Consider the following 51,817-nt stretch of genomic DNA (forward strand, 5'->3'; position numbering starts at 1 on the left):
TTTACGCATGTACTTATTTATTAGGATTAAGGTTAAAGGTAAACGCTCTGTACAGTTTTTGCTTTATATATATACTTGTCATTACATATGTGTATCTCTCAATGTATATTCCTCTAACATATATATATTCATCCCACTGTATAATGTTATAGTTGGATATTAGTGTCAGAACGATGAATAAGCATTATTCTGGACTTTACTCTGTGTTTATATCATAGTAAAAGCTACCAAGTTGCCTATCGTATTCTTGTTATTATATACTGTTTACTTTTTTTTATCTGGCTTGTTAACCGGGTCCATTGCTCCAGCTGATATCTATTGTATCGTTGCTAATACTCGGTATTGGCATTTTCTGCCGATGGGGACAATATTACTTTTTTAAAGGCATAAAAATAAATCCAGCGGAAAACATCTTAGTTACAATTATAATACTAACAACAAATTTAGTTTATATAGTAATAGATAAACGCCGACAAAAAGAAATTTAGAGAATGATTCTTATGCTTAAGATCATGTATAATAATAATGTGAACTATCTAAATCGGATTTTGATCGGCGAATCTACCGTGTGAGTTTTTAAAAGCCACAGTAACCGTTATGTAGCTGATTTGTGGGTATGGCTTAACACAAATCAGTTTGTCCTCCAGAATCAAACGTCGAAAACTGCTGGTTTCAGCATCCATTTCAAGACAAGAGTTCGATTTTGCCAAAGGAGCAAACGCAGAAAATCCAAAGAGGTTGGTGATTGTTTGGAAATTCTATACACACGATTAAGTTGTTTGCTAAGTTGGTAAAAATATTGCTTTGATTTACAAGTGTTAGTACACACGGTTACAAGGCGTTAAGCTGTGGATTTCTGGTTAGTTTTAATCACACCGTTACCTAGTGCACAGGCGTGCAAACTCGGTTTAAAGAACGATTTGTTTTGTCCATCTTTGATCCCACTGAAATGATTCTCATTGGCAAAATAAGTCGCGGACATGCCTCTCTGTTTCGACGGAGCCCGCTAAGAAACTATTTTCATTTACAGGTAAAATATGACCCATCGATCCGATCTGGAATAGGAGCGTTTTAAAGACAGTGGCCCGTTTATGAGCCAGTTAAGCTGTGCTTAAGATAACCTAACTTTCGTGTGTAACAGGTATGGCACCTTTTACAAAGGAATTATCGGAACCAAGTTAGGCCTTTCAAATGGATGCGGCGAATCTATCATTTGAGGTTATCGAAATCCACTGAGTTGTACTAGCCGAGAGTTACCGGGTCCACTGTACAATACGAAGATTTGATTGCAATGGCTGCTGAAGGCTGGCGTGCCGCGTCGCCAGCAGCAGCTGACTTCGTCTACATGGTGTCCCCCGCGTTCAAGACGGCAACCACATCTTCTGTTCGCAAAATAAGGCAAAGAAGACTTTCAGATCTTCCGCAATCAAAACATTGATAAGCGGCTGAAAAAGAAAAAGGGACAGCAAAATAGAGAAAAAACAATGGCAGCAAAGATCTTTCAGAAAATGTTCTACAGCAGCACTCGTGCAGATTGCCGCGCATTTATACACGCAGCATTATTCCAAAAGCGCAGAGGGATTTGTGGTCTAATTATACCCAAAAACAAAACTAATGACGACGTACAACAGGAAATCGGCTAGCGAGAACAAACTTCTAAGCCAGTAAAGCGTCGTTGAAACTAGCGGGACGTTAACTTTGGAATGGATCATTACCATTACGAATAGATAAGCTTTATGCAATGTGTGCAATTGACTGCGAACAGATGTCACAAGAGGTTGTGCTGGACGCGCGCAACAGGTTAAAAATATACTGATAGAGTATTGATGAGGTAGATCGATTCTGTAATAATAATTGCGATTAATTAATGGTGGCTTAAGGTCTGTTTGTACCGTGAGACGGGGACTCTGGTGTCGCGGATCGTGCTCCATCAGGATCAGTAAGACAGTAGTACATATAAGCAAACACGACAACCGTTTTGAATGACTAATCGACAAGAGGCCCGCCATTTTATTCAAACACTGCCTCAAACTAATGTGGCAAACGTAACTGATTAACAAGACTTGCCCTGAGAAACATTGAGCATTTTTTAATTCTGCATAAGATTACTGTGCCTTGGCTAGAATCCTAAAATGTTCGTTTACCTATGATAGTTGCCTGATAGTCTAGGCAAACGTCAAACAAACCTGCAGATTTTGCTGTGCTAAAGGACAATCGATACAACCTTGTTAGGTTAAATTAAAGCAGAGGTCTAACCAGATTAGTAAAGTGCGAGGAAATCCACGCCCTCGGACCAGGAAGATGCGGCAAATATGACAAGAACTTCTCGACGCCGCGCGATCGTTGAATCGATCGAAATAATCCACCAATATTAACGGCTATCTATCATGCACAATGTTAGCGGTTACCACTGTCAATAGTATTATAATTAGTTTCCTATTATAAGCGCACCAGTACTAAAATGAGTGTATACGTGAATTGGATTAGCCCGGGATCAGCTTATTGTTGAAAATACGCCGAAACGCGATGTCTATTGATCAGGGTACAGCAGCCTCGAACGAAGAACGGGAGGTTTCAAACGCATTAGAGAGAAACCGAGGGGCTTGGAGAGGTGTTATATATTGGGGGAGGCTACTGCTTGGCAATGAAAGAACTTGTACTACGAGAGAGCGGAATTAATCTAAATAAATAGCATGATAAGATAAAAGATGACGATTAAATATACGTAGAACAAATTGTCAGGTGTTTATCAACGTCACATACGATCGTGGGTATAGCATCGTTTCGGCTCTAACCCGTGTGCAAAACTGTTTTCTTCGCAGACATTGTCATACGCCTACCCAGAAGTAAATTTGCTTTCGCCAGTTGAAGGGGCCTGTGACGACCATATTGTAATTTGCTTACTTATTATATAACAGTATTAACACAGTTACACTGTGTACCTAATACTCGGTTCCTCCCAAAAAGGCACTAGTCACATATAGTTGATGGAAGACATTACCTACTCTATTTGAGTAAAATTTTTGTTGATAACCAAGCATCGCTGATTTTCGTAGTAATTAAGCAGTCCCAGATCTATGGCAGATTTTACTGCTTCTACAGCTGCTTTGCTGCTCTGACTATTTTCGTCCAGAATCATAGAACTCAAATTTCCATGCCGTCTATAGTCGACAAATTGGCCCTAACAGATCACCCTGATAGAAAAAGTTCGTTTAGGGTTATCGACGTTTGCTGCAGCGAATGAATTATTCGCGGTATAAATCCCTTATGTAGGCTAGGACGCTATCTTAGAATGCGTACGGCAAATGAGCGGTGACGTTCTCTGCATATCCTAGGCCCTCAAACACATATATAGAGGCCTTTATTGAAAATGGCAAAAATCTATAGAGCTAATTATTGCTATCACTACGTTAAAGTTAGTTAGTTCTTTCAGATCATTAATTCCACCCAAGTGTCGCAGTCTCCTAAGCAATAATATTACAACATTAGTTGTCTCAAGCAATCGTCAATTATTAATCGTCAATTGTGCAGACATAGTGGTTGCTTTCATAAGCTTGACATCCTTTCATTGTTTTTTTTTTCGTTTCTTTTCTTGTTGCTATTGTACTTCATTCGAAAAGGCCGGGGGCAATAGTTTAACAGGATGCCCCTATAAAAATATCCTGCCGTTGCTTTTTTGTTGTTGCTCCCTTTCTGTACTTTTCGTTATGAGTAACCTTCGTTCCCTCCATTTTTTTTCTGATCAATCCTCCATATTGTGGCATTATTAAGACTATATTATTGTAACTATGGTTATAGACGATCATGAACATTTACGCGGTCAGATGCGGGAGCAAGCCACCTGTTCGTCATCAATTTGCTTACCAGCGAACGATTGCCTCTCTATACATGCGTATTATCAGTTTCTTGGTTATATCAAACAGCTTGAAACGATTTCAAGAAAAGGAAGATCTCGGATCAATCCCGCGGCATTACGCCGGGACACAGAAAGGCATTGCGATTTTTATTACAATATGAACTGGTCCGCTCTATTTCACGGCTGCTAATTGCTGGAGTTGTTGGTTAGGTTGCACCTAATGTAATTGTTTGAGGTTCCTTTCTATGAGTATATGTAGACCACATATGAGAAAGGCATACCTAAATTGCTATTACGTTAAATCGTTGCATCGATCATAAAAGGTTATGGGAAACATATAGTCGCTCCTAATCTCATCTATTCATTATACCGGCAGGCGATAATTATCAATAATTATAGTAACGATCATAATGTTATAGTAACGGTAACGGTCAATGCTAACTCATTTCAAGGCTATTTTCACATTACGCTTTTGTCGTTAGGATTTTCCGTGTACTCCTCATCAGGCTGGCCACGTTCGCATCCTTGTTATTTTTCATAGCTCTTATATATTCGTTCGGCAAACAGTGCAAGCAATCGGTATTTAGGACCGAAATTCAAGATGGTGGAAACGATTGAGTTTCCGTATATGAGTAGACTTATTTCATTTTCTGACGACGTAATGGACACCAGCACCGTTCCTAGCCTTGCTATCATTGCTACGACATTGATAATGGTTCTCATTGTAATCGCTATCGTCGCATATAATTAGTATCACTTCTATCAGAAAGACTGTCGACGTTTGACAGACGAGCTGAATGGCGCAGACTCTGAGAAAATGGCCCGACGTTATCGCATGTTAGATTCGCGAGGACCCGTCGCCTGGAAGTCCTGAACCGCTCTCATGGCTTTTTTCTGCTGGATATGGTCGCTCGGCGTCCTGTGATCCGGGTGCCGCAAGCGGTACGAGCGCGGGGTAAGCTGTCGTTGTTGGCGTCGTCGTTTCAACGGTTATCGACACTGACCCCCGTTCAGCCGCAATCGCGTCAGGGGAGTCGTCACCGCCATTACTATCGCGAGCAAGCAACAATGAAATCGCGCTTTCCGGAGCTTTGTCTAAATCAGAGGAATGAAGGTAACGTTACGGAGTCTAAATGACGCTGTCTGTATTGTATTGCCTGAAAGCTCCGTTTATCACTGTCATATAGACGTAGCGCATGCATCTTGGGCTTTTGAACATTATGATGACAGAAGTTTTTAGACCTTGACGAGTAGCACCCACGAATAAATGAGTTAACACTTCTTCGTTAGCGAAAATTTAACTGACAATTCCGAATTAAATAGAGCACTTGATTATTGCAATGAGTATCGTACAAACAATACCATCATACATTTGATGTTCCCATGATATGTATACACGATTCTTGAACGCAGTAGAAATTTTATTGGGCGTCTGTATAATATTGGGTTGGTAAATAGGAAACGGCGTTATATCCTAGAACATATGTTTCCTTTTTACGCTTCCGCTATTTCCTTATTTGTATATACCATTAAAAAGTGCTCCCTTTTTATTCAGTAAATGAGTTGCAATTCTAACTATTGCGTAAGAATAAAATTTAATATCAAAATCAGATTCTAAAACTAGATGCTCTTGGCGAAGGATGTGCGTTATCGTATACCTCGCTTTTTGCCAAGCTTAAACGATTGCCAAAACAGCCCATGATACCTATACCGCCTACGAACTCGGTGCCTAAACAGACTACTCAAAGGTGTTTTGCACAGTCCAATAATATCATTTCGAAACCGAGCGATGTATTTCGTTTCGGTCGGTTATCCGAAGTAGATAAGATCACCTCAAGGCGCTGTCGACAGGTATCATGAATCCGTCAGAGTTATTGAAAACTTAAAAGGCTGACTGCCTCATCAACCGAATAAATAGCACAGAGAAGTACGGATTCTTATTGCTAATTAAAATTTCACTCAGCGTCAAACATCGGCCACAGCGACAGGTTTTACACAGAATTGTTATAGGTAACGAAAATTGGCATCTCCACACAGATACGAAGCACAAAAAAGAATGAACAACTCTGGGAAATTTGCCAAAACGTTAATTTGAATTTTCGTTTAAAGAAAATGTAATTTTCGTTCGATAGCGGATCGGAAAAGTCCTGCATAAGGCTCCAACATAGAGTAGGAAAATGGTTTGAAAAAGGGTAAGGTGACTGACAATGCTCTGCTGCTTAACCTGATTGCGTCAATTGAACGAGGCTATCTGACAAAAACGGTCCGGTAAACAAATCGACGTTATCGTTCCCTACGACAATGCCAAGACGTGCATGGCGAATATCGTTAGAGCAGTCCTGCGATGGTGGGTCCTTTTGTACCTATTACATTTTCCAGATCTCTCATTGGCGGATCAGCATTTCTCAACATCAGATCTGCAAATTTCTAACGAAAAATTAATCTATTCGTTTAGCGATAAACGAAGAAAAAGCAACGACGAAAAACGTCATTACTTCTATACTAACGTAATAACCTATTATTATAATATATATATATATACATCCTGACTTTTAAACGTGACACCAATTCTACCTAAATTTGAAAAATAAATTAAGCTAAAGTAATTTAAATAGGAAAAGCGCGTGTAGGCAATAGATATCGGTATATACCAGGAGATGCGGAGTCGATGTCAATATAAACCGTAGTCCTAGTCGAGGAAGAATCGTTGTCCTCTTCGTCTGACATTTCTGATTTCTGGTCAATGAGACGCGAACCTGGGGACGGATAAGTTAAAAAGCGCCGGGCAAAATCATGTTATTTTCTAGAATAGAAGAATAGAACGATGGTTTTACAACATAAACCGTTTCTACTCTGCGGTAAGGCGAAAAAAAGCCAACTGTATGGCCCAACAAATATAAGTTTATGCTACTACATAAAGGGTACCATAGGACGAACCTTCTCTAATGGTTGGTAAGCCAATAGCTTGAGCGGGCGGATGTGGGATAGGCGACCAGGGTGGCAAATCATTGGCTGATTCGCTCTGGGGCAGCTTATCTCGAGAATCGACAGAATCACGCGCGTTTTCCAGCCAAAAATCTGTATCTGACAAGGCCGCGGAGCTTTGGCTTTTGTGTTTAGCTTCTTCATCGAGACTGTAAAAAGAAAAACGGCAAGAGCTGCTTGTTCTCGACTAGAAATACGCGATCATTACTAATGAGCTAATGCAGCATCCAAACCAATTTGCAGAAACGGTGACGCCGATAAACAAGGGTTTGGCAAAATTTTTCGGAACCAATTTTTTTTTGGAAAAAATTTGGTTTCAAGTCATCTGACCCACAGCCAGGTGCTACGATTTGTCAGTGCGTGACCGAAGTTAAAATTTCCACGGAAGATATTAATTTTACGCTACGATATGCTAGCTAGATTAGTATAAATAGACTGCAATTAAATAGGCATAGACGATTTATAATTAAAAACTATGCATATATATGCAAAGTTGCCTAGATATTGATGTGCAATAGGCTTAGTTAAAAGTTTTAGCAAAATTAAGAATTATAGAGGTAAAGGCTTTAAAATGATTTCATGCCAAAGGTAACAAGGTGTGACACAGTAGGCAGCAGACCATTGAGAAAAAGTTCTAGTGCAGACCTGCTTTCTTAATTATTAGCTGCTGGTCACGTACACAAGGTCTGAACGTGTATGCCTTATGAATTGAAGGACAGACTATAATTAATACTTCGGCTATAGTGGAAACTTCAATCACACTTATTTTCAAACACACTAGTAATTCGAGGAAATCCAAAATGGCGGAAAATGAGAAAAACGTTTCCGAATAACATTATCCTACACATTAGAATTGGAATTCTCCAACATATTTTAATTTTCGAGTGTTGCAAGCCATTCTTTCGCCATATGCTGACCAAATGGCATTTTGCGAAGTGAAATTTGTCCTATTTTATATTAACGTCCTGTTCAGTGCGTTAGTAAGAGAAAGATGCACGTTTCCTGGGCTTTAGGTTGTTCCCTGTTTTTTGGATATGGTAAACCTATATGAAAACTAATCTCTTTCAAATTATATACACACACATACGCTTGCCGAGCAACAATAAACTAGATAGTGCTTGAAACACAAAAGCATTTGGTGATGTTATTTTGTACGGAAAACAATTCGCTAAACCCTACAAGACCCAGTCGTATCATTGTGTATAGGCTCCACATATTCCATCCAATATTTTCTGGGTGGTTACTCTATGGAGGACATTTGGATAGACAATTAACTAACGTTAAAGAGCTGCTTGAATCGTGTTGTGTCTTTGAACCACCGCGTTTACTCAAGGAAAATAGAACACAGAAAAATTCACAACGAGAAAAACGTAAATTGATGAGAATCCTTAGCGGGTATTTTCGAGACCTTCAAGTTTTTTTTACTAGTTTACGAATTTACTAGTTAGCATTACGACAATTCCAACCTTTTCCATTGGGGCGGACGTGATCGGCTCGAGGCGAGCATCGGTTCTGTAGGGCTGGAGGTGTCCACTGTTGCTGTCTCCCCCACAACCATTGAGTTAAAACGGGACTGCGCGTACGTTCTGAAACGGAATAGATTAGCCTAGAAAGTGCTTGGTCGACGCTCGATCTAATCTTGGCTAAATGTCTTCATCTAAATACAGTGGAAGCAATTACATACGATAATGTGAAACGTGTTATATACATTATTAATTAGGATAGAGAATTAATTTATTATAATATTAGTTGTGCAGGCATACTCTTATCATAGGTAAAAAGAAATGATGGAAATCTCAATGAGACTGGATTGACAATGAATATGCTTCATCAGGCGCTGAAGTTAAGGAGCAAAATATCGTCTCACTGTACTTCGGCTGAGGGCCAGTTTAATGATTCTGAATCTATCCATTATTGGAGACGTAAAGCCTTAGGGGCTAGTTCTGCTTTATGTGTGCTAGTATAGACGCGTTTGTTGCTCGCACCATACGACACAGCTTAGGTGCCATAGCAATGCGTGGCCGCTTCGTAGAGTACCAGCCTCTTCAATGGCACAACGATCGAATTTGCATTTGTAGATCTCTTATTTAGGAGTTTTTGACTTGACTACTTGAGTATCTTTCGTACGTAATAATGCATAGTAAATGCTCGACCGTGTCAGGCTTGCCACAAACTTTCAGAACGTTTCTGGCCAGACAGAGCCATGCCGTTGGCCACCAACAATTTTGTTCGAGGTGCATCTATCTTGGCAGGAATCATTATGATTCCTGCCAAGATAGATGTTGCAAAACTTTTCTGATGGAAGTCGAAAATAAAAATTAAAAAATTATAGCTGTCTAGGAATTGAGAAAATACATGAGTTCTTTATTCATTTGAAGCAATTTGTGTTTACCAAACGACGCACCTCAACCGTTATCGTATCACGTCTTGTTTTATACATAAGTTCACCAAATGATCTACGTCATTTTTATAACACAAAAAAGTTTGGTTTTAATTAAAATCAAGAATAAAAATATTTCAGGGAATCACTGTAGATGAGTTTATTCATCAGTACCGTATTGTTTTTAAGCCCAATAAGGAAGGCCCGTTTGTCACACTAGGAAAGAGACCTGGAACGTGGTCGCTTGCCTGGATCGTTCTCTTCGGTCATATCGCACTTAATCCAGTAAATTTACCTGCGACGAAAGGTGGCGACGAGAGCGTCGTGACTCGCCCCGGTCAAAAATTGATGTGACGGTTGTTGCTGTTGGGAGTTCAGCGGCGGGGGAATGGTTCGGGAAACGCTTTCGCGAGCTGCGTTTGTGGACGGGGTTAGGCCCAGATTAAGGACCGGCTGACGAGGTGGACTGGTCACGTTTACCTCGGAGCGGGGTAAAGGAGGATCCAAGGAGTCTACGCGAACAGAAGAGGAGTTGGTCCACGATGACAGACAGTGTTCATCACTTGGGAGTTTCTGACTGTATAGTCAAAAAAACCAATGTTAATACTGAAATCTGTTAGTCGTGACAATTAGGTGAAATTTACAGGGAATATATATATGTATATATACAGTTTACCTTAGGAGCTGCTTTTGGAAACGAATATTACTTGTGACTTAAATAAACGCAATAACTTGCTGTACTTAGTAAAAATAAATGTAGGGTAAATAGCTGTTTAGAGATTTCCGAAATGGAAAAGCACTCGCCAAACTTAGGTACAACGCTTAGTTATTACTTTTCCGTTAACGAGGGCACATCGACGGATGCAAATCTGGCGAGAGACGCCCGCCGGATTTCGGCTCGTCGCGACGTTCCCAGCTCCGTACAGACTCCCGCTACTCGCGAAAGAAACATGCGCGAGCTCCGCCTGAAAGGTTTTGATTTTGTGACCTTTGTTCATGTTTAGTTTATGCTCACCAGGACAAAAAGAAACTTGAAAGCTATGCCGATATCCATCTTTTGAGTCCAAGTCGATTCTAGTATAAAAACTGGCATCATATAGGTCCAGTTGATACGGAGATACTTCTATTCACCGTCGGACTCGATGTACTTACAAACAAAGACAAAACGTTACTAATACTGTGTTGGTGAAGTCGCATGCACGTCACCAGAGATAGATAGATATAGTTTTATTTAATTTGGATTATGTTCGTTTTGATGATATAACGTGTGTGTCGGCACTGTTTGGAGCGAGCAGATCTGAATGCAGTTAAAGCTTGTGTAAGAATGACAGGAACAGAGACACTCGTTCCAGAAGGATTAAGCTACAGAAATGAGTCTTCGAAAATTTTGGCAGCTGAGAAATTTCCTGGAACACTGTATTTTACGTAATTTATATTAATTTTTCGCTTCTGCTATTATTGTATCTTTTTATAGTGCGGTATATAGAAACTATATAAGATATGGTCACTTGCCCATATCTTCTTCGGGCAATATCGGTAGACTGTTGGCTGTTTCCGGCTGCGATATCTCGGATCGTCCCGGCATTCGAACTCGTCTCGGCCTGGAGGATTAAACGATCCCACGACTGAATATCACACGACGAATGTCTTCGACCTAATGGAAAAGGGAAATTAGGTTTTAGCGGAATATGAGCTCGCGTCGAAAGCTCGACAGAATCGCGCCGATCAACTGTATCAGGCCGCTGGCATTCAGTCTGAAGTTAATGATTTTCAACACTGAAAGTACCATCAAGTTACTTCTAAGACAGGAGAATCCTATCAATGCTATTAGATCAGCGAGAGACCCATACGTGTTTCGAAAACGATGCATAAATAAAGAGTACTCGTTTCAAGATATGAATTCTAAGTTACTAAAAATGCGATCTTTAAATTCCATAGACGGTTTTTATTAACTTAATAGGGATAGCCTTACACGATTATTAAATGTGATAATTAAATAAAATAAATCCACAGGAACACGCCACCATACTAGACATGTTAGAGTATTATATTCTTGTTCTATATTCTTCACGTTCTATGTAAACCTGTCATTATGATTTACACTTAAAAAACAGGATACATTCATTATCTTACCCTCCAGGGATCGTTTCTTCATTTTCGCGTCGAACTGTTCAACGAGCATCTTTACTTCCCAGTCATCACTGGATTGTTGCACGTTTCCATCTCGACTCAGTGTGAACTGAATAGGAATGTAGAAATGATAGAACCATATTTTACTAGAAATAATCACCTAGCTCTGGTTTCATCCATTTCATGCAACAATTGAACGTTCACTCACACATATCCGTTCCGTACGCGTCTATTCAGAACCCACTCGGACGATCTGGTCGGAAGCCAGGAACGCTTCTTGGAAGGGTTTTCTTATGCTTTGAAGGCATATCTGTGTATCGTACCGTATTTATACGATACGACCACCTCGACTAAACCAAAAGCTCTTGGTCACTAAGTTAGCAAGAAACGTGCCTTTATAGTTCACGTCACCAGGAAAAAATCCCTATGCGTTGTATATTTAGTCAAGAAAGAACAAGGGGCCATGAACTCAGCGTCCGTCCATTTGCATTTGTATGGCGCCACGGCACAGATCTGGTATTCATAGAATAGTAGCGAGCAACAACAATTTGCCGCAATGGCTTCTATGTACTATTCGTTTCTCCCTTCCTTGCGACGTTCCAATGCAGACAGATGCAGGATCAATAGAAACAAAAGCGCCTGAGTAAGGACAAAAAGGCGCTATTGTGAAATGTTCACCCGTGGAAACGCGGCAAGTCAAGCCCAGTAACGGGCGAAAACGAAGCGTTATTAAGGTGGGTCGCGGTGAGTTCTGGTCCGTCGAGGTAAGGAAGACGCGTAACCAGATCCCGCTCCGCTTTTTTGTCTTGCTTGTCAGCGAATTGCCAATACATTGTGACCTTTGCACAGTACAAGGTGCTCAGCAGTAGCGTCAATATAAAGCCAATATTTACCTGATCTCAGACACCTGATAGGGGATCAAAGACAATTTTACGGCCACCCTCGCTTGAAAAAAAGAGAAGGCAAACAAAAGGGAAGAAGAAGGACAAAGGCTTATTTGAAAAAACAACTACCTTGGATATCGGAACAGAATTGTTTGAAGGTCGAAGTTAAATGTGCTCAAAGGCCAAAATTCGTCTCAAGCGATAGGTAAGGAAAACATGTGGGATCGATTAGGAGAAAATGATTGGGTACGCACATTCATCAAATATTAACAAACGTTTATATAACAACAAACTACTTTAGTATCGGTAAATTCAAGCAGTTGTTAGTCGAATTTCTATCTGAGATATTATGGTAAGTGTTATCGGCCCTCCTCATATGTATTCAATGTTCATGCAAACAGTAGTTTTCAAATGGCAGTTAAATATTGGCTTGTCTATATAATTGGTGAGTAAAAAATATATACCCTAGTATCGCCCAAGGTGTAAAATTAATACCTTCATACAAGTTCTATACTAAAATAAACGAGCCGGGACAGCTATCAGTTTTATGGATACAGACGTTTTTTCTATATGTTTTATACGTTTTTTAGATATAGGAAGTTTTTCGCAAACTTCCTCATTATTTTAATAGAAAACAATTTTTCTTTTGTTTCTGTTTGCCGTATTGTTTGTATAAATGTATGTATATATATATATTTTTTTTCTAGATAACTACTTCTTGAGAATGGCTAAAATCAACGTGTGTCTAAAATCTAGAATAAACGCTTTAATCAAGCACGCATCCGGAAAAACGGTTTCCATATTGTTCTTGGATAAATTCAGTAAGTACAGAATTCTGGCGGATATCCATATAGGGAGAAGTTTTCCAAAAAGATCAATCTCCAGTTTTATACATAAAAACACATTTATTGCCTACCAACGGTGATTTCTTTCGCAAATTGCCATTAATTATTTGTTATAGTGAGAATTTAATAAACACTGTATAAATACGTTTTTCCAACCGTAAGCTCTTACTTGCTTCGAAGATACCTGCGATAATTGATATTTGGACCTTTTTCTCATAAAAACCTTAATACCATCAATGATGCTGGACGAAAGTAACGTACAAGATGTGAGTAAAATCTCTAAATACCTAATTTAGTTGTCGTATTTCACTCGCACCTGCTTTCGAACGGATACGGGCAGCTGAATACTGGACGCGCTTACATTACTCGGTCTGTAACGCGTGTCCCTTTGTTGGCCCCTTATCACTGTTGTCGTGTCTTTATTGTCTTTTTCATCAGCGATCTGGCCACGTTCCGCTTGGCCGACGTCGTGAGTCGAGTTATTCACTGATATTCGACTGCCACGATCAAAACTCGGCGTCTTCGATGAAATATCGAAACTTTGCGGAAACTCGAGCTTCCAGAGGTCGTCCGGCCCGATTTTAGAGGCTACCACCTGTCGTCAATTTACACCAACGTAAAACAGACGTCATCAACTCTCCCGTATTTTTGCCGTATTCCTGTTCTTCAGAACGATGTTGACTAGCGTAAATGCAAGCAAATTTTTCTATTCAATTCCTGCTGTGCACGTTTATGAGGCATCATGATGAAGCAATCTATTAGTATTCATACACGAGTAGTTGCCTCCTGCTTTACACCAGTCGCCTGTAACCCAGAGAATCGGAAAGGCTGAAGATGAGCCGGGGCAGCTGGCAGGCTATGTACCGTATAGCCATAAGAAAGTTATGTTGGTTAAAAAAAAGAAGTCGAACAAAAAAATTAAAAAAAGTCATGTTGTACCGTGTGGGACTTCACAAGCATTTGCGACCACTCTTTCCAGTGCTCTTCTAAATAGCAATAAACCGAGATCGTTTTTTTGACACGAAAGAGTCCTTACTATGGCCCATTGTTCCCTCGGTAGAAGACAGGGTACCTATTTGCACAGAAGTGTTTCGACATATTATTGAAAACAGTATGTACAGATAGGCAATATTTCTTTCGTCTCTGAGGAATAGCAACACATGTTGATTGAGGCGTGTTGCATTGTTATCCAGTATTGTTGTCTAGTGGCAGGAGTAAGGATTTTTCTCGTCACCTAAAAAAAAGCAAATTGATTGACACAGATTTGCCCTAGGGCCGCATAGAATTCGGTGAAAACTTCCCTGGGAGCCGGTTGACACTGGATGCGAGGATTGCAAACATGAGGGAGACGCGTCGAGTAAGAAAATGACAACTAAATATATAGACATAGCGCAACAGGCAAAGAAAAAACAATATAGGAAACCGGGATAAAAACCATTTGCATCATGACGCTCAAACCCCCCGCGAGAGATTGTTTGACAAAGGCCAAAGCTTAAGCGCTAGATGGCGATTACGCTGTGGCTGCCGTTATGTAGTCACATATGAGTTTTGTCATCCGTTTTCAACCAGGATGGGTTCGTTGGTGTGATAAAAGCCGCCAGTTACTCTACTTGCTGTAGCAGCGATAGATAATACAAGCAAACGACTGAGTGAGTGTATAATACACAAGTGACATATGGAAATGCAGCGTATAGCGAGCGAATCGGCGTTAAAGGAACAGAAGTACATTGACAGCTATGTTATCTAGTCGTTACAACTGCCTAAGAAGGTTCTTATGGACGGATGCTAGAAAGTAGAACTGGGCACAGCGCCAAGATCTGTGACAGTGACCCTCCTGTCACAGATCTTGGCGCTGGGACAACAATTTATAGCGCTTTATCTTGCATTCGAAGGGGTGGCATTATACCTTTCTGTACATATCAAATTATTTCAATAGCGAGCTAACCCAAATATCCCACTGGAAGCTGAAAATCATCTCGGGTTTAATAGTGCAAGCACGATCCAGCAAAAGACAAACATTCACAAAGGATCGGGTCGGATGGGGTTGGAAGTTTATCAAAGTAATCGAATGCCAAAGTTCAACCGGCTTCAGCTAACAAGAAGGTATCATTTTCATTCTGTTTGCATGGCGGTAAGGGGACGTAAGATACGTAAAACATGACTGTGACGACAAAAAGTGCAAGACGAAATGAGGACAAGAGTAAAGATATGAGAAAACTCAAGTCCCCTCGCATAACATGCCGCATTATAATGGCGACACGAGAGATAACAAGATCATAAGAAATAAGGTAAGCAAACAGTTTAAGCGACACATCATATTATCGGGGGCATCACAACTTTGAAATCCGAAATGTAAATCGAAAACTACGAGGAAGATCAAGAAGAAGATTTAGGGAAAAAAAACAGCAAGAAATCGATACTCTGCTTGCTGAATTAGCATTTCTGGTAAATTGCAGTGGTTATCGTGAACATACCATGCCGACGTGGGAAGGCTGCCCTGGGTCCATGCTGGTGCCGGCCCCTAGAGCAAGCGGGTCCTGGGTCGCATCTAGGTGATCGTGCCATGACGCGCTCAGCTCACCACAACAAGCACCATCCATGCCGGCTGTATCTTCGTCGAACGCAGGCGAAGACCCCTGGCCGCCTAGCTTCGGCCACGAGTTCCGCGACGAAAGATCGAAGCCTTCAGAGGCGGTGCTTGGGATTTGCAGGCACGTGTAGGTTTCCGAGAGCTGTTGCGCGAGGTGCTCCGCCGAAACAGAGGTGATGGTGTCAACGTGCCCTAATCCAGCAGTGGTGGTACCGTAGTAGTGTTCGCTGCACTGCTGATGTTGCTCGCAGCAGTGATGGTTGCTGCTGATGAGGCCATTCGGGCCAATCTCAGGTGCGTCGGTGGCAGGTGACTCCGATTTGGGCTGGTGGAATGAACCAGTTAAGCAGAGGCCAGCTAGCAGGAAATGGCGGGAGAAGAGGATGGCAGCGATTCTCCAAAGGGGAACAGATATGGCGGTATATGTACATAGGATACAAAGGCTAGACTTAACAAATTTGAATGCAGGCAAATGGTGTGGTCGCGTCAAGCGTCGCTCAAGGCGGACGAAGCCGATTTGTGATTTACTTGATCATTTGTAGCTTGAAATGGTAGCGATAGTAGAGGTGACTAGTACAGTGAGAAATTGAGAGGTTCAGTGGCCGGCCCCCCTGATGCTGAAGGGGCGCGCCGCTGGACGTCGTTTATTGACAATTCATGCGAAACTATGTGTAACAATGAGGCATAACCAGCTGTAAGTTAACTCTTCAACCGTTCATCAGACCTATGGACTACAGAGTCTGCATGTACTTAAATGGTTAATCAAGCGATGATCAGAGTTGTTAATAGTGTTTTGGAATGGATTGCTTGTCTGCCAAAATCAATAATGGATGTAACTTGCGTAGCGGCTAATTCAAATTTACTAACTCTACGACAAGTACAGTGAAGGTAGATCTGAGCTAATGTTTTGAATATTGAACCCAAAATAAGATTACTTTCATCGCTGACAAAACGGAGTAAAGAACAACCTGCTCGGCACTGGGGTGCGTCGTAAACCTGCAGCTATTAAAGAGGGAGCAAGCTGATTCCGGTTAACTCTCAACGTTAATTTATTTCTCCTAATTTATCTATCTACGTTAGGTTAAGGCTTGACAACGAGACAACCTAGTTCGCGCATGAGCTAAATCTCAGCTAGCTATATACAGCGCGTTTACCTAGGACTCGACGACATTTCGGTTAGTGATGGTCAAACGAATGTCCCCTACAACAACTTGTAAAACAATCAACTTACCGTCGCAGCAAGTAAAAGTGCACCATCTTCCGCCTCGGAGTCGAATGATGAGTCGCTTAATGAGCACAAGTCGCCTATAAAGCTTGTATTAAACTGCTGCTGACGAAGCTCCCTTTCCTATTATTCATTGGTGAAAGTGTAAATGCAAAACGAATGCAGTGACACGAACATTTTAACAGAGAATCTAGTGAAGCGTCACGAACGAATCCTTTATTTCATTTACTCGGAATCAATTTGAGTTTGGCCACGCAGGCCGGGGTAGGCGTATGCTGGGGGGGCGCGGGCGTGGGGTGAAACAATTGCAACGCTTAAGTCGAATGATAATAATGCATATCACTAACATTAAATTTGTTATATAGCGTTTGCATATATTGAAATCGCTCTCATAATTATCTCCCTTTGTACTATATTATAGATTGGATTATTTAGCGTACTATTTCTTTTCAATTACCGTTGGATATTCTTAATATATAGTTATATAGTTAATTAGATAGATAAAAATAGATTGAATATTTGCGCTAGGCGGTGGCTTTGATTAATTCTAAACAAAACCTATTGTTAACATATGACAACTACATGATATGATACAACAATATGACAACTATATAAAATGCTTTAGTTAGCGGTATATCCCTCTGGAAACTTGGACAGTTACTTCGGTCAATACTCTCCGAAGGAGACAATTCATCGTCGAAGATCATCGAAGACTTACTCATGGATATAATGATAATATTGCTGAAAGTTTTTCATTAGAAGGTAAGCCAATTTTACCTATATATATATATATATATATATACATTTTTCTATCCTCTACTCGCACAATTTCTATTGCCTAGAAAGAATATCCCATGTATCACATGGTACGTAACATAATCAGAAAATGTGTAATATTTATCGGATATATTTTTATTAGATTAATCTTGCCATGTCGTCAAAGCAACACTTCTGTGCAAGACGTGCGTGGTATAAGATGTCCTGTTCAACATGGAAGAGGTACCAGCTGCAAGAACGTAATTTCTCAGTAGCACATTGGTTGTTATTGTTTAGCGAGTAGCTAAAATCCAACCTCAAGGCAAGACGATACTGAAATTTGTATAATATATTGCGTAGCATAGATCGTGTTAATTAGAGAAAGAAGATAGATGAAGTACAACATTCTAAAGATCCATTGAAAAAATATTACTCTATCGATGTTTTCCTGTAGCTTTTCTTACTTTGTACACAAGCTCGTCTTGAAGCTCGCTGATGATACTATCCTTCCGTTCGAGTTCGTTTTCCAGCGCCTCGACTCTTGAGGTTAACTCCATATGTGTGTCCCTCTAAAATATCAATATAATTAATATTTAGTTCCTCAAATGTTTTTTTTAAAAAATGGCACACGTTCGACTACACCAATGGTTCATTGGCCAGCGTAAAATTTGCTGATATAAGTGAGCCATTTATGCATTTGTTAATAGCAACTCATCATTGTCATACGCAGCGAACTCATTTTTGAGACATTACTTCGAAACAAAGTTATAATTATATCTTCAATTTTTGTGGTAATAAGCTTGCGAGAGTCGGTGCTTGCTTGCTGGCTAGCATGCTTAATATACATGAGCTACTAAGCTTAACTTATACAGCGCTCATGTATTCTCATACAACGCACGTTAGAATGAATAATTCTGCTACTGGTTGGCCTAAGCCTCTCGGACTTTCTGGCCCATGTCAGCTGAATTCCAGAAGCCTAACGGAACTCGAAGAGCCTTTGCTTAGCGGAAGCGCCTTCAACAGGGATAGGTCGTTTTTTACAGTACTTTCTTGGAGAAACAATAATATTGGGCGAAAATGGTATTTGGACCAAATTCGATGGCTTCCGAGGCTGTCCATTATGCCCTTTGCATCGGGTCCGATTGCGCACGTCAGGCAACCTATAGGCCCAGGAACATTCTGATTACTCTTAAGTACACGATAATTTTTAGGGACAGCAAACACCAAAGATCAATTCGTTGACCGTGAAAGCGATCACGACCCGGTGGGCATTTAATATAAAGTACACAATACACTGAAAAGCTGAATACATGAAAATTGTCCCTTACAAAAGACGGTATCCTTTGAATGATTATTAAACAAATCTGGAAGGATATGTATAGGCATTTCACATACTAGTAGACGGCCGATCGCCGGCACAAAACCTAAGTGCACCCACGTTCGATTCCGAATACGAACCAACTCGGATCTATCTAAATTCAGCAGCCAAACACGGTACCGCTACATCATCACGGGGGCTAGATTTTACCATTCTGAACTTTTTCCACAGCTGAATTTTTGCTATTCCCTGTCTGACCTTAGTATCGGTATCCCTATCTAAAGTTATTATCGGTATCGGGCCATGGTTTCACAACTTGGGCTTATAGTACTTACCAGATACTCGGTGACCGCTAACTTGATCTGCTTCATGGCGGAGGCGACCATCACCTCAACGTTGTCCGGGTCAGCTATAATGATCTGTCCCGTCTCAAACGGCACAGCCTTTAATGTCGGTTGAGTAACGGCCTTCTCCCGAGGTAGATCTCCTTTGACGTAAGTATCTTCTGATGAGGTCACGCGCGTTGTAATTCCTTGATTGTTCGGTGTCGCCTGTTGCCGTACGTCTTGTGGAAGAGGCTGACCTCCTCCGGCTCCCGATAGAAGCTGGGTCGTCTGCTGCAGCTGCCTCAACGTTGGTGACTGGTCCTCGTTAGGTGAAGGCGCCTGTTCAATGGCGCACATTCGTTTAAGTACTGCGCGACGCATCGCATAGCCCTCGCGAGTCGCCCGCCGCCATAATGCACGCTTGTGCGGGCTGGCGATCAGGCTTGGGCTGGGTAGATTGCCATTGAAAGATGGACTGGTTGTGTTAGCCACGGCACTAGTGGTAGAAGGGGTATTAGCAGTACTCACAACGGGGTTAGGGATGACCACGCATCCATGATCACTTTGTTGCCCAATAACACGTGTGGCTGCACCTACTTCAAGTACTGGCATTTGCATTACTGCAGCTACGGGCACTGTACTATGGCCACCGCCGTCACTACCCTCTATAGCCATTGTCATCATAGTTATCGATCGGGATGACGTACGCCTAGTGGAAGTGGAACTGATCGTTGTAGATGTCGCTGTGGAGAACTGATGTCGTTGTTGCACAAGTAGCGTACGGAATGTTGAGTGCGAGCCACTTACTTCGTCCGTCTCAGCTGTTAGTGGTTGAAGACTACTGCTGCTGCCACCGTCGTCCCCGTTGCTCCTTCGTCGGTTGATCCCGTTTCCGCTGTTGCGACTGTTGTGATGAGGCGCTCTGATGGCCGATGACGCATCGCCGGCCCCCGATTGGGGCCGCGACAAATCTGCAAGATCCTGCGTCATTTCTCTGTTCGAACCTAGCTGCTGCGTCGGGGGCTGCCCGCATGTCTGTGATGAGTTGACGTCGGTCACCTCAGTCTGCGAAATCTGTAAGTGGATACCCGCGACGTAGAAGCCGGAACCGACGAAAACAAGACAGCAGATATAACATGTCACCAGAGCTATACTAGCAACATGACCAGTTCGCCTCGTAAGCACTACTGGTAAAAACTGTATAAGAGTACGTAATGACGTGTTCACAAAACTAAGGAATGTGAACTAGTAAAATGAATGTCATGAAGATGTCGAGAAAGACGGGGTACAGCTGCCTACAATACCGTGCCATAGTCAAGGAAATGTGTAGATAGATGAAACAAAAAAGGAAGAAGGAGCTCTACAAGATTGGTCTACCAGAGAGCAATGGGGTGCATGTGGGCTAAATTTCGATAGACGATGAGAACACTGCGAACACATATACACTGAAGCTTACCGATACAGTATGAATTGCTACAGCTATAGCCTATTATAAAATTGCCATTGGGCTAGTTAGGTGGAGAACCTGACTCCGGAAATCTCGGATTTCCCAAAATACAGCGCCGGGTCCGGCAGATGCCACCTCCGTTGTCGGTTTTACCCTCGGTATGTTAATAGAGGCTTACACGTAACGACAGTAAAAAATTTTTCAGAATATATGTCACAAGCGCCTCAACGAAAGCTTCACCTACCATATTCGTTGTTTTGCCCCAAAGAAATCGGTAATCTTCTAAGACATCAAAGCAGTCTCACTGGTATGACAATTGCATCCAAATATAGGAGGGCATAGTTAGCCCCATCCCCTAAACAATAGCGAAGCATTTTTCTCGTAAATTTTTCTCTTAAGAGATCATCTATAACTTGACTGCGCACTGTTACCCCTTAGGGGCAATGCTATTTCTGTATTCTACTCTTAATAGTTGGGATAGACTGAAGCAGATGAACGAGCTGAATATTGCGAAATGGATATGTTATTATAGTAAATTGTTGAAACAGTTATCGATAGAATAGAAGTGCTGTCAGTAGGATACCGACACGGCTTTTTACGATCTTTTGCTTACATCTGCTGATGACGACTTCGCACTTGACGACGCGAGCCATTCGTTCACGGTAGTCTCAGTCCGAGGCGAGACTTTCGCAAGCGACATTCTCCCCCGTGAGCCTGATCCTACACTGCAAACGTTTAGCTGTGCCGGAGGAACTTCGGTCAGCTGCAGGCTCTCGGGGCGGGATGCCGCTCGCGAATTCTCGTCTGAAGCACGCCGTTTGAGCATAAGAACCCTTCGAAGTAGAGGAACCTCGGTGCCAGAAGCAGCATCGTTTAACGGAGGTGGCGATGACGCCTCGAATGTTGCCGACACCTGCTCAACGCCGGAGACGGACCGCCGCGGAAGAAAATGTAGGAAGCGGAAACATTAGACCAAACGAACTTACGAAAAACCTAAAACAATTCAAGTAAGCCAATTTTCACTCAAACAGATGGTTTCTGACTATCAGACAGTAGGGGAGGGACTGATGTCCAGAGGGAGTTAATTACACCCCAAAAAAATTCTGTGCACAACGTCCAGTTCCATCTAAAAATATCATCATCACAGATTTTCACCTGATTTTTAGATATTTACAGGTACAGACAACACGCAGAAGCTCAGGGATCCTACCATGACGCACATTCTCTGCTTACGGTATCAATGTACAACTGCATATGCAGACAACAATAGACAAAAAACCTGAACAGTACCTAGATTTATTTAATAACTAATAGGTGATCTTCAAGTATTTAGGCCAAAGAAGCTGAATTTGACTGAATCGCTGCTGAAGCAAAGGATTGTCAATGGTATGCCTAAGTCAGCTGATGGTAAAGAAGCAAGGAGGGGTATGGTCTTGGTGATGCTTCTAAGCTGCCCGCCACTTCTCCATCTTCTTCGACTACTCTTCTATTTAATCCGAAGCCGTTTAGCCGCGAACGGAAGAATTTTTTAGGGGCAGAAAGAACGCTTAACACAAGTTGGGACCCTGGCAGTTGAGTCAGCCATAGTTTGGAAGTAAAGTTTTTGTTGCTGTCACTCTCTGTGCCTTAGCACGATCCGCTAAGCCTCAATCGAACTGCCTTAAAAACAGTGCGTGCTGTTTCTAATTAGAAAAGATAAAAGAACGATCGTGAGAGCACTAGCCAAAGTGGATCCCGAGTTAGGAAGTAGCAATGATATGTACAGGTGGGCGGGCTGTAATAGCATCGGTAGCAGTTAGCAGTCCGTTATTTTCGAGTCATTTGGTAGCTTGGATCTTTTTTGAAACGCAAACCAAATAACCAGAACATCACGAAACCGTTCTAGGCACGAACAGAATGTAAACCGGTTGAGCATAATTTCGAAATGATCAACCAGCTTAAAAAGTGTCGAAATAAATATCATTTATTACATGCTGTGTAGTTAAAAGGAAAGTTGCGACAAACACAGATTCTCTAAACAACGATCCTCTTTTTCGCAATCACGCAATTTTCACTCTAAATAAAGAAAAATTTATCAGTTTATAGTTAAATGTGTTTCATCTATTAATAGAAGAGCTGTGTTGATCAATCCCTTTGTTTAAAATTATGTATTACTCTAGGTTGTGTTGGCTCCATTCTCCCTAATATTAGGATAATTCAATTGTCTGGACTATAAGCAAGCCACTCGAACAAGCTACCTTGATCTATTTTATTCGATTCTTAAAATTATTACTAACCGAACCGTTGTAAAACCCAACAAGTACCCTCTATACAAAATATATATATTTTTTTTATCAAATGTATATTTTTAAATTCCGTTTCAAAACATTTTTATTATTCTCTATTTTTCAAAAAAAAAAACATATTACTATAGTTGGAATTTTTTTAACGGCTAGCAACGAAGTTCCAGCAGTTTTTGCGTTCACGTACCATGGTAGCGCGCCGGAGATTTTCAACGATGCGCTGCGGCCGCGAGTGAACTGAAGACTGATCGGGCGTGAGAGGAACGTCTGCTAGCGCATACAACTGCTGTTGGCCATGCAGATGATGTCCGTGTGTATGTGACTGGAACTTGGGGACGTGCGAATGTAGCAATGGCAGGCTAGAAGGCGGCGTCGCAGAGTAACGACGCGCTTCGAGTTGCCCGGTGCCGACGGAAAGTGTCGCTCGAGATCCTGTCGTTGGTTGCTGTGGTAACAGCAAAAGCTCGGATCGGGGCGATCTGCCCGTTGCAGGGTGACAGTGCCGTAGCGAGTGCACGGGGATCCGCGTAGTTGTCATCTGCTGTTGTTGCTGTTGCTGATGGTTATGCCCTACGGGAACTGCTGCTACTGCTGCTGTGGCGCTACTGCTTGTCGTCATAGCGGTGGCGATTGAGATTGAGGTGAGAGGAGCAGTGGCTGATACTGAAACGGAGGAGGCTAAGGCGGAACCAGCAGTAGAAGCTGAAGGAACGGAGCTTATTGGGGCAATGTTCCCGACTGCCCCGCTTCCCATTGACTGCGTCAGCGACAAGGACGACGCAGTGCTTGACTTGCGTTGACGTTCCACCTGCAGTGAAACGATAGAGGATTTAATACGTAAGTGAAGATTTCCGCGACGAGCATTACCCTATACCGAAGTACAACATTACAACGGTCAAAATCTATAAAGACACCAAAAAACCGCTTTCTTTTTTCATATAAAAATAATTGGTTTCGCGAAATGTCGGCGTTTTTCTGTTTTTTTTTTTTGCTGAAACTTTACAGATATTTTCAATTCGTTTTCTTGAGTATGTATTAGTCTTTTGTTTTTTAAATATAATTTTCGTGTATGTTTTATTTATATAAAATGACAGGCGGAACTAATGTGGGTACCTCTTTCAGGAGTTTGATCCGTTCGAGAAGGCTCAATCCTGCTCCGAGTGGCTGTTGCGATGGCTGTGGGACCCCCCTACCTGACGCGATAGGCGGTGATAAAGGACCACCTTCTGCTACTCCCTCATCACCATACCGGAATTCTTCGGTCGTTTGGCCTGCATTTGTATTGCCGTAGTTGCATCAAGTAACAATTGCCAGTTTGAGAATGCGTCATTGTTAATGTATATTACTATTATTTGGTGGTTTTTTGATGTCTTTCAGGGACTGAGAGCGCACCGACCGCTATTTCTCAATCAACGATAGTTGTATGCATATAATTATGATATGCATCTAAAGTTAAATCAATTATAGTCAGGAAACTGTGCAATAATCATGGCTTAATTTTTCCTAATATCTAAACCAGTAAGCACTGTGACGAGTTATCAGGCCCGGAAACGGCCACCTATTGAGATTCACCAGTCTCTGAGGTAAATACCAAAGTCTGTATCGGTTCACCAATTAGCGTTCTGTCTATTTTGATCTGATGATTTTGCTATAGTCTTCGTCTCTGTCTTTGTGTGACTGACTTAGACTGAATGGCCATTTTGAGACATTCGGATAGATAAAATCTACCACCAAGGTAAGGTAAGGAATCAGTTTTATAGCGAATACTACCAAAATAATCAAAGGTACGGACCGGTCTTAGAACTCGAAGTTGATACAGTTTGACGTTTCGTGGTCACTCGGTTTTCTATTGGTTAACTCTCCGTCAGAATTAAAGGTAAAATTATTAGGTCCATACAAACGACAGTTATAGTGGCATACAAAGGAGAAACGCGTAAAAACGAAACATTTTGGTTTATAAGGGGCAATGGCCAAAATATGGAAAGAAGATAAACTGAAATAGGTATGTCAAGTCAAATTGTTTTTAATGACCTGGATACTTTCGTTTGAAGCTGCCGCATCCTTCATAGTATGTACTGGATTAGGTTATGGTCGGATGGGGTCCTATCAAAGCTTAAATCGTTTACATCCGTGTACTTCTTCTTCATCTCCATGATACCCTTTTTTCATGTACTCTAAATAACACAGGCCTTTCTATTGCGTACAAATATGGCTTCACTTCCACTGTATATCCGTTGAACTTACCTAAAATTCAAAGTGTAAAGTAATTACAGCCACGAACTAAGAAATACGTCGTGAAAATTAATTTTTTTTAGTAACCTTTTGTCCTTTGTAAAAATCTTTGTATGTGTAAAAAAAACCGTCGCCTCCGGTGTACGTGTTCCCTCCAAACCTGTCCTCCGGCACATGAGCAAAGAGCATTATTGGTGTGTACGGATAATCCTGACAGATAAAGTAGTAATCCTCGACAGAGTTCGTGTCTGTTACGAGCATAGATTTGACTACGATTTCTATAGCAATAGCCTTTCCACTGAATTAGAGCTCTATGGCTCTGATGAGAGCTGTTTTCATTTGGCCCCTTCTCTAACTTGAAGATTCAGATCGCGTCCAGCCAGTCGTCACTCTGGCGAGGGCATTTTCTCGTTTATGTTGTAACGTATGCCGTCTATATCGATGTGTGACGCGGTGGATTTTAACATCGTACTGTATGACCGTAAGGTAAGAGATGCAGGTGTTCCACGGCTACGTGAATCTCAAAAAATTATAATAACAACAATTATGACAGCTATTGAAATGTTAATCACTTTACCTTTACAAGGTGCGGTCGGTGGATTGATTGAGTTGATTCCACCGGTTGAAGTCTGGCGAAAATTTTCCACATGGAAGCGTCTGCATGATCGCACACGGAGCCGGGAATAAGCGGTTATTTTTCCAGTTTGACAAAGGAACAGTGTCAGATAGATCATTGACCGAGTGACGTTTATGAATGATGGCGGTTGTCGTCATAGCGCACTGGTGAATAGATGACTCCATAATCAAATGACGCAATTGGATTTAGAACGCACATGAGAAACATCTTATCATTCTATAGCTCAAAACTAGTAGTTGTTATCATTTATGCAAATGAGCTTTACGTGTACGTCTCTATATGTATTTCAGTGTGTATGACGGATCCGTATGTATATGTATGCACGGGTGCGAAGCTGAATGTCTGCGATCGATAGCCTCTAACTGCAAAACATGCACTAGACCTTCTTGGTTTTACCGAGAATCTTTTCACTCTGCGAAAACAAACGCCAATTGAATAACCACCTTTGAAATGTGTCTTCAAGAGATCCACCAAAAGTAGATTCCTTATATGTCGTAAGAAGGGAACAGTCGCGGTGCGTTGATTGCGGCCTGTTGGAGGACTCACTTCAAACAAAAATCCTTGTAAAAACAATGTCTTTTTTTGTAAAAGACACCCTGTACGCGGCGCTAAAGCATTACTATTCTTTCTGCTGACACCGTTATGAAGTGCACACCCAACAAAAAAGCGAAGACCCGTATGCATGTGTTCTTTGAAATATAACGTTAACATGCTACTGCTTGGTTAACCGCAAATTTGCCAATAAAGCCTTGAAATATTTTCCTGTAAGGGTATGAGAGGAGTGGCGGAAGGTGAAATCTCTTTGGGGAGACAATATAGCATTTCCAGTACGGTTTCCAGTACATATAATGGTGGCACAGTGTTGTATTTGTGTACAGGCAAGTGCCTACATGCAATCTGCGTAGCAGGTAGCGCTTCAAAACCATCAGAAGTCTCTGTGCCTTTCAAACGTTGGTATACCATTTTGTTCGTATTGTTCTTCGCATTGTTTGAGCGGATACCGGCGTTTGCAGCAGTTTATGATAGCCGCCACATCTGTCATATTCGAAGCGACGACCACGACAGCGTAGAAGCGGCGACAAAGGATTTTCAAAGTGTGCCCTTCGGTTCAACGTGCCGTTCGCCGGTCGTAGCCTATACTGACGTTGCGCCGTTTCTCTGATACTGATCAGAGAAACGAACAAACAGGAAAAGTCAAGGCAGGGCCGACCAATCGACCATAGCTACCGTTGCTGCTGCGACCCTTCATGACGAGCAGGTTGCGTGCTTCGTTCACCTTATGACGACGATAGTAAGTGACAGCGGGCAACAGCGAAAACGATCAAAGACTTGAATCGTCACCACTTTTTCTCATTCAGCGGCGTTTACAGGCACGCAGTGTATTATCAGCTCTATAACGAGACGATGGATTGTCACATAAATAACATTTAGTGGCTTAGATAGATGGGCAAAATGGGGGCGTTAAAGTTTATACTCTTGTCACGATTATCTTTCGGGGCCTGATCCGGACGAGATGTACGTATTTATTCAAAAATGAAGATTACCATTTTAATATGTAAGTAATATCAAGGACCACATTGTTACTGTTGGTGGGAAATTGAATATATTAGCTTTCATTTTGTAGTGCGGCTATTGAGGGCTTTTTAACCCCATTTCTATGGTAATGATCAAGAATCTCTCAAGGTCTCTTGACGATGCCAAAAGGACCTGCTGCGACCGAATGAGCCTTAAAAGGAGGATAAAAGCGGAGTGTTCACTAGTGGTTATACTTACATGCGGGGAGCAAAAATAAAAGCGCTAAGGAAACAAGTGCCGCAGGCAAGAAGACGAAACGCCTAAAAAACGTATAAAAATTTGCAATACTGATCCGAAGCAGCGGTCGCTGTCCAGGGCGATCTCGGACAACCCAAGTACTACACATTCTATACTATTGTACTTAAATGCAACCAAGCCGGTGCTATCCTGATTGATACGCTAAAATAAAGAAATTCACTTGCAAGTCTGCTATATGGTGACGGGGACGAAACAGATCTTTTAGCGACAGAAGTTACTTTTCTCGTGAAAATAACGAAAAAATAAAATTACTGGGCATTGTCATTACTAGACTTTATTGGCGAGCGACTAATGACTATACGCATTATGCATGCACATATCTAGCAGTGATGATTTTCTGACCATAATATCTTAAAGTTATCTAGTTATGGAAGTTGTTTTGTTTCCGAACACTTGCACAATGTATGCTGCGGTATCCGGCGTCTAGTTTATCAGCGGCCATGGTCATCTCTCCTGATGTTTTATATCTCAACTTGTAATTACCTATATGACGTAGATTATTGATCAAAATAACAAAGATGGCGAAAGCAAACTACTTTCCGCACGCATGCAGAACGACGTACAGGATATTATAGCTCATTTATTGCGCATATATTGTTCAGTAATTTTAGTCGTCAAGGCCAGGTATAGCGTTTCGACTAAGATTAATGCCTTTTGTGAGATGAACAGGGCTTGGTAGGCTGAAGTAGAAGACCGCGACAACTCATCTCAAGGTTGCGGAACTTTGGCTAAGGAGTGTTACCTGAGTAGACGGGTGATCGACTTGTTCATTCCGGTTGGACCGGAACTGGCTACCGCGCTACTTCCATGTGAGTGATATTGAAGTTGCTGGGGTTGCTGTTGTGAGTGGGGTCCACTACTGTGCTGGTAGGTGTTTCCAAAACCCGGACGAATGGAAGCATTTTCTGCGGTGCAACAGGACCTATAGTACATGACATGTGCACCAGAATGAAATATTTATCATCGTTCATATTTACATGTGTTACCATAGTCAACGATACAGAGTTGCTGGAGGCCTTGAGGAGGTGGTTTTGTGAATTTGAATAGAGCCACCTCATACAACTAATGTCCCCGCGATCGCTTAGTGAGTAACGTATTTGCCTACCAATATTAAATACACGTCGTGAGTTGGGTTCAAACTCGGGCACGAACACATTTCGATTGATGCTGAAACCCAGCAGTCTGATGGAATGACTACCGCACGAAAAACTCGAAACAGACAGGACTACTACTAACACTTAACGGATCTAAGAAAGAATAAACTAATTTTCGATAATTTTTTTTTTATTTTAAGAATGAATCACAGAGCTAATTCGCGATTTTTCTTTTGGAATTTCTAATGAATCAGAACTTTTTTATTAGGCTAAGTCTCACGTTTTTGCAACTTCTACTTTAGTGGAAGCTCTTAAAATCGATTTACGTCCTTTTGAACATGAAGCTTAATCCCTACGTACATTTACTTTTTTAGCTAGCTGTTACAGTATTTACGTTGCGATATGCCGCAGAGTATCACCAGACTGTCAAAAGTATGCAGAAAATATTTACAGGTGAAAATGGTGCAGAGAATATTCACTTTTCTATGTTTTTATTTCCTATAATTCCCAATGGGGTAACTTCACGTGTGCTAACTTTTTTAACCTGCCTTTGGGATTTCTACAATCATAACGGACATTTAACTCTATCAAGCACAGTTATAATAAAAAGAAGTTAAAGATATAATATGACAACTCTTTTTTACGTATAGAGAGAATAATTATGTGTATGTTGAATTTAGACCGGTAAGTAGTTCGATGACGATGTAGCGTAGATCAAAGATGCTCATGCTAAACATTAATTGTTTACTTCGTTATTAAGAATACTTGTAACTAAACCTTATTAAACGGATAATTAAGTAACTTTCTGTTTGAATAGCTATTCATAAGGCTGGAAATACACTAACTTTTACTATCTAGTCTTCATTAACTTCCAAACAACATATCTGATCAGTATAATTATTTGCTATAGTTTTTTTTTTTTTTTTTTTTTTAGAATAACACGTTTCCCCTATGTTAAGCCAACCCTTCTCCAAGTATCTAATGAGAGGCCGTGTGTCGTACTCTTATGCTATACTTTCTCTTCAATTTCAATCGTTCGACGACAACGCAGCTCCTTATGGATTTCCGCGAGATTTTAATATAAGCGTACATGACTAATCGGAAGTAGGAAGATCAACTTATCTAGCAAGTGTTACAACGTATACAGAAAAACTACATTAGTACACTTTAAAATAACATGTTATTAAAATGGGTTCTGTATTAGTCCTAACTTATACGAACGTTTAAGTTGCCCTACCTGAACTCCTTTGAATCAATTCTAACAGCTTTTAAGGCTTCACAAAGTTCGCACATAGCAAAGATCTTAGTAAGTCCAAAATATGGTGAGTACACTGTTATTTTTGGGCATCAACTCTAGTTGCCCTTTTTTTGTACAGGATTTATAAGTTATGTTATCAGCTTATCCGCGTTTTGAAAATCGAAGACAGCCGATCCGTATTAGCCATAAATTTGCTGCTCCTTGAGGTTACCAGCTGTATTCTTCTGCTCGCTCGACGTATTCGAATATATAAACATCCGAGAGGATGCAGTAGAAAAGTACCCTAATTCACTGACAAGCAGGAGCATGCACGCGATCGGAGTCCGGGGGCAGACTCGTATTGAACTATGCATAATCACATCTTTGTGCCTCCTGGTACCTTCTGTTCCCAATTATTGGACAGAGGACAACTGGCAGAAAATGGGAAACACGTGCTCCTAGCGTCCCGCAGCACCCATGTACGCGACACAGGCCTTTAATCAATTTGCTTGAGAATAGAAATATACAAAGCAGGGTACAAATACGAAAACTTAGGGCGGATAAGGTTCATCGTCATGGCCAAAAATGTTAAAAACTTAACAATTAAAACCGCTCAAAAGCGACAAATCGGAACTTCTGATTGCTCACTTATTTAATACTCAATCATCGAAACATTTGGTTAGTTTTATATAATGAAAACTAAATAACACAAAGCGATATATATAAATTAAAATAAGAAATGGGTAAATGGTAAATTTTAGGGGCAATTGATCAGCGTGAGACCTGATACAAAATAAGAGTACATGCACTACAATAATAATTGCTAAATTTAGTTAATCCTTTGTAAAAAAAACACCGATATCAGCGATAGACTAAACGTTTCTTTCGAGTGACAAACAGCGAAAAATTTTCAAATAGCTTTTTCTATATGATATTGTCCTCTTTGATCTCTGCAAAAACAACAAAGGGTCAAGCAACAATAGCAACTAAAACCTGCAACCTTTAGCTAAACTTTTCGCATCTACTGCGTTTCGGTTACGCTGAATTCAGCTGTCCTGTCATTGTGCGATACTAGTCCTAAGAGTGTAGGGCTAAAATATATCATATAAGTATGTCCTCAATGAAAAAATAAATGCAATTGCATGATGTTCGCACTCTTAAAATAACAAAGGCGGTCGCCGATAGGCCGTCCGCCGCACTGGCCAAGCCCATTACGAGCGGCCTTAAGCCTGCTGTATTTTGTTGTTGCTCTGATTGCTACTTAGCAAAGAAGATTGTGAGCTACGTCGCGACTGCTGCTTTGAGTGCTGGGGAACAGTGGCAGTCCTGCTGCACTTCAACGATAAAATGTTGGGGCAAAACTCCTACTAACGTTGGAAAGGGTTCGGTGGATCGATCTGGGCAAAAAAAAAATGAAAGACACAAATGAAGAGCAAAGTTAATACACTGTAGGCCCGCAGCCTTTGGATGTAGTTGCTGTTACTGTAGTGATGACACGCGAGTCTCCGGTCTATCTACTCTGCCGGTAATCGTCCTTGGTAGCGACCTAGCCTTCCTTGATTGGCTGCGTCCATTTGTAGGGTCCATGAGATTGTTACTGTCGTTTAGCACGAACCAAAGGCCGCATGAACTGGCGCACGAAGTCTTTGTTCAAAACTTCGTTATGCCGCTTCGATTAAAGGGATAGAATGAACACACTGCTAAGCATATATATATATATATACTACTGTACATAGGGGTGGGCAGCCTATAATACGGCTGAACCAGTTTACAAACGGTTTATAGGGCCGTTTTGCACCAAACGGTCCTAGTGGGCCGAAAAGACTGACTACGGCCTTTTTGTACGCTGCTGTTCGTTCGTTTTCTAGCAAAGTCAACTGCGTCGCTGTTGTGTGCTCCTTATATACAATTGTGTAAGCATTTCCAAAATAGGCTGACTTTTCATCGACCCACTAGATTCGTAAACGTATGATGTATAATAAAAGACTCCGTTTGGTGATACGGAAGAGCAATCGCCAATGAGCCGGATATGAGCACAACGTGGTTTAATCCATGCTCTGATTTATACTGAAGCCTGTATGGAAATTATCGGAGAAATAAATAGCTCAGCCGTACTAAAAATACTCGAATCTTACTGAAAACACACTACGGACGGGATTGAGAAATCCCATTCGAAAAGTATCTTCAGAGAGGTATCCGAAATAGCACCGCTTCGCCACTAGACAGGCCATATAGAATTAGCTATATGTACAGAAACAAAATGTTCTAACTTCTAAACCGAAACGGAAATAGACACTCAGGTCTCTAAAAGATGTTAGTCGTACTGCGTTAAATGTATTTCGAGGGGACGGCATCGTTAGTACAATGGTAACGTTTTTGCCGCGTGTCACGCACCAAAAGACCCATTAAAAAGCACGACGTATACCACTGCCAGGATAACCTTCTCGAGTCCAATCGCTGACTAGTGCACCGATGTTACAACTAAGGCCAATAGTTTGTATAAGGCCTTATATATATATATATATATATATATAGCAAACACACATTTCCGAAACATTGCAGGGTGTTTTCCTCTCAAATTGGACCGGTTTATTATAATTCTTGTTGATAGTCGATATGATAGACCCACAGCTTAGCTAGCGATGCCCATAAATCTAAAGTCAAATTTCTTATCATTATAATATATATATATACATATATAAAAACTTGTCAAAAACGCATTGTGTTCTGAAGTAAGTGGCTTTAAAGAAACCACTATCTCAAATCGACCTTAACCTTATTACTTGGAAGCAGAGCGATTGGGCCGTAGTAGCTATGGTAACGCTGTTAGAATACTCTTATTGTATTTATTTATACTAGAGATAGAGCACTTTGAATCTAAGAAAATTATTTACTATATCATACGATTGTATCACGATAAAGGTACGAATGTTACGTAGGCCTACATATACCCAGGAGCTGGTCAAAATACGTCATTCTGGAAATTCTAATCTAACGTGCTTTTTCTAATGACGCTACCACCAAACAATGTTAAACCATTTGAAGAAAGCTGGCTATAAAAAAAGGTCGATATTGAAAAATAATTTATAATAAAAAAAATAATTTACTGTAAAATTGGCTAGAAAAATAGGGTTGATTACGGGTGATTAAAGATTGGTCACGTATGGGAATGACACTGAAATTAAAAAAACAAAAGAAGATGTGTTCTCCAATATGCGGCAAAGCCCAAACCATGATGCTAAGTGATACAAAGGTGATGATGCTGTGCATCTGGTAGGTTTGGATAGAAATCGTGCATTATGAGTTAGTGGCGCCCGTTTAAAAGGCCAATGTCACAATTTTTCATCCAGAAAGCACAATAACTCTACATTGATAGGACTATGGTATTCATAGAAAGATGACAAAAGTCATCGATCTTCGTGGCGTATAGTTTATTTAATCATAATAATACCTTAGTTTGAAATGAATTGGTGGCATTCCCACGCATATATCGTACAACAGGAAATTACTGAATAACATATTGTGACACTGATAGATTACCGCTCTTACCTATAAGTGATACCAAATAGAAGTTCTTCATTGTTTTTTCCAATTTCTTTTGTACGTTGTGCTTCGCTAAGAGAATAGGGGCCGTAGAGGAACAGTCGAGGGACAGCTGTTATTGGAATTTTGCCAAAATAACAAGGCTAATGTAGGATAGAGTTACATGCTATTTACATCAGTACGTTTTGGCTATCACCAATACTCTTAATGTAACACTTAAGCAGAATTCAGCCATTACGAAATGATTGTATAAACAGGATCGGGTTTAAAAAGGACATATTTGATCAGGATAATGTGCTTCAGTGTCAGTTGTTATTCTTGGCAAAGCACGATAGGGGGCGACAACGGAAACTTGCAGTAAACAAACAAGCTTGAATACAAGAGAAGCGATCATATCGTTGTTGAGAAATCTTCGTTTCTTTCACATGCCAAATTTATCCCCCGAAGGATAATGTTGTTTGTAAGGGTTGGATTGTTTGTTGTAGCGAGGTCTTCTATAGCGCTTTTACAAAGCCCCGTATTGAGTAGACACAAGAAACACCACCCGTGTCCACCGTGATCTCGCTGTGTAGTTTGTTATTTGCCTTCGAGGATTGCGTAGCGGTAAGGCGCCCAAAAGTACGAGTAAACAATAGTACTTATCAATGTAACAGTAGCAAATATGTATTAGCAGAACGAAGGAATAGTTTCGAATAGATCTATCGATAGTACCTTGCTTTTGGATTTGATAATTCAATATTATTGCATGTTCGAGACTCCTACAGACGAGGCAGGCCATTCACAATGGCAACATAGCCCGTGTGTACGATCCGGTACCGATCAGTAGCAGCCATACAAGCAGGGTACAACAGGCGAAAGTATTGTCTTTCTGATTGTTTAATAGTGACAGCAGCAGCAGAAAACCAATCGCTTGCTTTAGAATATCGAAAGCGAGATAACCTCACTGAGTGGACAAGTAACGCACTTCGTCTAAAACATCGTTTTACCTCACGGTAGCAAATTTTGAAAAATGCGTAACGCTTATATTGTGTAAGAACGGACGGAGCACTGCTTGTACCAGCCTATAAATCTGTAAGCACGACCTCGGGATTGGCGTCGGGGTTAAGCGCCTTTGGGGAAGTTTCCGTCCGACTTGACGACGTGGTGTTCCTCTAGTCTGCGTCACAAAGTTCATCGGCTTCTTTTTTGGTCTTGTAATTTGCAAATAGGTGTATACACTCCTGCCTTAAATTTAGTGGGATAACATACTCCCGATAATGCATTTTCTCAAGCCAAAAGCCGCACTTATAAATGAAAAATCTGACTTGTTCCCTGGAGGCATTATATTCTACTCTTTGTAAGAATAGTATACACTATAGTATATATTATATTATTTATTATAATATTATATACACTATATATACTAGTATACACTCGCGCTAATCTAATTTTACATATGATATAAATGCTTAATTATGACAAGCTATATAATGCTATTCAAAATTATATGGAAGAACGGATTGGCGCAGTAAGAATATGACGGATGACTTTAAAATTATGCTTGCTTGTCAATGAAGTTCACCGACAGGCTCAGGCCTATTGTCCAACAGAAAGCTAGGTTTATTTCAAGCTGCCATTATTTGCCATACCAAAACATATATCTAATACTCGAATATCTGTAACACCTTCGGCTATTCCTACTGTGTGAACAAGCCCTCATGGCCATCTTTTCGGTACAGCATAAAGGACCTGCCTCCACTAGAAGGCCTAGCCAGAATAGGTTTGCAGGACTTATTTCTATTTTCTGCAATGGATTTTTGAAACGACATGGTAACTCTATGCCATGGTAACCATAAAGCAGCGCAAATTACTGTATAGCTAGGTTAGTAGCCGCATCAATTCGATTGAAAATCACATGTGAAAAACTGGTACTCACGATGCATTAGGGGCGAGGGTCCTACTTCTGAAAAGGTATTTGAGGTCCTTACGGAGTTTGCGGATGGTATCCATAGATCGGGGGCCATGAGTAGAGAGAGATCGTACCGACTGCGTAGATCCTTGTGAGGAGCCAGCGCCTGTCGGTGCTACAGAATCGACTGTGCCTAAACCTGATAATGTCCCTGCATTTCCTTGGAATTGCCTGTTCAGCTCCTGAAATATAGAAGAGAAAATCTGTTAAATCGGATGTATCCTTGTATACGTGTGCGTCTAGTGACAAATTAGCTCCCATAAAAGGTATATATACGAGGGCCTTTACCTCTCACTTTATATAAAAGCAACCTTAATATGATTGCCGGTTGATCATAGTTTACTTTTTAATCTTTTTTCCAATCTGTAACCGATGACAGGACCTATTATCCACATGTTTCCGACAACTATACGCAGTCTTACAAATAATCAGTATGAAAAAATGCCGCGAACCTATAAAAAAATTAGGATGAAAATTCGAAAAGGGTCAAATAGGGGTTGACGTACTTTTTGAAAGCATTATTTAAAACTACCGAACTACATCTGAAAAAAACAGAGAGTTGGACTGCTTTATCCCTATAGGACTGTTTTGTAAGTTAAAAAGTTAATAATTTTTCTAATGCTGCTTTCATTTTTATTTTGCAAGAATGATAGATGTCGGTATTTGTTATACGATATTGTTCGGGTAGTTCCGTCGAATATTAGCCAGTGCTTAACGCGATAATAAACAGAAAAAAAAAAAAAACGATCCGTAACAAAAAAAGCAATCCATACCACTTTATTCGACAACAATGTCTGCAATGAGATAACGGATCGGTCAGGATATGGTAACCTAACAACTTATAACTAATATACTCTCCTTAAAAAAATTAGTGATTCATGTTATTCATTGGAATAGTTGATTTCAACTTGACGCGCCCAGGCAAATATGGCCGTGGACCTATCACCCAAACATGTTTAATTTTCGAGACGTTTCCTATTTGGCCTATACCATGAAAACGCGTGTACATAGCTTCAAATGCCATGATTTGCTTGGTTGTGCTAACGATCACCGTTTGTACATTGAATTCGGTTAACGATTCTGCCTTTGTTCCTCAGTGTAGCGTGCTCAATATCCTATTTGAAATACGCAATTCTGTGAATGAGGGAAACAGCATTTATCACTGTTTGCTAAGAGTTTCTTAGCAACTTATCAAGGTAATAGGGTTGATCCTTTTTTTCAGAAACAATTGACCTTTTTCGATTCCTCCTTTGTCTATCCAAACAGCAGTGGCAAAGGACTCATGAAATCGAATTCGCCTACAAAACCACGTTTCTAATAGGCGTCGACTGGAAGCTACCTAGGGTGCTAAATTTCTTATCGCCTTTCGCTTACACTGCCAAAAACAGATCTGAAAGGAGATAGGCCAATATTCTATCCGCATTCTGTTTATAGTCCCCTTATTCACGAGTCAGTGCCTCGTCAATCGTATTCGACGTAACGATAGAGGGCTGTCGCGTAAGGCCTTGTCCTTCGGTGTAGACAATCATGTTGTGGGAGGAGCTGCTCGGAAACCTAAGATGCAGGCCAAAGCAGAAAACGGAAGGAGCGATCGATTCTATATCTCGTGAGTAAGTGAGAGGCTGAAGCTGCCATACCTTATCGGAAAGTTTCTGACACCCAGACAGATTGTACTGAAAAAAATATGATTAGATTATTGATTCCCTGAGTACCAAATGAGAGACGGAAACACCTCTCGGCTTGGTAGATGGTTTTAAGGGATGAGATCGATGAATTGATTAGTTTATAAAATGAAACGAAAATACAACACTATGAGGACCGCAACAGGCACGAAAATTATTTTCGTTAGACAGTGGCTAAATAATAAGATTGAATGATGAAAACGTTTCTTTAGTAAAACAAACTTTTCAAGAAGTTTTCGAGTAACTTTATATGGCTTCTCATCCACGAAAAGCGTTATTAGTCTAGTGAAACAGAAGCGAAGAAGAAGAGGACGAAGAAAGAAGAAACCAGACAAGTGAAGAAAACAGATTTCTATATTTGGCGATGCCGAGAACTGTGTAATTATCTGTAGGTGCAAGTGCACCATATACATAGCCATTCGTATGCATCCTGTTGTCCCATCAGTTCATAGGTGACGCTATCCGTAACAAGTCCTGATACTTCTAGAGGTATCTTGGGACTAAACAAATATGGACAAAATTTTTTGTCCTAAGGTTTTTTTCTAGGTTTTCCATTTTGTTCTAAGGTATAGTTAGGTTAGATAGACTGCAGTAGTATTGATTGTTATCCACGTCAAATCCATATCATTGTAATATTCTGTTACATGCGCAGTACGTTAGCAAGAAGGATTAATCGATGAAAAAACGTTGTATTGTTAACTCTTACTGTGTATTTGTCTGTTATAGCTGTTTTATCGCACATCCCAAATGATGTATTCAATGCAATTCTCTTAGCTGAGTGAGAAACGATGAGGTTCTTAAAATCGCAATAACCGACAATCGTTACTTAGCCAGTGCTCTGAAGGCTCGTGGAACAGGAGACGAAGCGGTCGCATCGGAAGCGAATATATAGGGGCTGCACTGGAGACGGCGCAGCGACAGACTAAGGGCCAAGAAAGGATGAAGCGAATGAGACCCTGTGTTAAAAGTAGAACGAAGGAATAAGCTGCCGCACCTACTTCAGCAGAAGCCACCGGTTGATACGGGTCAACCATGAAGAGGATAGCTCATTCAGTTGTTAATCATGATTATGAGAAACGAATTACGAGCCAATGTTATTTTTATCCTCTTTTTCCAAGCCTTTGTAGGTCATCGCCACTGCCTCTTCTTCAATACCGTAGAATGAGTGTTTTTTCATTACCGACCCTTTCTACAATGTTTCGCCAATATTGTTGTTGTGGCTGGAAAAGGTTGTTAGGGTCGTGCGGCCAAGCCTGTTGACGACCAGTGAGAGAGTAACCACCATTATCGATCTACCGAACCAGTTCTCGTTTTTTTCTCACTTTTGTGCCTGTTGAAGCAAGCCACACTAAGCCGCAGACGCAATTTGTATACTTCTATGCGCCCGTTATTATCGATATGTATGCCAATCGACAATGCTTGTTTTCCTTGCTACTATTCTACTACGACGGACAAAGACCTATTTTGAGGTAACACTTCAGAATAGAAGGACAATCTATTTGGTGCATTGACGGTTCGGTCACAAAGCGATACGCGTTCTTGAGTGCACAGACAGCGATTTCTCTCTGTTTGGGTAGGGCGAGCTTAGCACATCGTAGTTTAAATTCGGGCCTGGGTATGTAAAATGACTTTTGAGAGGCAGAGCGGCGCCAAAAGGTATCATCTTCTTTGCTATTGGTTGACATGCAAGCTGTCAATCACAGGAAAGTGCGGACACGACACGTCTTGGGAGCCGCTGGGGCAAGCTAACCTGTATTACTGACACGGACATGAAGAAGACAGCGAAACCAGGCAGCCATCACTTGACGTCAGTTACTGCTTGTTCCCTATGCGGTAAAAGTGGCGTCAGCTACGAAGATGACGTTGACAAGTCCCATTACCTGTCGTGTGAACGAAGCCGGCATTTGTTTCATGTATCCCTTAAGCACCCTCGGCCATCCCCACATCGCCTTGCCTGCCACGTAAGAAGCTAAGCGCTTCATACGCCGATGCCGTACTTCGACAAATGTGTACGCAGACCAATGCGGTGATGTCTGGCACGGCTTTCACGTAAAAGAGCGTAAAGCTACTATTGTGAAAGCAACCTTCTTGTACACGCCGCTACTGCGTCGCGCTATTACGAAACACTGTCCCGTTCCTTACGCATGTACATACATCGTTAGTCGTCGAAAATAAAGAAGACAAGCGATGGGAGACATTGGGTATTGAAGCATGCGCGACTTTGCATAAAACGAGTGAACGGTGGTTAGCAGATGCTGAGCGAGCCTCGGTACCTTTGTCCACGTCGCCGTGCGTTCCTTGCCTGAATACGCGAGACTCGTGCACTCTACAGCGAATGTGGTCGTTTGTTAGACTAACAAAAAGTAGAAAGTCTGGGTGACCGGCGTGGCTGACTTTCCTAATGGTTCCTGCCGGTTTACAAAAAAAAAGACACAAGCTCAAGCTTGAAGCCGACTCTCGGACGCAAAAGGCCTCGACCTCACCACCACCAACCTAAGAGCGAAAAGACCAAGAAGAAAAAACAGCTCTTTCACAGTGACACAGTAAGCAAACCCGGTTTCGAGCCCACACATATGGATAGACAACCAGACAGAGACGTCTATGTCTCTAGAACTAAAATAAGGATTAAATTGTGCGCCAGCTTCTCTAGCGGTCCATAACAAGTAACCGTAAACACCTCATGGTAATATTTTCAAATAGTCGCAAATAGCGTGATATAAATTTAATCACTCAACTGGTTATAAACTGCAATGATTAAGATAATGAATGATGGCTTCTAAATAAATGACTTTTAAGGATATCCTGATATTGCTATTCGACGAATTGTGTCTACCTACGTACTGTTTAAACTTTATCTAGCAGAAGACTAAAATGAAGTATACCTATCTTATAGCTGTGTTTTGTTCCCTATTGTGAGGTCGTTTAATGAGTAGGAAATTGTACCTAAGGCACTAAAGGTTCTCGGAGAGAACGACTCAGCATCATTTATGTATATACAGTATAGACTACATATAATACCACACGTCCAATATTCGTTTCGTATAGATTGCAACCGCAAACAAGGGTAGATCTAGCTGCTACAATGTATGGATTACAGAGTTGTAGTATAGCTTAAGCACTGCCAATGTCCCAAATGGACATACCTGCTGTTTAAACGTTGTATTAGAGGTTGTGTTTGTTTGACTTGTGTTAACGCAGTTTGCAGCCGCGAGCCTTGCTTCCATCAGGCGTTTGCGACCCATGGCCTGCAGGATCTCCTGGGCTTCTGGATAGTCCTTCATGGCCGAAAGGACGTCTTCGCGGGACAGCGAAAACAGCTCCGAGTAACCGACAGAGCGCACATCAGCTGTACGACGATTGAAACCATCCAGGTTGAGTATGCCGATTTCGCCGAAGAAATCGCCAGCTTTCATCTGCGTGAGCACCTTACCCGTCTCACTTATTACCTAAAAGGATTGCCATAGGAAAAAAACTATTTAGAGATAATCGCAGGAAGACAAGGAAGGTTTGCTTTTTTCTGCTTTAGATTAGCTCTTCGAGCCGATTGCTGAAAAAGAATTGCCTTAGAGCGCACACATGCTATGAAAATGTGAAGAGTCTTTATGCACCTCAAGGATACCATCAGCGATGATAAACATTTCTCGTGCCACTTCGCCCTTCCTGCAGATCAGGTCGCCCGGGGTGAATATGTACGCACGCATCTTAAGCACAAGGTCATGGAGGAACTCCGGCTGGCACTCCTGGAAGATTGTCACTTTCTTCAGAGTCTTAAGGTTGACATGGAGCGCCAGCTCTGTCTTGAGCTTATCAGGAAGACTTCCCAGCGCCGAATTGATATCGCCTCCACCGCGCATACGGCCGCTGAATAGGTACCAAAAAATCACATGTAGTTTGCACTTGAATGTCTCAAAGTATTGGGGATGTACTCATGTGCTCGTAAAGAATAAAGGCCTACTCTGAATAGTCTTTAAATGGTGACTGAAGGTCTTACGGTGAGAATAACATACTACAGTGAGGACGCCTTTCTGAAGTTCACTCAGATTAATTTAGCCTTGCGAGTTGGCGTTGGATGCAAGCGCCCCCATGAGTCGCTTTGCCCGATACATAAGACCTGTTGAGATTATTAATATTTCAAATGGCAAATGTCGGATGTCTTCAAAGCAGCCCAACTCTTTTGAACGTACCGTGACCATGAGTAGTCATACCAGCGCTGGACTCTTCTCTGCATTTGATGTGGCACTTTGTGGTGGCGCATGTACAGTTTTGCCCCATCCTGCAAAAGTTTTTGGTTAGCCCTCACTTTTGATAAGAAACAAACTGGGAACGACTTCTTGCTTCAATAGAGTCCAACTGATGAGCGTTGTTTGCCCTTTAAGACGGCGCTATAAATAAGAAATACTCTTTCTTAGTTTAAAATTCAATGGGAAAAGCTTTTAATCCAAGAGGTATCGCATCTGGAGTTCTTCTTGTTCGACTGTAATGTACCAGATTTTACTAAGCGCCGTGTTTAATCGAGAAAACACAGCAGACCGGCTAGATCGCGTTATTGGTCACATATCAAGTAATGAGCTGGAACCTAAATTCGAATGAGGATTACCTATTGCTGCATGGACGTTCCGCAGACAATAACGTTGAAGCTCGTTGAAAATGTTTCTGATATAAAATTCACTATATTTTAGACTAATGTTTAGAGATGTCTTTTGCAAGAACCAGCCGCGGAAGATGAAGTCAATGTACGCTATTGAAAGTAAAAAGGTCTCAATCATTCTATGGAGATCGTTCGTCAAGTATACAATCTAGTACGTACTACTGAAATCGGGGTACTGAATGTTCGGCTACCGGAAGAGGGGTACAAATCGGGCACAAAGCTTTAGTTGTTTCGAACTGAAGTTGATACTCGTGCTAAGTGTCAGCTTCGAATTCAATACGAACTCTATTACCTGCTGACTTGGGAGAGATGTTAGGAGGCGAGTGGACCAGCAGACATCAGAAAGATGTAATTACTGCGATTTTAGAATTGACGAACATTAGTATATACTGCAAGGTAAATCACTAAAGTGTGAGAAGGGCCAAATTGAAACAAGCAAGACTTGACTATTCCAGGGAGTTCAGTGTTCCTATTATTAATAAGGCTCGTAATAATCGCTCAGTTGCATCGTTCGAAAATGGAACACGTTATCTTATCATTGCACTGGAAAATGGTTCTGAAATATGCTGTGGCTTTACATTATTTGAAGCTATTTCAAGCATAAGCGAGGCTCGCCTTTACATTAGTATAAAATAATTATACTCGATAAAATAGATTAATTTTCGCTTCAATGGAGATGTATGTTGGATATGTTAAGGCTGTTAGGAACCGATAGCACTGACTGTTGAGTTATAATTTCTGAGACTCTGACGAAATCGCGCGCTTAGCAGCTTCAACTTTGTTTTTATTCTTCACAAAAACCTCGCAGGAAAAATATATGAAAGAACAACCAATGTCCAGCATTCCTTGCTCCGACAGATCCATAGCGTGTTGCTTCTTTTAATTCATGGCTATTATTAAGGTCCAGACTTCCGAAGGGCTTCTAACTTCCTTGTATGTTAACGTCCCAAAAAAGTAGGGACACAGGTTAGCATGATGTTAATGAAGCCGCAGCTGCACAGAAAAAAAAAGTAACTTTTGTCACATTTGTTATTTTAAATGAAGCCTAAAATTCGAAGGTTCTCACAAGAGCGACTCAAACATTACCTCCGCGCGATCTGTAGATAGCCTGTCTATTACAGAAGAGTTACATACAAAAGCATGGAACCCATTTAGATTCTTAGCCCAGAAAACAGTTATCGACGAGGTTTAGGCCATGCTAAGGGTATGCTTAATGCAAACAGCATAAAAGTAAAACGAGGACATGCGTTCGTCGAAGTTGACTGCCTTAATCAATTATAGCTTGCTAGCTATAATGCCGTAAAAAATATTTCATTGATAATACTTTGGCACACTAGTTGCGACAGATGCGAGATGGAAAAGATTTAGGTCCACTAAGTATATCTCTTTGTATGAAGTGATCACTGACAACCTATCAACGCACATAGTTGAAACTGAATTCATACTAACAAGTAGGTCCTGGAGATAAATGCTATGCTGTCTGACATATCTGATATATGACAATCACTTCTAGGCGGATGCAATTCAGACCGATATCCGTCTTGATTTCAAATAGACATTACCATTTTGTTGTATTTTTTGCTTTTTCATTGAAATCAAGGTTTTAACGGGCGTCAATAGGTCATCATAGCCGACGATTTTGAACGAAATCAACCAGCTGGTTAACACGGTAGGTAGCCTAACCGCAATTGTCGAGTGAGTCACTTCTGACAACTTTCCGTGGGAAGCTGCGACTGCTATTAGATTCATAGAAATCGTAAAGCAACAAATTTGCTTATATAAATGTCGCGTAGGCCCGATACTAAGTGGATGGGGTAGAAACAAGTCGAAGCTTACTGGTCGTATATAAGTGGAGTTTTGATTTCAACTGTCTTGAAGTATCTAGATTTATCATGATTTGTCCTTTGATTTTTCCTCGAATAGGCTCCTTCGGTCATATATCTAGTTACAGTATAGAAAAATGTATTGATATAGATCCAATGAACAACGGTGATATCCATTAGTGAGGACACGTGACTTGGAATTAAACTTACCAGTAAACGTTCAAATTCGAGTCGTGACGCGTTTCGATTCGTAATGACGTTTCCTACTTGTCCTGAAATATTACGAGCATGGAGTTAGGCACCTTTTCTATATTATACCACTGCACTTATCTAGGCCACTTTGCCTCGTTCGACCTCCGTTTGTACCTATCAAAGTTCAATGCTCTGATATTTGGGATAGAGGCCTCGTGTACACACGATGATGCCTAGTTGCAGCCATTAGAGGTGCGATCGCACCTAATTGTTTTGAAAAAACTCCTCAGCTCTATGTACCGATGCACAGTTAGGGGTACATCACTCAAAAACTATACTAGCTGTGTTCGTATTTTAGTAGAATTGTTGTAGACCATGGACCGTTTAAAGAAGTGCGACTATCCATCCTTCTAGCATTTGAATAACAAAGAAGCACGACTGCATAGTAGAGCTCGCTGAATGCAGGCATATAAAATCAGACCTAACAGCGATGGTAAAAGTGCCTCTTGACAAAATCTGGTTACAACTGTAGCTTGCTTAATTATTTTGGTCGCTTTATTTTCGGCACTGACGCTTGGTTTTGTTAGCAGGTAGTCTATTTCGACGAATATAATAAGCTAGCCTGAGAAAGGACTAATATCAATTGAACTTACTTACCCACGATTGTGGCAAATATAAACACGCCAATTAGATACGAGAGAATCGTAAATGCATATCTGTAATCATTATAACAAAAATACGTTTAGCGTTATGAATCGTTATATTCCTAATAAACTCGTGTTATTATGAATATCGGGTCGTTTATGTAAAGTCAAGATTTGCTAAGCCGGTTCTAAACCCAGTTTTCGAAATAAAACCTCGCCCTGTTCAAATCCTAATCCGATGACCATCAGTTGTCTATAAACAGGACACGGCGTCAAGTTAAATCGGACTGGTGATTTGCATGGTTTCAGGTAGGAAGAGTTGCCGCAGGAAAATTCGTCCCGAGCAGGAAGGCTTTTGTAGATAACTGGCACGCCGCTACTTAAGTTTGAACTTACTGCAAGTTTGAGCTGGGTGTGACGTGATCCCCGCCAATGGTGGTCAACGTCAGCGTGGACCAATATACGGAGGCAACGTATTTGCGGGTAATGGCTCGCCACTCGGAGTTGTTGGCCTTGTGCGGATTTGTGTACGCCCAGGCGCCGCGGAAGTCTTCGAACTCAGAGAGTATATAGTGAAAACAGCCGAACCAATGCGACAGCAGAAGAAGGATGTGGATCAAGTTGGCGACCCGCCAAAGGTTCGGATAAATGGTGCGACTCTCAACCATGTAGTAGAATCGATAACAGCGGTATACCTTGATGAATCGGGGGAATCTGTGACGCCAATTGAGAGCAGCAGCAGCAGCAGCAACAACAACGGTAAAAATTATGCAAAAAAACGTGTGCATAATTACGTTACGCTTGCTTTATTTTAGATTAAACTGAGTTTCAACTCTCATTTTCGCTCCGGCCATTTATAACTGTGCCATATGGAGTGGGATGTTGTATCAATTTCAATGAAGTGGTTTACTTCTTGTGCTAAAATATCTCTAACATTGTTTAGGTTAACTGGAGTGTTCCTAATGAAAAATACGCTGTAGCATAGGACAGTTATGTACCTGAGTAATGGCGCAAATCCAAACCTTAATTGCAAGAGGTCGAGTGGGGTCAGGGCGACAATGTCCATCAAAAAGCTCCTGTAGCGCGGCACAACCACAAATAGCGAGAAATATTAAATTCCTAATCTGTTTATTTTAATTTCCCAGATACAAATGAAAGTCTTCGTCCTTCGCGACAGCTAAAAGATGCCTGAAGCACAGCTTTCAGCACACATCAATTAGCTGTTTTTCAATTCTACTTCGAGGTACTGCCATAATGCTGACACATCCATAAGTTGCGGCGGTAGAGGTTATTACATACATGCTACTATTGTACTCGCTAGCATTATCAGCACAGGTTCTTGTTAGCCTGATGGTGTCTGTTAATTTGATTGTGACTAACCTGGAGCGTAGGTAGTGTCCGGCAAGCTTACTAGCATCGCAAACCATAAGGCCTTGTTCGAGATAGCCCGTTCGGAACTGAATGGCAATATCTAACAGGTACACAAGGTCCGAGAATCCGTCGAACGCTATCCACATGTGGACCGAGATATTCTGAATCTGAATCAGGACATTCAAACAAGATGGTAGGACTTCGTACGAAGTATAAGAGGCTTCATGGTCGCAACGTGTAAAATTGGCTTCATTACGTTCTTATATACACTAATCTCGTTAATTAGTATTTATTTACGTGTTTGTTCCATGTGTTTATCGTCTCCGAACAAGAATGGCTTTAAACTGCTATCCTTTGGGTGTTTATTCAACGCCTGCTAGCAGCATACGTTAAATGTAATTAAATTGCTGACTTGTATCGAATGAGACGACTAATGAAAGTTCCTATTAAACATATAATATAAACAGAGAGCTTCTTAAGTTCCGTGTGTGTTTTTAATGGAGGAGTCTTTAGCTGTGAGCTCAGTCGTCTCCCAGTTCTTGCTATGCCATTTACGTATTTATTTTGTTACTCATTCCAGCATTTTTTGTTAAATCCTGATAGACCATTGGGCTACTGTTTACGTCTGCGATGTACTCTGTACTCACATAAAGTATATTGTTGATGTGCCACATACGTATCTTGTTATTCTGCAGACTATAGATCGCCTAACTGCAAACAGTCGATCTCGGCTATAAATAGCGTTGGAAATCCTCTTTATTACCGAACAAATGATGTACTATATAGCATGGTATAAAAAAAAATGGTAGGTATTTCGATTTTCCCGGGCGTATAACCTAATTAAAATTCGCAGACAGGTCTACGGACCAGTAGTCAAAAAAATAGCAACAAAGGTGTGGACCACTTGTCAATCTGTTAATCAAAGCGCTTAATATTAATCTGCCCATACAAGTATATAAGCAATTAGCTATCACTGGTAATAGATGAGAAAAACTGCAATTTATAAACTTATGTCTTTTTCGATGTAAACTTAATATTGAAATATTAAGTAAACATCGAAAGTTACTGGGATCCTCAAATGAAACCATCATTTGTCGAACTAAGTTATAATTTCGTTAGACCTTTGAATACATAATGGTCAAATGCATAATATATTTAAACAACACTCAGCACATAAAAACACAGATGATATATTGGATCGTGAGCGTCACAGCCAAGAATATGATCAATCGTAGTAGTCGACTGGATCGAGCCTATCGCTTGCCGCCTCATGCTTGCTATCATTATAAAGGTTGCCAGCTTTAGGCCCAATAAGAACCATAATTAAAATCACTGAGAAGCTAAATATTCTGAAAACAAATTATAAATACTATTCTTTCTGCCTTCTGGCCCTATACTGATCATAGCGTCAGCGTTTTCTTGCGAGCCCAGATCTAATAGCAGCACTTGCTTTTCTATTACAGAAAAAAAAAAAAAAAAACAGTGGCAATGATTTATAATAGTGGCAGATTTTGCCCACCCCCATTTCCGGTTACCGATTGCACAGTGTTCAGTTTCCTTCATAGGCTAATCTTACATCTATCATATTATATGGACTTTGCAACTCCAGACCCTATCCAAATAGATTACTTTCGTGTATTAAATCTTTTTCGTTCGCATGAAGTATAAATGCTGTTTCAGGTATACTGCATCCTTAGGTCATTCTTTTAATTTCGGAAATTGGCGCCATCGCTCTTGAAGTAGCATAAAACGGATCGTAACCTCTCAATAACTTTGATCTCCATTTTTACCTTAAGTCCTACTTCCGCGTTCACAACGTTAAGGAAAGCATTTCAGAATCTATCTGATCATATAATTCTGTTTCTTTCCGATAGGAGGTCATGAGACTGGCTTCCACCACCGTACAAGGGCAGACCACTTACAATTTATATAACTTTTTTTAATACACGGTTTCCAAATCAAAGTACGGATACAACGTGCATTGCTCATGCAGAAGTGCTTCGAAAGTGAATGTAGTTATATGAACAAAAGTAGCGTATAACTTCGACAAAAAAGTTCGCGCTCTCCAAAGCGACCAACATTCAACGACAGGCAGTTATCGTTTCGGAGAAGCGATCATTGATGTCAACTAGCTCGAAACACATAGCTTCTAGATAGCACAGAAAAGATTCTTGCATATTACTGCGATATACAATATGACGCTTGCATGAAGCACAAACATATCGGGACATGGTTATTACTTTCTAAATATTTTAGGTTGTGTACAGTCATGTGTATTTAGGTGCGAGTGGAACCTTATTATTGGCATATAAAGAAGCAAGCACATCATAGGGGAGGTAGTCACGTCTACAGCGGCTCATAGACTACCTAAAAATTCGCCCCCGAGGGGGGAACGGCAGGGGCGGGAGGTAGAAACACTTAATTGTGTCATTCTTTATAAATGTGCTAGCTGCCTTATCTTGCGTGGTTAGGCTGTGAAGCATAAAATACATAGGTCCGCAAATGAGATTGAGTTGTTGCCAATTAATATGTGTGACGAACTTCGAAAAACGCTAAACATGTACATATACCAGTATGTATAGAATCTAAAGGTCTGCTTGAGAATTTGGAAGAAAGTTTTGTCGATTTGACATAAATCAAAGAGTATAAAAAATGACAGAAAATAGATATCCAAATTGTTGTGAAGTGAAAAACTATTCAATTCAGAGAGTTTTTTTTACTTAACAATTTAAAATGAAATTTTGATGGTAAGACGAGCCTTAGAGCCACAATACAGGTGGTAATAGATGTCGGGGCGGCTTGACTTAATTTATATTAAGATCATTAAACGGCATTGGCAAATTCAATGCAATATAATCGCCGTACGCAAAAAATGGACCTCTGCACAAGGCCTATTGTCCAAAGCAGTAGAAATTCTTTTTCTAAGCATCGACTGTCTACTGAATGGTGCAAGTCACGCTCTACTAGTCTGTACTATCGAGCATCAATTGCTGTTGAAGGTAGCAAGTTATCTAGGCGGGCCGACGTCTGCAAAGTAGGACGCGACTGTAGCACAAGTAGCGTCTAGTACGGCTTAAGTACTAACACAGTACCGTTTACGTTCACAAAACCATTACGAACGGCTAATGCATTCACCATTACATCAGCACCGAATCAGATTCTAATGCAGAAGGGTCGAGCAGCCTAAATACGGTGGATCAGTGGTCTTCTTAGTTTACGTCGCTTCTGGAAGTGTCATCTGGATTTTATGACTCCTCTTCCGACCCATTGGAGTAATCAAGAATCATTCATAAAGAAGAGTTGCTGAAGACAATTCTGTTATACGTACTATCCGCCATTCATTTGCCTGCAGTTCGTATCAACACGATTCTTTGTAAGCTTTCCGGACAATGCTGCTGGAAGCAGGACAGTGTCATAAAAAGAAAAGAATGCGTTATGAACAATATTTGAGCTTCTTTCGTCTCATTTCTAATTTAAAAACGGCGTAATATGGTAAGCGTATGCTCAGCGAGAAGTACTGTCTAATAGGAGATAACTACTGGGGGCAAGAAGATTTGAACTTTGAAAAGAAAAGTGGTGCATGTCACTAATATCGATGCGTTTTCACAATATTAGCCAATCATGTTTAACATATTAAGATGTAGTAATTGTGCATTTTCATGTTTTGCCCCATATGTTACATAAAACTAGACAATTTTCGAAAGACAGACAAATTTGTTTTTGTTATGACTGTGAATTAATATATCCCATAGCGATACCTCCATCTAGAGGCTGCCAACGACTATCGAGCTCGCTTCTACGGCTAACGCTTTTTCCTTCATAGTCTTCGTTCTTTCATAAACTGGATTCTGTTCGTTACATCTCAGCAGGCATCCGTTTCTCTTGCACAATCATCTTCCGGCCTTTATCTACACTGTCTCCCAGACAGCTGTCTAACCTTCCGTTAATTAATTCTCCGACGTCGTTCCAGCTTTGCTTTGTTCGATTTCGAGCCGATCTACCTATACTTGCTTTTACCTTAGCTTAATTCTCGAACGATAAGCCCTGCCTCTCGTAGCCGCCGGAAAGACTCGAAGATTTTCGTGTATAGCTAAATTAATGACTTACATGGGAAAAACATCGTTCATTTACAAACCTGGATTATTAATGGAAGTTACTCGACTGTACTAAAATATATTACAGTTCCTTATAACTAATTAAAATGTATGTCCTATCAAATGATAACTGGAATTAAGTGCTAAAGTAGTCATTTAGTAAGAAACTTTACAGAATTGGCATATTTTGCCAAGATATTAATTTTTGATAGATATTCAAAAACAATGTTGTTGTTGTTGTTGTTGTTATTGTTGTTACCATTATCCAATGCCAATCTCGTTTACCAAGACAAAAGGTTACTTTGTTCACTGAGATATCAAACACTCGTGGCGTAAATACGTTTACTAAAGCTTGTGGCTTTTGCTCGTTGCAAAAGTTCAGCGCCGTATAAGCTCATTCGCCACTCTGCCCTGTACATAAAACGTGAAACATTTCTCCGGTAAACCCTATCACAAATTCGTGTGTACGCTGACAAACGGATATCAAATGAATGGAAATACCTACAATGGCACTAACAATACAGATCAAATGACTTGCAGGTAACGGTAATGACCTACGTTTGGCTTACAGGTAACCGATACGAGAGCTGTAATATACATCAGCTACGCACAGATCTTCTTTAGTATAAACATTCTGTACATTATTAACAATGTCAAGAGATTTTTCTAGTCGCTGTTGATTATAGATCGTAACTAACAATGAGGTAACTAACAATGAGTGTATTGACTACTCGCATCTTAACACAGATGGCGGTAGGCAGTGTTATATCTAAACACTTTTTGAAACTGATCGCTCTGCTAAATACGACAACTTTTTCTACGAAGAGCGAAAACATCGCTACGGGTAGATAGAGGTGGGTTCCCTAAAATAGACGAACATATGTTTTGGATGTTGTCAGAACATCTAAAAGTGCCCCGTCGGAGCAAATTTTATCCTACGTCAGCACTTTCCGGGGGGGGGGGGGGGGGCACTGTTTACTTTAACGCTAAACAACTAATTGTGATTCCTCTTGTTATTTGGTCACGTATCCCAATTTTTCATAACTTTTCTATGAAATTATTGTTGTAGCCACTCTTCGCCTAACAAACTACGGCGTGAGCTATCCTTCGATTTTGTTGATCGAGCCTTCAACTTCAATCTGGAACCTTGTGGTAATTATCACAATAACCTGAAAATCACGGTGTCTCTTCGCGGGTGTTCTGCCCATTGCGATTAATATTAGCTACAAATTTATGGCAGAAAGCAGGCATAAATGTTCATCCTGATTATTTTACCGTATTTGCATTGAGGCTTGGATCTTAATGCACATGTTACGGAGTTAACAGCCTAGAGAAGCAGCACTCGTTTCAACTTAGTTTCAAGCAACCCATAACAGTAAAGTATTAGACTACAATGCTTCTGCACTTTCTTTACAAGCCGATTATTAAGCACCTTATTCGGAAAAAAGCTGGCTCACTTTTTAACATCAAGAGTCAAGGTCTGTTGAACAGAAAATCTGGCCAAAGAACACCAATCTCGTGAATAGCGTATAATCTTTGCTCCGTTCCATGCTAAAGGGCAAAGGCTTTCATTGAGGAACGATTTCCAAGATGGCCAAGTCGCATCGAGGGTAATCGCACGATAGGCTTGGACTTCGAAAGGTACCACTTATGGCTATCTAAGCTTGGTTTGGCACTGATTTCGTTAGAAAACTTAATAAGGACGTATTGTTTCTCTTAGGGATGTTACAAGCTTCTTTGTCCCGTCACTTTAACGGTTGGAGTCGCTGCTCATTGGTTAGTGAATTTCCTTACACCGACCGTTTTTTCTTCCCC

At 40.9% G+C, this 51,817-nt stretch overlaps 2 protein-coding genes and 1 long non-coding RNA gene across 3 annotated transcripts in view; 1 reads left to right on the plus strand and 2 right to left on the minus strand.

Moving 5' to 3' along the window:
* The window catches only part of LOC111265164 (uncharacterized), a 1,803-nt gene extending 1,064 nt beyond the window's left edge, over window positions 1–739 (plus strand). Inside the window, exon 2 of the long non-coding RNA XR_002683316.2 lies at window positions 648–739. This is a non-coding gene — a long non-coding RNA (uncharacterized LOC111265164). The remainder of the gene's footprint in view (window positions 1–647) is intronic.
* Window positions 740–2,625: 1,886 nt separating this feature from the next.
* On the minus strand, window positions 2,626–10,228 carry LOC111265157 (uncharacterized). The gene is made up of 6 exons (XM_022841583.2): window positions 10,055–10,228; window positions 9,517–9,798; window positions 8,308–8,427; window positions 6,794–6,990; window positions 6,508–6,612; window positions 2,626–4,951 (listed from the first exon to the last, which is right to left on the minus strand). Exons 1-6 carry the CDS (start codon window positions 10,171–10,173, stop codon window positions 4,695–4,697), a joined length of 1,080 nt encoding a protein of 359 aa, XP_022697318.1. The 5' UTR covers window positions 10,174–10,228; the 3' UTR covers window positions 2,626–4,694.
* A 7,574-nt stretch (window positions 10,229–17,802) lies between these two features.
* On the minus strand, window positions 17,803–46,075 carry Cngl (Cyclic nucleotide-gated ion channel-like; the record flags this gene model as incomplete). The annotated part of the gene is given in 17 exon segments (XM_022841400.2): window positions 17,803–17,901; window positions 18,116–18,220; window positions 19,305–20,369; window positions 21,356–21,655; window positions 23,212–23,832; window positions 24,138–24,295; window positions 25,834–25,913; window positions 28,469–28,648; window positions 35,516–35,730; window positions 40,374–40,676; window positions 40,839–41,091; window positions 41,415–41,503; window positions 43,912–43,973; window positions 44,551–44,609; window positions 44,934–45,251; window positions 45,536–45,613; window positions 45,918–46,075. Coding segments are annotated over 17 exon segments (4,044 nt in total). The 3' UTR covers window positions 17,803–17,880.
* Between the last annotated feature and the right edge of the window lie 5,742 nt (window positions 46,076–51,817).

Source organism: Varroa jacobsoni, unplaced genomic scaffold (genome assembly GCF_002532875.2).
Source record: "Varroa jacobsoni isolate VJ856 unplaced genomic scaffold, vjacob_1.0 scaffold_101, whole genome shotgun sequence".
NCBI lineage: Eukaryota > Metazoa > Arthropoda > Arachnida > Mesostigmata > Varroidae > Varroa > Varroa jacobsoni.

Bases quoted from the DNA above. Each gene is read 5' to 3' on its own strand.
- LOC111265157 (XM_022841583.2), bottom strand. From the start codon at position 10,173: ATGTTTCTTTCGCGAGTAGCGGGAGTCTGTACGGAGCTGGGAACGTCG. The intron at 6,991-8,307 runs GTTGGAATTGTC...TTCTTTTTACAG, and splicing joins CGTCCGCCCCAATGGAAAAG to TCTCGATGAAGAAGCTAAAC. The intron at 4,952-6,507 runs GTATATACCGAT...CCTCTGATTTAG, and splicing joins CATCGACTCCGCATCTCCTG to ACAAAGCTCCGGAAAGCGCG.